Source organism: Aphelocoma coerulescens, chromosome 9 (assembly GCF_041296385.1).
Source record: "Aphelocoma coerulescens isolate FSJ_1873_10779 chromosome 9, UR_Acoe_1.0, whole genome shotgun sequence".
In the NCBI taxonomy this organism is placed as follows: domain Eukaryota; kingdom Metazoa; phylum Chordata; class Aves; order Passeriformes; family Corvidae; genus Aphelocoma; species Aphelocoma coerulescens.
Window position 1 is genome coordinate 12,446,226 of NC_091023.1, and position 72,089 is coordinate 12,518,314.

At 39.3% G+C, this 72,089-nt stretch overlaps 1 protein-coding gene and 1 long non-coding RNA gene across 2 annotated transcripts; both read left to right on the forward strand.

Moving 5' to 3' along the window:
- Window positions 1-4,397: 4,397 nt before the first annotated feature.
- DIPK2A (divergent protein kinase domain 2A) lies at window positions 4,398-22,586 on the forward strand. Its single transcript, XM_069024607.1, has 3 exons — window positions 4,398-5,116; window positions 16,895-17,198; window positions 19,637-22,586. Exons 1-3 carry the CDS (start codon window positions 4,463-4,465, stop codon window positions 19,966-19,968), a joined length of 1,290 nt encoding a protein of 429 aa, XP_068880708.1. The 5' UTR covers window positions 4,398-4,462; the 3' UTR covers window positions 19,969-22,586.
- A 12,011-nt stretch (window positions 22,587-34,597) lies between these two features.
- Window positions 34,598-42,508, forward strand: LOC138114702 (uncharacterized). The gene is made up of 4 exons (XR_011152733.1): window positions 34,598-34,798; window positions 40,641-40,751; window positions 41,916-41,966; window positions 42,123-42,508. It is a non-coding gene; the product is annotated as an uncharacterized lncRNA (long non-coding RNA).
- The last annotated feature ends 29,581 nt before the right edge of the window (window positions 42,509-72,089 follow it).

The window sequence follows — 72,089 nt, forward strand, 5'->3', positions numbered from 1 at the left end:
TAACCAAAAAAAGAGACTTACACATAGAAGCAGCAAAATTCTGCACTGGAAGCAAAGATATTATGTGTTTATGGTAAAACTATTGCGTAAAGTTCAAAGATGAAAACAATTTCATTGAGAATCTCAAAATTTCCATCAGAAACAAAATAAGTAGACTTTACACAAGGACATAAGCACTGTCACCCTGTTCGTACACAAATATAAAGAACATACAGCACGAAATCAGGATCAAAATAGATGTTCACTTTAAAGACCATCCTTAATCTAAACGTGAAGATGTGAGGAAAGAGAAAGGAGAACCTGAAAATACTTTTGCAGCTTTTGATATTCAGTTTCAGTGCAATAACCAGGCAATGTCCAATTCATGATGATAAAGCACATTTGCAAGGATGTTGATTCAGGAAAATAATCTGTAATGCTGTTCAGCTGCTCAAAGGCTGTAATAGGCAGCAATTAAAAGGAATAAGAAATTGAGGAAAAATGCCAGATTACTAAAGGCAAAAATTCTACAGAGCCAGTATTTCTGTGCTACATTGCACCAAATACAGTATGTTATGTGCATAAAATTCAACACAATTAAAAATGTTATGATTATTTATAAAAATTGTCATCTTGTTGCTTTTTCTCATTCTGGCTTGCACTGTAAGCAAGAATTAGTATTGTACATAGACAATTAAAACTACAATTTACTGCAATTTTTTATTGGTTAAAGAAGGACACTCCCTTCCACTAGTAAGATGAACAGACTAACCTAACCCACATTTTAGGTGTTATTTTTCCAGAAGCACAATACTAATTTCATTTTGTTATGAGTAAGTGGTACAACATAACAAAACAGATTTTCAATCTGCAGAAGGTAGAGCACAGAACAGAAACTGTGCTACACAGCCTCAGACAACTGCAAACAGTGTCCTTCCCTCTAAGATGAGCGTGATGGATGCTTGGTTGGATAGATCCTTTACACAGTCAAGCCATATACCCAGATTCCTTCAGATATGTTCTACTTTCTGCTCAAGGATCAAATCTGAAAGATGTTTGTCCCAACCTGTGGCTATCCCCCAAACATAAATGGTAAAATATTCAGAAATCTCAGGCATGCCCACAGCAGCCCTTGCTGGGACACGGGCATCTGAACTATGGGTATGCAGTCAGCCTGATGGATGTGAACATAAATATGTAAACTCTGGGTTATACAGGCGCAGAACTTAGAATAGTTTTTCCCAGCACATCTCTCAGTGCTGCCTGGTTAAAGTGATGAAGATCCCTATTTTGAAAGCAGCAGGGTGATTTGGTGATTGAGTGTGGGAATGAGTGTCTAGATAATTAAGAAAAAAAAGATACTCTAAACTGTTTTGCAGTATCTGCAAGGATTTTGAGATAACTGCCATTTTGAACAGCTGCTTACTCTTTAGTTTGAAACAAGAGCTGAGTGACGTGCCCTAGTAAGGGAGAGTCTGTTATCAGTTCTTTCACTAGAGCTGCTGGATTCTCTTTTCATTCTAAACTGTTTAAATTCTGGGTGGGTTGTTGCTTTCTCATTCTGGAGGCCTGGATCTATTCAAGTTTTCTTTCAAATCAATATACCAGGTAATTTAACGTTGTGTAAGACATCTCTGCAGCTGAAGAGTCTGTGATCACCACGCGGCCTCTTGATGTCTCTGAAAACAGTGGGAATATATTCTGTCCACTTGTATAAAAGGTCTGTGCTTAACTTGAATACACCATTGTTATGGGAGATGTAAAAAATCCCGGGTCGGAGGCAGCAATAATAGGTAATTGTTGGAATGGCACTTCATACCACAGAGCAAACTGAGACCCTGTTGCTGTGCTATGGCCCAGCCCTTTGTAAGAACCTGCTAAACATCAGAGAACTGCACTGGCACTCCACTGATGGCCTGTGTTTGCATCCCAGCCACTGCAACCTTTGATGAATTACACTGTCATATATAATGAAGTCTTCACAGGAAAACTACTGTAGTTGTTTTTGAAGGCTAGTCAGAAGGTGGCAATTCTAGAAAGACGGGAAATGCATGCATTATAATGCATTACCTAGTTTATTTTGCATTCCCTTGCACTTTGATCATCCACAAATCAGACTTTCTAAAAGCTACAAGATATATCTGTCATTCTTTCAGAATTAACCATTTTTTACTCAGTTGGTCCCCCTCCTTTGCTTTTTCTTTCCAACTCTGCCTCAACCTTTTTTCCCCACATTTTAGTCTTCCAAATGGTTGCATTTTCCCTTCAGTCTCCTTTTTCTCTTTACCCAAAATTCATAAATCTGTGAAACCAAGTTAAAGACATGTTGTATAAAAAGGCAGCCTCCACCTTCCTTTATCCCTCACAAACAACCCCCAGAGTCTCCAGTGAATGCCAGTGAAACCAGAAATAGCTACAGAACGAGTTTTCTGATCTGTTTAAAAACAGATTTATTTGTTTATGAATTTGCAATATCAAATGCTTTAAGAAGACTACATTGTTGTTGAAAGAGCATAATAAATGATTTAAATGATTCTTTGTACCTTAAAATGTTTTCATCTAGTAAAGAATAAAATATTCTGTTCATGTTCAGAAGGATCAAGCTGTTTCCCTATAAAGGAGCAAATAAGAAAACTTGAGAAATAAGCAATGCAGAAAATAAACATTAATCCAGTATATTTGTTTATATTTGGATTTGTTAGTGATTTAATGACTTTAGGACTAGATATTGTTAGATAAAAAAAACCACTACCACCATGTAAAGACCAAACACGTTTAGCTAGTGAGTTTGGAGCTTACATGCAGGAAAAAAAAAAAAAAAATCAGTTCATCTTTCAGGATCAATTACGATTATACGAAATACAGCCTCAAGGAGTGCATACCCTATTGAAGACTTGAGTTAAGGGAGATGATATATATTTGTTTATGTATATACTTATTTTGTAATAAACCCACTAGTTTGTAGACCAGAATTTGCTGATGGAATGATTTGACCCTATCAGCAGCATTTAACAAGGCATGTTGAATCAGATACAGTGACAAAATCTCAGTATGATAAATACTTTAGACTAGACATAAAAATGTCAAAACGCAATACATAGGGATATCAGTACATGCTAATATAAAAAGACAAATGTGTGTCCAATATTCTAGATACTAAGCACTTAGATTTTAGTATAACGCATATGGAATAACTGGAAATTATGCCATCTGCTACACTTCTCTCCCAATGATATCCCTACTACACGTTTGGAACTGAACAGGTAATGAAGTGAGGTACTTCTCACAATATGAAAGTTGTCTTTAACTGGTGAGGGCACAGTATCAAACGAGATCAAGACTTTCACCCTTTTTCTTAATCTCTGTTATCTGTTTTGTGTTAAGTTTTATAGAATGGCTCTGAGCCTGAGGCAGTGCCGGGGACACCACTCACAGGGACGCTGTGGAGGCAGCCTCACAGCACGGTACGCTCCTCAACAGGGTGACTGCACGGTTCTTCCCCCCCGGAGTGGGATGGGACGAATGCATTTCGAAGGATCGGGTATAGTGTTCCAACGATAAAACGAGACACACCAACTGCCCCTTGCCAGCACTGGGAAAGAGAAAACCTGTCCCGTGGCACCAGCAAGCCAAGCTGGGACGCGGCGGTACGGCCAGAACTGCGGCGGGACCTGTGAGGGCGGGCGGCGCGCGCCCGCAGCGCTGTGAGGCTGCGGCGGCCACACGGAGAGTGGCGGACACTGCTGGGGCAGCACGGCCGTCCCGGGCCGGCCTCGGGCAGGGCGGTTTCCGCCGGTAGCGGGCGAGCGCTGGTGGCCCGGACGGAGCGGGGGCGGGGGCGGAGGCGGCGGGTGGACACGGACACAGAGTCTCACACACACACACACACACACACACACACACACACACACACACACACACACACACACGCACACACACACACGCAACATGGCGGCAGCCTCCGCCAGCGTCGCGCCCCCTCCCACAGCGGCTCGAGAGTCCGGCGGGGCCGGGGGCTGAGGGGCGGGAAGGGCGCCGCGCCCCGCCCCACCGCGCGCGTGGCGGCCCCGCCCCCGGCGCCGGGATGGGGCGGGGAGGGGGCGGGGCCGCACGCGACTGTGCGGCGTCACGCGCAGCCAACCGCTGGCGGCCGGCGGGGCTCGCGCTAGGCCCCGCCCCCCGGAGGCGTGTCCATCGGCGGGAGGGGGAGGAGCCCCCTGGGGCGGGGGGCTCGGCGGCGGCGGGAGCGGCGGCGGCGGCGGAGCCCGAGCCCCTCCCCGGGGGCGGGTCCACCCGGGCCCGCGCGCTGCAGGCACCGCCCCCCCTCCCCTGCCCTCCCCCTCCCCGCCGGCCCCTCAGTAACTTGGCCGCCTTTTATCGGGCGGGCGGCGAGGCGGGGAGTTTATTGGAGCCGGAGCCGCGGCGCGGCCGGGGCGGGCAGCGAGCGCGGCGAAGGGCGGGGGGCCCGGCGCGGCCCGGGACGATGCTGCGGCTCGTGTCGCTGAAGTTGGGGCGGCTGTACCGCTACGTGAAGCTGGCGGTGCTGGGCAGCCTGGCGGCGGCGCTGGTGCTGAACACGCACTCGCTGCTGGCCTCGCTGCAGCGCAACGAGCTGTCGGAGCGGCGCTTCCTGCAGCTCAATAAGTGCCCGGCCTGCTGGGGCACCAGCTGGTGCCGCAAGTTCCTCAACGGGCAGCTGCGGCTGGAGAGCTGGGGCCGCCTGCGCCTGCTGGACTTCTTCAACGTGAAGAACGTGTACTTCGCGCGGTACGGGGAACCCCGTGAGGGCTCCCGCCGCGTCGTGCTGAAGCGCCTGGGCTCGGCGCAGGAGCTCGCCGACATCGACACCAAGATCTGCCGCCGCGCCACCGGCAGGGGCCGCTGCGACCTGCTGCAGGCGCTGCCCGCCACCGAGTTCGCCAGCCTGAACGGCGACGTGCGGCTGCTCACCCCCGGCGCCGTGGAGGGCTGGTCCGACCTGGTGCACTGCCCCTCGCAGCGCCTGCTCGACCGCCTGGTGCGCCGCTACGCTGAGACCAAGGATTCGGGCAGCTTCCTGCTGCGGAACCTGAAAGACTCGGAGCGCATGCAGCTCCTCATCACCCTCGCCTTCAACCCCGAGCCGCTGGTGCTGCAGGTAAGGGCGGCCGGCAGTGCCCGAGTGGGCGTCCGCCTGCCCCCGCCGGTGCTCCCGGTGCTGCCCGTCCCGGCGGGACCCTCGCCGGAATGGCCCTTCCAGCCCCTCGCCGCTGCCGCCGTGTCTGCGGCCGGGGACTCCCGGGCAGCTGGCCCCAAATCCCGCCGGATCGCGGGGGCCGCCGCTGGCTCTGTGCCCTGACTGACTCTCTTGCAGAGGTACCGGCGGGGCGGGCTGAGCAGAGGGTCTCGGGTCCCTGCCTCCGGGCAGGAGGCGTTTCTTTAACTCGCTCAGCCTGATCAGCTCTCCTTCTGCCTTCCTCCCTCAAAGACTGCATGTGTTGTCCCGATTTGCCGTCCTCCTCAGGGTTTTAACTCCATCCCCATACCGCTGTGCTGTCGGGTACCGAGCGGCAGCCGCCGTCCCGCAGGAGCGCGGCGGGTCAGTGCTGGAGGCTGGTGCTCTCTGCTTACTTGTGCCTTTCGCATAGTTCGGTGTCAGCGTGTTCCACAATTGATATATTCCCAGGGAGCTGTGGGTGCCCGTGATTCATTTCTTAAGGTCTAGTTTAAGAGAGCGCGTAGAGACTGTGCTGCGATGCTGTTGTGCTTTCCTTGTCAGAAACTGACTCATATGCTATGTCATGTTCTTAATGTGAACTAAATATAGTTACTGCTGGTAAAAATTAGAGATAGGTATTTGAAGTCCGAAAATAGACCGACGAATAAATGAACAGTGTTCTCTCTTCAGCGGTTACCTATTTCCTAGTCTTTAATTAGGGGCATGGGTTATGTGCACCTACCTGAAATTTGTGCTTTAATATGTTACGTAAATTTTTAGGTGAAAAATGCATAGGAAACTTCTATTCTGTGGCATCACGCAGTTGCTTCTATTCTATATATATTCAGATGGGGTGCTTTGCATTTTGGCTTTTAACATGATCAAGGGAATTCCCAAGTGTGCCTTTAGTATCTAGGTTTGGAATAAGAACTGTTTTGTCTAACTACTGAACTGTCCTTGCCTTTATCCAGTCTATGATTAAAATAATATTTGAAAATATGTTTTGAAAACATCACCTCATGATTACTGTTAACATCTGCTGTTTCTCTAGTGAGAGGCCAAGAAATGCTCAAAAAGCAGTGCTACAAGGCTTTACCCCCCAGAAAGTTTGCCTACTGACTAATTTCTAGAAAATCAATTTATGAACTTAATTACAAATTACATATGTTTTTGGGTGGTATGCCTTCTACCCTTCAGTCTCTCCATGTACAGCTCTTCAGTTTTGTTTACAAAGTGTGTTTCCAGTTTGCTTCTCAGCAGACTTGAGGGAACAGTAAGTCTCTTCCATTTTGCTGTGAAGTTGCTCCTGAGCACAGTGAGAAAGGAAACTCCACTTAAGTAAGAAAATCAAAACTGCTTTGCTTCGCTGAGTATATTCGGAAGTTCTTTGAGAAGTGATTTGTTTTGGCTGTGTTTCATACAACTTACTTTTTTGGTTTTGAACAGTGGTTCCAACATACTGAGCGTAGACCTAGATGGCCAGAGAACAGCTGTGTTTCTTCATAATTCAGAGGGGCAATGTAGTCTTTACAAAGGGTATGGTACACTTGCAGCATTTACTGTAATGGGCTGGATCGTAAACAGTGGGTTGATTAAGAGTCTTGATTCCTCTCAGCTTCTTGATGAACTGTAGAAGAGTCCTGAGATTGTCAAGCAAATTTGCTAAAGAGAAAATCTTGGATGGACTTAAGCATTCTGCTCGACATTTATTTTAGCAAAGGTGCATCTGAGAACAGAGCAGATCAAATTGGTGGGAAGTGATGCAGCTTTTAGCAGTTCAGAGCATAGTAAAGCAAGTCTGCCACCTTTTAACAGATCAAAAATGTTTCATAGTGTTGTAAATGTTGATGTTTAGGCATAGCTTGGACAATATTTCTGGGGAGCTTCAGGCCAGCTTTGTGTGCTTAAACACTCCTAGTGGTTTCTCCAGAAGAGTGTTAATTAACTTTGGTAATGGGTACTCGAGGTTTGAAGACCTTCCCTCAATTAGGAATGAAATATCTAAAATACATGAATCTGTATGAACTCTTCCCATACCATAGTACTCCAGGCTCTGTGTCTACCTGAGAAACACATAAGGAACGGGTAATTCTGTATTCTGCAGCTCTTGCAACAGCAACGTGCGAGAGGTGGTTACTTTCTAGAATTGATAACTGACTACTGAGAAGGTTGTTTGTATTAGTACATAACATATATAAAACATTTTATGGTATAGTTTCTGCAGTGTTGATGAAGGCAGGTAGTGCTATGGGAATGAAACTTATAGGCTTGTTTTAAAAATTAGCTGCTTCCAAGAAAAGAAACCTACACAATGTTATATGAAGAATCAGATTTTAATTTAAAATAAATCAATAAATAGATGGATTTAACTCATGCTGTCTGTCACTGGAGGGCACAAGGAAAAATATTGCTTATTTTTGCCTTGAGCCTTTCATGGAACGCTACAGTGACTGAGCACTGTTATTCATAACAGTTTTGGTTTAGAAGTGGAGATATGTCTAAACTCCTGGTGTACAGTGCATTCAAGTTCTGTGTTGCTTAATTGCATTACAGCTAAATGTAAATAGGTAATTTAGTAGGAATTCAAAGCTTGATCTTTCATTTATAATAGAAAATTCACTGTAGTCATCTACAAGAGCCAGCAATTTATGGATTATGAGGCTTTTCATCAGCGACTGGGATTTTAGCTTGAAGCCTGTGTGGAGTATGGATTATTCCTGAAGCGGTGTTGCTCATGAACTGCATCGTCACAACTGATTTACAACTTCTGCTGTGGGAATTTTTCAGATGAGGCTTTAACTCATAGCATGATGTTACTGTTCATCAAAAATGTAACACTGCACAGTTTAGTATAGATTACATGTTGTAATCCTAACTCACTATTTGTGTTTTTTATAACTTTCTTGTTTACCTTTGTCCACATCTATTGTCCAGGTGTACTCAGGGAAGAATTCAGACCCTTTTGCCATTTTACTTCATTAAGCAAATGGAATGACAGCTGTAGTATTGTTCAAGTACAATTCACATATTTTTTGGGGGTATTAAAACACTAATATTTCTTCTGTAGAATCTTGCTAAACTACTCACTAATTAAATCCTTTTGCAATTTTCATATGAATTCACATTTGAACGAAAGAACTTACATGCTAAAGATTTAACTTCTGATAGGTTTGGGGTTTTTTCCTCTCTCCTCCTAATAGCTGTTTTCTGCAATAAAGATGAATACTTTTTAGTAAAATAAGGTCAGATTTGTAATCAAAATGCTACATCTAAACCAGTATTTCATATAGGCATGAACATTGTACTTGGACAAAAGCAACAACAAAACTTGGTGCTGTTTCAATTCGTTCACTGATTAGCAGAGTGTTTTAAATGAGCATCACCTGGAGGATAGGATCTATGCATGGTATCTTATTTCCAACTGAGTATGATGATGGTGTGCATCAAGCACTTGCAAAGATAGGTTGGCCGAAGTTGCCTTAGGAAGAAACAGAAAAATTTAAAAAATAACTTGAATTACAGACTGAGTGCAGTGTGACTGTTCGCTCTTTGCAGAATTCATAGAACCGCCATGGATGTAAGCAGATTTATCCTTGTCCTGGGACTTGATATAAACCACCCAGCTTCTAGTTTGTCTTGTAAAACAGATGCGGTGGAGAAAGTTTTTGAAATTTTTTCAACAGTGATATCTGCTTAAATAGTGGATGTTATTCAACTTTATCAAGTAACTTGATTAATTTTTATCTTCGCTTGCAAGTTGGAACATAAACTTACTGTTAATAGAACCAAAAGGTGTGGTACCTCTTATTTTTCATAGAGCTCCTGCCCTGATCCCTGTCAGCCTCCAGATTTCCTCTTTGGAGGCACTGTGGCAGTCTCCTAACAGTTTTGGATAACAGTTCTTGAGCTGCTGCTGTCGTGCCACTGTAGCTGCCATGCTGTGAGCCATGGTGTGCAACCACGCAGTGTCTGACACATTTTGCCAGTGGCAAAGTTTTAAGTTTAGTACTTAAAACAAGAAAAAACAACAATGCCCCAAATCCAGGGTAAAACCAGAAAATTTTTGTTCTCAGAGAAAGTTCAATCTGGCTCAGGACTGCTGAAATAAGAAATTGTTTCTAGATAACAAAACTGTTTTTCAGTTAGGTTGTATTTCTCCTAAGATCTTATGCTTACCTGAAAAGACAGTTTATGTCTGTCCTGGCAAAACTAAAACACAGGATTTATAAGTTGTTGTCACAAAAGTGCACGTATAACTGGTCTTGCAACCCTCAATCTTGCCATTGTGTTGTTGGTTTACAGTGTTGCCAGGTGCCATATGGAAATGTCATTGTGTTTGCTTTGTTTTCAGAGTGTTGTGGTTTAACCCCAGCTGGGAACTCAGCCCCACGTAGCTCCCTCCTGTCACACTGAGATGGGGGAGAGAACTGGGAGAGTAGAAGTGAGAAAACTTGTGGGTTGATACCAAGACAGTTTAATAAGGAAAGCAAAGCCAAACAAGGGATTTGTTCAGCAATTCCCATGGGCAGGCAGGTGCTCAGCCATTGCCAGGACAGCAGGGCTCCATCACATGGAACGGTGACTTGGGAAGATGTGCTGTTGCTCTGGATGTGTGTCCCCCCTCCTTTCTTCTCCTTCCCCCCAGCTTCACATGCTGATCATGATGCCATATGGACTGGAATATTCCTTGGATCAGCTGGGATCAGCTGTCCTGGCTGTGTCCCCTCTGAGCTTCTTGTGCACCCCCCCAATCCCCTCACTGGTGGGATGTGGAGCAGAAAAGGCCTTGGCTCTATGTGATTGCTGCTCAGCAACAGCTGAAGCATCCCTGAATTATCAATGCCATTTCCAGCACAAATCCAAAACACAGCCCCACAGCAGCTACTATGGAAAAAATTAGACCAACACAAAGCAAACTTGAAATTTGCACACATACTTTGCTGTTAAGATGAAATGCTTTCACATAATGAAGATTTCTTCAAACTATAGAAGGTATCTGCCAATTAAATCCAGAGTGCATTAATGCAACTTTGTCTCAAGCTGTAGCTTTTAAAAACCAGTTTAAATGACAATTCTTCAAAGAATGATGGTGAACATTTGTGTCTGGGATTTAAATTACAAGTCTCAAGGTCTTTTATTTCTCTGACTGTAAGAGGAAATGCCAATCTCTATGTGCCAAATAGTAGTATTTCTGCATCTTTAATAGCCTGTGTAAATCATTGCCCCTCCCTCAGATATGGTTTTAGTTCTCTAAATGCTTAAGCTTTAATGACTTTATTTTTCTCACAACTTCTGATCATTCTTATTCCTTGTGGGGAAAAAGCAAAACAAACCAAACCCAACAGCTGTATCTCTATTCCTAGTATAATTACTCTGCATGAACAGTCTGTTGCCACATAACCTAAAATTCTTCTGGTTTCTCTACATGTCATCATTGGGTTTTCTGTTTGATTTTGTTATGCGGAGAGCAATAGTTGACATCTGGTAAACATATATTAAAACTTCAGCTGATCAATTTGAAACAATTTCTTGTACAGAATTCACTCAAAGTAGCAATTTAGCCAAATGTTCCACGGAATCTTTTTGCTGATCTAGACATAAGAAGTAAATGGGCAAATTCCTCTTTTCTATTTTTTCATACACACTCTTCTAATCATAAGTTATTTTCTGTAGTTCTATTCTAAATACATTGGTAGAATGTAGAATGGCAATTCAGTTTTAATACTTGGTACCCTTTAAACTTTCTTCTTTACTCAGTTTGGTGTTTCTAATCTGTAATTCTGCTGCCATAAACCAAGTAGTGGATTTAAGGCAGTTATTTGCACTACCTGACATGTCCTTGAGTGGACTTATTTAAGTCCTGGCTCATACAGATACTAGGATTTTAATAGACTGAATTTCCATTGTGAATCTTTTTAAAAGGAACGGAAAATTGTTCTTTGTTGAATTAAAATGGAGTGGCCTCATGTTACAAGAATGTTCCACTGATTTGGTTGTATTGAAAACTGAAGAATCATTTTTTGCAGTGACATATGACTGTACATATTAGACCAGAACTGGCTTGTACTTGTCATGTTAACTGTCATATTTAATTATGTTCCTTAAATTATCAAAACTATTCTCATTCTTCTTTCTAGTGAAAGTTCCCTAGAGTGAAAACATGTAGGGTAAATTATAAGGGATATTTTAAAATAGTCTAGAAATTCTTGAAGTTATTGTGGGGTGTGTATTATGATGAATGGCTGTCTGAATTTAAAGGCTGCAGGGAAGTCACTATATAGACTTAAATATAAGTTCTCCTGAGAAATTCTTACTCTTGTAGTTTTCAGTAGCAGAAAAATGCTTGTTACCCCGCATTAGAAACCTTGTAATACCAATGTTATTCTGGTATGTCAGATGTATAGGGGGAGTTGTTTTTTACTTCCCTGAATTAAGTAATTGAGGCTTTGTTTTAGTCTCACTCACTACTGATGAGAAGTAAATACACAGTGATTATTTTCATCTGTTGCAAATTTAATCTGAGGAAACTTTTATGAACTACAAGCTAATTTGAACAGGTGACAACCAATAATGACATTAAATTTGCTTTACTATGGTTCTCGAGTTTAATCATTGTTCATTAATTTAGAAAAGAGGCATATCTCTGCTGGTATTGTGAAATACAGCTTTTACAGCTGAAGTGTTCAACTTAAAAATTGAGTATTTAGAATTTTGTGTATTTTTGTCTTATAGTATGTCAATTAAGCCTGGTATGTACCTCTTGTTGTCATGAATTGTATGTAATAACTGTTTGAAATGTAGTCAAACTTGAACAGCGGTCAAATAAATAAAAGAAACATGGTTTCAATGGGAACACCAATGTTTGGAGTACTCAGTGAAATCCATTGTTCACTCTGTGTGTGTAGGCTATATATGTATAACTTTTGTGGGATTTCTAGGTAAATGTCAAATGGTGTGGCATATAGTTCAGAATTAAATGGTTTTCATTGTACTCACTAGCATTCAAAAACTCATTTGAATACATATCTTCCAGAATGCAGATCAATTCCTGACAAAAGGAGGCATCTGTGTTTAGACTGTGCTTTGTAACTCCTTTGATCCAAAAAGCATCATTGTAAAATCTGCTCTCCAGCTCTTCATGGTTCCAGAGCTCTGCTTATTTGCCTCGGTGACTAATACAAGTGCTACTTTTGTTTACACTGCAGAATCAGCAGTGCTCTGAGAGAGAACTAATTTTCCTTTTGAGGAAGAACATGTTATTTAAATTCTCCGTGCCATGCCTGTTTGTGCCTGGGCAGATGCAGTTTAGCAGGGTGATTTAATGAAGGCCTCAGGGAGAGGGTAATTTTGCCATGAAGTTCTTCAGGGTCCCACGGAGAGAAGTCCCCACTCTGTTTTGTGTGTGTTTTTTAAAATTTCATCACATATAAGAGGTAGGTCTTTGTTTGGGCAGATTTTGTCTAGGGCATTTTTTCTGAGCTGGAGCTCACTTCCTGCAAATGTTGGAGGTGACATATAGAGAATCTTCTGGAATAGTTTTGAGAATGAAAAGCTCGGATTTTAGTGATACAGTGGAACAAAAATGTCAGTTGTTACTTAAGCTGGTCTGGCTTTTTGGTCTTGATTATGAGGATGAATTATATGCTTCATTATGATAAACTAATATTCTTTTAAGTGTTTAATTCAAAGGGGATTTGTGTTACTGCAGAATACAATAGGCCTTACAAGCTTCAAGCTGGTGAGTCTTCATTGCCTGATCTAATTCACAGCTCTGAACAAAATGCACTGGCACATTTTTGTATCTTCTCAGGTTTAGACAGATGGAAGTGAGGAAGACAAATTCACTGATAGTGTGTTTTGTGCTTCAGTGAAGTGATAAATTTGCTCTGTTAATTCTTAATATTTATTCTGAGACTACAGTGTATTTTTTTAAAAGGCATAAATGCGGTATTATTCTTTCAGGAACAGCATATCTGTTGTCCTTTTGACAGGGTTTGTTTAGGTTTTTAAGCCTTGCTTAGAGAGATATCTTGGAGCTACACTAATTAGAGCAAGCAAAATATGTTTTGGGGCTGTGTCAGTGGGAATGAGGGTAGCAGAAGTTTTTGGTATCTTTACTGTTTTCCGTCTTTCTGTTAGAAGGTTATACATATTTCTCTGAATACAGAAAGATAACAGCGTTATTGAGGGGAAACTTACTAAGCTACCTATTTGTAGTTTTTGATATGTGTTACTTTATTTTAAAACACATTAAAAAGTTTAATTATCTATGGTTTCCATGGCATTTATGTGTATGTTCACAGATGAAATGTGAGTGGGCGCATCAGAATCAGAATCTTTTGTCACAAAACAGCTGATTCTGGTTTTCAACAAGAGCTTAGTTTTTACCTTAGTTGTCAAATGCACATTTTTAAGTCTGCAAATAGCATATTCAAGTACAAAATTATCTAATTAAATATTTAGACTACTGATAATTTGAGAAAATAAAACCTAAAACAAAGTTATGCATTATTCCACAGAAGTCAGATTTTTGACAGCAATCTATGAAGCTTCTTGTTTCTAAATGCAACTTGTTCATGGAAAACATGTTTATTAATCATACAGATTTGTTTTCATTTCTTACTTTCAAAATTTTAATACATGAACAAAAAAATCCTTGTGTTAAGTTAGCTGCAGTTTCCTCTTAGAAAACACCTTTCAAAATAGAATAGTACAAAAAGTTACAAATCGCTGCTTGCAAAGGCACGAGATGTGCACCTCAATTAATATTCTTGTCAAATTCACTGAGTGAATATAAAAACTGCTGAATGAGGCACTTGTACATATTTTTATCCCCTTCTTCGGCTACTGACTTGGGTAATGAAGTGTAGATGTGGCTGTTACATGCCAGTTGGAAGGGGGCCAAAGCAGAGATGTTGTTTGTACATGTGCAGATGTTGGCAGGATTCCCTGAGCTCCTGTTGTCAAAAGATGTTTTTACTGCCACAGTGTTATAAATATATCTGTTACAGCATGGCATGTAGATATTCTACTGGTAACATGAAGGTGTGCACTTCTGAATAAACCAGACTGCTCCTAGGATTTCTTGTCTGAAATGAAATTCAGTGTACACAGTGCAGGAACCATAATAGATATATTTGGAAGATCAGTGTTTAAAGCTGTACCTTGAAAGTCAGTTTATCCATTACATAAATCACTGCTGCTGGAAAAGAAAAGTCCCCTTAGCTCCTTCTCTCTTCTGCACTCGGCTGTTGAGGCCTTCTCCCTTCCTCTCACCAGTACATCCCAGCATGAGGTGGTGATGTGATGATATGGATCAGGCTCTGATCCAATGGAGCACCAGCCCAAAAAGTACCAGCCTTGCTTTCCTAATGATGTGCAGGGATTGAAATGAGTGTGCTTGGTGGGTTGGAAGGGAGGGACAACTTTGCTTCAAATGGTAGCACATCCTTTGCCAGGTTCAACTGTTTGTGGTTGAATTTGTGTTTGAAAAGGGAGGCAGAGTCATAAGCAGGGTAGGATTGAAACACAGAAAAGGGGAACCGTGGAAAAGGAGTGGGGTGGTCCAAAGTAATATTTAAATAGAAATATTTAAGCATCATTGAATTGTGTGCTGATACAATGCAGCAATATGAAAATGTCATGCACATTTGGTGAAATTAGTTAAGCCTGTGCTTATCAGGAAATAGAATCAGGTAACTTTTCTTCAATTTAAAGAGGAGTTTATATGATGCAGGTAAAATAAATAATTTCATTTGATGGAGAACAGCCATTTGCTTCTTGTTTTGTTTTGGTTCAGGACTGAATACAGTCATGATAAATGCACATGAAATACCCCTTTGGTGACCTTTATTGATGCCACAGCCATGTTTTTATTATATAGTCAGCTTAGAATAAGCAAGGAACACTGAATTAGCACATACTTCAGTTGTTGGAAGGTTATTTTGTTAACCACAAAACAAGTGAAAAAGAACCCCAAAACTCTCTTAACTGTGGAATGTGACACTTGACTTGACCTGAACTGGCAGATATTTGGCTGTACTTACCACCTTCATTAATTGCCCTGAATCCTGCAGGTAAATAAGCCTGGAGGCTGGATAATGTCTTCCTTATTGCATGGTAGATTTAATTACTGAGAGAGATTTAGTTCTGCTGAGTTATGTGGTATCACAGCTTGAAAATGCCATACTGGTCTCAAATCTGTGAAATTAGTTCTGTATTATCCTCAGGATTTATCACAACCTGTTTTGCTTACGTGAGTAGATCACGTGATAAAAATAGAGTTGAAGTTCAGACGTACAGGCATGTCAAAAACTTTGAACCTATTCTGTAATTAACATGGCTCTTTTGCCCAACCAAGAAGGGTGGTTCTTTGCAGTGGTAAACATGGTTACTTACCCAGAAATTGTCTTCTACGCTTTGCCACCTTAGAGAGCAGCTTCATGCCTTTTGCCATAAAAATGGCAAACGTTGTCAATTATGTATATTAATTATGATTTTAGTTTCTTCATGTGTATTATATAGACAAGGTTTGTTCTGTTAGGCACCTCTTCCCTGCATGGTCTTGTAGTTCAGATCCGTCTACATGAGGTGTTTCCTTCCAGTCTCTTTCCCCAGTTTACAATAAATGTTTTCTTCCATTGTGGTTTCCAGGAGGTATAAAGCTTTCATGCATCCTGAAATGCCACCATGCTGTTCACCCCAACTGTGGTAAAACCTTTGCTACATCATTGCTGCAGAATTGGTCATGAGTTGTGTCTGGTGACATGATAGCAAGGTAGAACACGAGGAAGGGGCATGGGCACGTGGTATCTCCTGATAGTTAAAATTAGTGTACATCATACTCTTAGAGTGCTAACTTCTATAAATTTGTGGTTTCTTAAATTAGTGCTTTTGTAGTTTCTTCCTGTTGCATTCCTATTCAGCATTCCTCCACAGTTTGGAGGGTACTTTTTAAGTGCTTGTTCATATTGAAGTCCTAGGGCACATTCAGCATAGCTGAATTAGGAAAACCATGCTGGTGTGTTGTGGGTTGTTTTGTAATTGCTTTTAGTGTGTCATTTCTGTTCAGTTTCTTGTGTTAACTTCACAGAAAGGTACTGTTGGAGACAGATTTTACTGTTGATAAAAATTTTAAGTGGCCCTGTGTAATAAGCACACAGTATAAATATAGCAATTAATCAAGAGATAGACTGTTAAGGTATATGAGAAAAATAAAAAACCTCAAAAGAATCCCATCAACTAGGAAAAATGGAAGGGATGGTGATGGAGAGGAGGAGGTGCCACTTAGTAAAGTTTTTTTTCTTTAGATTATTAAAAGAATTGATTTTAATTAAAAGATCAAATGCAAGAATATCTTGATGGGAAATATACTTGAATTACTACAAGAGATGTGTAATAAAACACCAAGAGAAAAAGATGGTTGGTGGAATTGTGTGTGTGAATATATGTGAGTGTGTGTGTGTATATATGAAAAGCTAGATATGGGTTATGTATTGCTTCAGGTCATCCAACTTTTTCCCTTCACTAGTTCAGCAAGGCCTCTTGCTCACATAAATACATTTTGTATTGTTTTTCCTTTCCCTTTGAAACTTAGAAATATATGGATTATAGTGTTGATGGGTATTTACAGTTTTTTCTTCTAAGTTTTATTGAAAAGCCTTTTAAAATCTAAACTGCTTTGTATTAATTAAAATGTTAAAAATTTTTTATATACAGAGTTTTCCATCTGATGAGGGTTGGCCATTCGCAAAGTACTTGGGAGCATGCGGAAGAATGGTGGCTGTCAACTATGTGGGAGAAGAGCTGTGGAGTTACTTTAATGCACCATGGGAGAAACGAGTGGATCTGGCCTGGCAATTAATGGAAATAGCTGAGCAGCTGACAAATAATGACTTTGAATTTGCACTCTACCTCCTTGATGTCAGCTTTGACAACTTTGCAGTGGGACCAAGAGATGGAAAAGTTATCATTGTAGATGCAGAAAACGTTCTGGTAGCAGACAAAAGGTTGATCAGACAGAGTAAGTTTCTTCTTTCACTCCCCTCACCCCAAGTGTCTCACTTCTTTCTCTGCAATATTTAAAGTATGTGTGGCTGCTAAATACGTATTTTGTTGGCTTTACAACTAGACTACTAATTAACAAACGAATTCGCTTTCTTCTGCAGTTAGACTACTAATTAGCTTGACCAATTTGTCAATTTCATGAAGAGCGTACCTGGACACTTTTAAGTACTGTAAAGCTGCATAAAGGAAGAGATGGGGATGGGAAGAGAGTGTTGATGCTGGGTGTGTTTGGACAAATGGACAGCAGCCTGGCTGTCTTGTCTACCTTAGCTAAGAGAGAGAGGTCCCTTTTGTCTTTTTTCAGAAGCACTTTCGGAGGTCTTGGAATTCTACTTTCCGTAAGTGATTAACAGTGTTAGTGCCTGCTTTGCCTTAGTCCCATAGCCTGACTTTGGTTCAGTGGTTCCGGTTGGTTCTCTAATAATGGAACTGAAGGAATGGGTGATTATAGTGCTGTTTCCAAATTAATTTTCTTTCTGTCAACTGTAAAAGCTCAAAGCAGTGGCAGCAGAAGAGGTGTTTGACAAAGTGGCATCACATAGGCTTATATTCTTTTTGAGCTTATAAGGAAGACTTAACAGACCTAAGGGCTGGATACATTGAACATGAGACCGTGGATTCTACAGAAGTTCATGGCAACAGGCCAAGTGATTCCAGTTTGCTTCGGGTGAATGGATTTATTAAGCTTTGCATATAGGCTTCATATGTTGTGCTGCAGAATTAAGTTTTGGACTGTGTTTTTCTATCCACACACTTTTCTACAAGGAAATGCGTTTTGGGACTGTTTGGTTGGTTGTTTTTTATTAGATTTATTATATGTTCTAAAGCTTAGATGAAAACTTTATGAGCCTACCAAGGAAACCTTTTAATGTGTTGGATATCCAGTATATTTACTTTAGAGCTCTGTCCGTTCCATTCCTTTCTGTTCTGTTCCTTTCCTTCCCTCTTAAAATAATATTACTGAAGGCTTTCATTTTTGGAGCATGTCTGAATTGCTCAGGCAGAAAGACGTCCAGATGAACTCTGAAAATGTTGATATGTATGTGGAATAGGAGCGAGTAGCTCCTTGCAGAAGCTGAATGCTGGAAGTGTCACATCTGTTGTCCCAACCAGGATTTTGGTGTGTGATTTATGATCTAACAATCAAGAACACAATAACTTGTGTTGTGGTTGACATTTAATACTGATTTCATGAATCTTCTGGAAAGTTCCATTAGACAATCTCTGTCCAGAATGATCAATATGCCTGTTTAGATATTTCGGTGTGTACGTTCTATCCAGTTGCACTCTACAGTAATACCTGATTGTACTCTGTGTGGGCTATCATGTTTGAATTTGCTGAAGCCCTTTTTTCCCATTCTCCTTTGCTGGATTTTTTTACACATTGAATTTGCTGTTACTTCTACAGATCTTACACAATGTTTTTATAGTTTTAACTGTCATCCTTCAGTACTCTTTCTTTTTTCTAAACTGTCAGTGTGCCGTGAATGAGAAGACCAATAGTCAGGTCAGAGACCAGCCAAGCACAGATTAATTTTTTTTTTGTACCTCACACTGCTAAGAGAGATCTGCAAAGCTATGGGACTCCATGACAAGGACCTCTTCTCAAAGCTGGCAGTAGTTTGAAAACTTAAGATGAAAGTTTTCTAGCAATAAGTAGTAAGAACTCATGAGAGCTCACACTTAGTAACCTTTTAAGTATTATTACTGCATAAGGTATGTTATGTAGATCAGGTTTTAAGTTAAAGAAAACTACCAAGGAGAAAGGTTTGTACTTGTACATAAATGCCATTTGCTTTTCTGAATTTTACTTTCTTCAAAGATTATAAGTAATGCATCTGCTTTTTTATATTCTTAATGGTTACTGCCATGTCGAAAGTAAGATAGAAGATAAAGTTTCAGAAGTTTATAGCAATTACTTTGGAATGTTGTTTTAGGCTTTGGTAGACCACTTGCCAGCAGTAGTTTCCAGGGCAACTGGAGAAACCAAATCTATGTTGCTAGAATAAATCATGTTGCTTGTTTGTTTTTCTCTCAGCTTTGGCTGTGGATTGTTCTCTGGTACTTGCTCATGCTACATTTTTTCCTCTGGGTATGTGTGAATGTAGATTTCATGTGTTTACTCAGCAAAGAGAAGGAAGCAAAACCAGCAGCAATCTATTTTGCCCTCTTTCTTTCTTTCCCTTATTTTTTGTTTTGTCAGGACCATTTCAGCAGGATGTACCAAACTATCAGATGCAGTTTTAGGCCAATACATTTCAGAGTTTATCTAAACAAAATTGGTTTGTAGTTTAAATGTTAGCAGTTTGCTGTGTATTGAGCTTCTGATGGTATTCAGACACGCTCCTTCCTCCCCTCTCTCACTTCTTTTTCCTGTCTCCTTATATTTCACAGATAAACCTGAGAACTGGGACGTGTGGTACGAAAGCAAGTTTGATGACTGTGATAAAGAAGCTTGTCTGTCCTTCTCTAAAGAGATTCTTTGTGCTCGTGTCACTGTGGACCACAACTATTACGCCGTTTGTCAGAACCTTTTATCCAGACATGCCACATGGCGTGGCACTTCAGGGGGGCTCCTCCATGACCCCCCAGCTGAGATTGCCAAAGATGGGCGCCTGGAAGCCCTGCTGGACGAGTGTGCCAACCCAAAGAAGAGATACGGTCGATTCCAAGCCGCCAAGGAACTCCGGGAATACCTTGCACAACTGAGCAACAACGTGAGGTAGTCCACAGTGAAATTCTTTTGCAACACTGGCTAAAACACTATTGCAAAGACACATAGAAAAAAGCAGCTTTGGACTCATGTGTTAAAAAGAGAGAATAAAAAACCCTAGTTTATCAGTTTTCTAAATACTGTAAAAATAGAATTTTATGGTGTTATAATGTTCCTTTGCAAACAAACAAGGTACTTACTGAATTAAAACTTGAGCTACTATTGACTGTCCTCCCTAACTGTTTGAAAGGGAGTAGGTCACAAAAGACTGTGATAGCTTAATTGACAGCTTGTGTGTCAAAGGGTACTTTACATAAAACTGCATTAGTGTCACAGTTTTGTGAAACTGATGTTCTTACTTGGAAAGTCAAGTTAGACTGGCGGCCTGTTTTAAAGGCCTTTTTCCTGACATCATTGTCTCATTTTTGTGTTTGTTTAAACACCTTGAAGTGGCATTTACATCCAGATAAATCTAGCTGTCTGCATTGTTTCAAACTGAACAGGCTTTCACGTCAATGCTGTGCAGAACATTCCTACTGTGAGTACAGGATTCTGAAGTTTACTGTCTAATTTTAGGGGGTTTTACACTGTATTTTACCATGCTTAGACATTGTGATTTGTTTTTTTAAGATCATCATAAACTCAAATTTCACTTGAACTAACATTTGTTTAATGTCTTCTGTGGTTCTGCTGTTGGAAATATCACTTGATGTAACTATTGTACAAAACTTACCCTTCATGCCAGTATATACTCATGGCTGTTTAACAGAAAATCATGGTATGAGAAAACTCTTATTTTTAACAGAGATAATTTGAAAATTGGAACAATAAAAAGTTCAGTATTAATTCGAATTGGGGATAGAAGATTGACTAAAAATAAAAAATTACTAGTCTGGTGTAGTTAAGCATAAACCAAAGAAAATGGTTTTGTTTATTAGTTTTTGAACACATAGTAAACAAAAAATGCTATACTGTAGTGAATCTAATAATTTTCAAAATTCAGATTTTGATAGTCTTAGGTTACTTTCTGAAGAACTTCTAAAACTGTGTACTTATTCTAGAGAAAACCCTAATTTGAATAATAATGTCAAGCAAGTTAGCAGTTTGTTTTACATCCTTCGAAGTGTGTTGAATGGAATTTCCTGAATATTCATCTTCTGGCTTACCAGTAAGCTGTACTCATTCTAGGTACCTTTTCATGAGCTAAGTTTGACTATTCCCAGTGCAGTTGAAATGGACTTGTTGAGGTTTGTGTAAATACGGAGCTGTTCTCATAAATCACAGTTTTTGTAAAAGCCTCAGTTACTGCTACAAGAACTCACTTGAAAGCTTGCTCCTCAGTTTTTGGTTTTGTTTAATTTTTACAACTACTATGCTTCATTTTCCTGAAATCTTGTTCATACAAAGATACTCTTAGGAAACGTGTGCATATTACTTCTTGTAACAGTAATGAAGGAAACTAATATTTCTTAAATGCGTGTATAAAACACTATTTTGTACAAGCTAAACATAGTTCTGAGCAAGGTAATGTGTGCTACTTCCAAGAGCAGGCTGCTCTGCCTCCTGTACTGCATCAAAGCCTGATGGAAATTGTTCTGCAAGTGCAAGTGAGGGAAATTGCAAACTCACTGACTTCTTTCTCAAAGCTCAGAGTGGAGCTATGCAGAGATGCAGAGTGCTCTTTGGTTTCTTAGGTCACTGTGTTTTGAGGACATGGTTTAATGGTGAAGATGGTGGTGGTGCTGGGTTGCTGGTTGGACTTGATGATCTTAAAGATCTTTTCCAACTTTAAAGATTCTATGATTAAGTATATTTTAGAATTGGAAATTCTCACTCTTACATGATCATTGCCACTGTAGTCTTAATTTGTTCCCAGTCCCTTGTCTTGTTTTCTGAAGTTAGAATGTCCAGTGCAGCTTTTAATTTTAATTTCTCCCCTCATTTGAACAGTTTTATGTGCTTGTTCTGGCACAAGCTATTGGAGAAGGTTCATGTTATATTTCTTCATAAAATCCACTTATTTGAAGAGAATAGACTAATCCTCAGAATAAGTACTATCACCCTACCATAAAAGCCTTGACTTACCACTACAGTTGATTTTTAAACATCTACCACATTTTCCCAAAGAGAGAGTGGAGTATGATTGTTGAAGTTGTGAAAGAATCAAACACTGCCAGTTTTGGTTACTACTTGAGACAGTTCTGTAACTGTCAGAATGTTCTGTTAGATTTTGTTTGGGGTTTAGTCCCTCCAGAAACAAGTTACTGAAGCTGCTTGTAAAAGGAACTTTGAAGTGAAAAGAACACAAGTCCCAAAAACCCCCACTACAACAAAAACACTACAGGGAAAACATTGTGGAGAGCAATAAATCTTGTTCCATTTGCACCTGTGAGATATTTATTGTACAATAACAATTTATATTTTTAGTCATTGCCCATTATTATTGATGAACATGGTGAAATATTTTTGAATGAGATGTTTGGGGTTTGTATGTGCATTAAAATTGTCCTTTTGTACTGTAAGTTACTGTTTGTTTGGAATATTTTATCAAAATTGTCTCCCTGTGCCTTTATATTATAAGAAAGTTGTTTCTGCAACTTCTAATGATATTAATAAAGAATACTTTAAGAACCTTGTCTCATTTTCAGGTTATTCATTTTCAGGTCAGTAAGTCTTTTAGGATTAAGTGAGTCTTTTGGGATTGTCTTAGTCTAGCATGCATTAAAATATACATAGAACTAGTTTTTGTAGTGTTCCAGAATGCACCATCATCAGAAGTGGGGATTTTTGGTAGTTTCACATATTAAAAAAATTGTTTACTGTTACAAATTAATTTTGATTTTCTCAGTTAGAAGAAGGGCCTACCTCCTCCATCAGGAGAGGGCATGGAAAAATATGACCAGAATTCTGAGCAAAGAAATCGGGGGAATATTGCTGGGGAATTGAATGAAGGGAAACTTGCTGACTTCAGTGCCTCACAGTAGAAAATTAGTATACCAATAATGGGCCTAATTATTCCCTTTCTTATAGAATATTGGGAGCAATTCTAATTGTTTATTTAGATACACTCATTTGAGAAGTTATATGTGGAGATGGTTGAGCTTAGCACACTCATGCTTGCTTTCCTAAGGGTAAATTTAGAGCTCTGGCAGAAAGCACATTTAGTCATCAACAACTTTTAAGAGTTGCTCTCTTCTTTATCGACAGCCAGCACACTTTGTGAGGAGTGGAGTTTGTACAGTGAGTGCACACAGTTACAGGATTATGGCAAAGCACACTCTGGGTTTTAATCTTGAGTTTCGCATCCTTCTTTTTTTCCAGTTCTAATATGAATCAATATTCTGTAAAAAAAGTCTCATTTGCTTACTGTTTTATATAATCAAAATATGTAAACACCTGTCAGCTCTCAATTTGTTTTAGAGGAGGGTGAGACTTGACAACGGTTAGGAAAATGCACTCTTTTGTCAGACCACCTTCCTGCATTCTTTGACCAAGATGTTCTTGGTTGTGTTTATTTTTGTTGTTGTTGATGTTTTGTTTAAAAAATTCCTAGTTTACAAAGGAGGAGAACTTGCCAGGGAAGATAGTTTAGTAACTATTCCTTCAGCTGTTTACCTTCCTGTCCATCTCAGCTGTACATACTTTTGCAGTTCTCCCCAGTCTCTCTTGTGGATATTGTCAGCAGTCCATTACAATATTTTCCCAATTATTTTTCTAATTACTTTTTTCCCCCAAAGCTATTATACAAAACATATTAGGGTTATTGTTAACATCTTCCTAGAAGAGGTGGTACTTTGCCTCTGCCAAACAGTAAAATTATGTATATATATGTTAATTAAATTGTGTTTGTCTTTGATCTTTATATATCCTGTTTATTTTCAGCATAATTCAGGACTATTATAGTATAAATAGACTGGATTTGCTTTCTGCTAACATTGTCTTTTTTTCGTAAATAGTTAATTGGCAATTGAAATAGAAGTATTAGGGTAACCTCATTCCTTTCAGGAAGGTGGGGTTTGGGTAAAAAGCTGGCTGGTGGGAGTGTGGTGGTGTTCAGTGTTTGAAACGTGAAAACACTGTGGAAGTACAGACCAGTCCTGAGTGTTATGTGGCACATACTTGCTGTGATATGCACCTGCTCCAGGACCAAATATGTTATCAGAAATGCTTTTTGTCATTTTTGTAGAAATTGCTTGTGGACACAGCTGTCTGAATTTATAAATGACTGCATTATCCAGGTGCTAGACCAGCAAGTGCAGCAGGAAGGAGACAAAAGCTGAGAAGGTCTCTGTGCCCTGAGCAGGGCCTCTCTCCCCTGGCACTGCCCTCTGCTCCTTCGGGGTTGGGTTGCCCTACGGATCCCTTCAGTGCAGGGCTCAACAGACTGACAAAAGTCTCTGCATCCTCAGTGTGTGCATGTCTGAGATCTGCCTCAGCCTAAACTGGGACTTGTCTCCTCCACTTAACATCTTCAGTGTGTTTTTGCTCAATTAGCAGTTCCAATTTATATTTGTTTGGGCTTGGAAGACATTTGGTGTGTACGTGGGTAAGAGCTGCTGGCAAGGAACCTGGTTCGTGTGCATCAACACTGCTCTGCAACCAAACCAGCACCTGGAAGCAGGAATAGGATTGAGAGATTCATTTCAGATCTGCCTTACTCCATCTGAACAGGGTTAATATAAACCCAGACTGAGAGCTAAATGTGTTCTTCACTAGGCAAAATGAGGACCCTGCATTTTGACTGAGCTTCCTCAGAGTTAAGTTTATATATTATTTATCTATTAGTTTTTGCTAATGTCATATTCAAATTTTATCTGTATATACAAATGTATATACATGTATATACCATATATGTGTATTTAGCCTAAGCTGCTATTGCAGAATTCAGATTGGAATTCAGGTTCTCAACTAATGATGTTTTACTCAGTTGAAGTGTTTTACTTGTGGAAAGTCTAATAACATAATTTCCCTACCTTGTCTTTATCTATGCGACTGCTCATCAGATCTGATGTCTTAAGGACCTAAAAACTGATTTGTAACCAGCTATTATTTGGAACAAACTAATGATCTTCCTAGTCTTATTTTAAGTCGTTTCAAGTTTAAATTTTTGATTTGCAATGTGATAACTGAGCTTACATGCTACTGTTGTATTTATATTTTGGTGCCTTACTGTAAAGGAACTGTGGCTTCTGATTGTTTTGGTAGTTATAAAAGTGTTTTGATTTGGAATACTGCTCTTCTAGACTTTCAGATGTTTTGTTAGCACTGTGAGAGAAAGATTGCAGCTCTGCCTTTTAGACATCCAGCATTCCTCAGCAGAGTCCAGTGTAGGAATTCTGAAATGCTCTTACAAGTACCGCATCTCTTGTAATTCACTAGATGCAGAATTGAGGCAGACTGTATCTTTTGATGCCTGGATTTTTGAGACATGAGAAACTGTAACCCATCTCCCTTAAGGCAAAAGCATTCTGAAAAGGAGAAAATATATTGTTATGGGTGATTTTGTGTTTGTTTTTATTTTTTTTGCATTATTCTGTACTTGTCTGGAGTTCAACTGATTACGTTTTGTGAGATGAATCTAATTATGCTGCCTTTATAATGTTAAAATCTTGCAAAAGTCACTTTTTAGCAATTTGCATTAGTGCCTTATAAATAGAATATTTTAATTTTAATGTGATGTGTTTCCATAAATAAGCAGCTAATTACAAACATTTTTGTCAAGTGTAACTACATTTTTTTCTATATTTGGGCTAGCAATTTATTCCGTACACTGACCTTTGTCTGCCCACCAAAACCATCACTAGTATCACGCTTGGATTTACCCAGGAGGCACTCTTTTTTTCATGCCTGCTATTGCTAGAATTGATGTGTATCAAGGACACAATTGCAGTTACAAATGGAGTAGGGGTCTGTTCCTCGTCTCTAGCACAGCTCTTTAGTGGTAGATTATCAGAACTTCTCTGTTCTACAGACAACTAAGCAAAGTGCTGCACTGTTTCGGTTCAAGTACATGAGCCACAGTCTGAGGTATGTTGGTGTGAATTGAAAGTAGCTGGTAAGGTTAGGTAGAGTGGGTTAATGAACAATATACAAAAGCAATGGGTTTGAAGTTAAACCCTCACTTCACGTACATTGCAGGCAGGGTGAATGATGTTTAAAATAACCCACACATTGGAAAGTCATCCAGAGAGAAGAGCTTTTGTTCCCATGAGCTACACATGGCAATTTGCATGTGGTATACAATGACATCAGCATATGAATTGCAGGAAGAGCAGGTATTGGGGGGTCAGGATCTGTTTTGAAGATTTATTTGTGCTTAATATTTAGCAAAAAGAAAAGAAGTATAATTAGAAGACCATGAACCAGGGTAAGAGTTTTTTCTTCCCGAGCAGAAACAATGAAGGGAGGATGTTTGCTGAAATAGCACCTCGGTCCAGGCAGCAGACAGATGTCTGCAGGAGGAAATCTGTTCAGTAGCCCATGACCATCCTGTGTTCCACGTAGATGTTGATTTTTTGTTCTACTGATTTCATTTTGGTAGCTGTTTTCTGCTTTGCATTCAAGAGCCAGAATAAATTTGACTTATGTTTTCCTTACCTAGTGGCAAAGGAGCCTCAGGCCAAGCATTGCTGGGTGCTGGTGGCTCTTGTGCTGCATCCTGCAGGAAGGGGCACAGGGCTTCACTTCCACAGCCCTCCAGACTGCAAAGGCCTTGGGGGAAATTATTTCCTGGTTCAGGCTGATGTGAAGTAGTAGCTTGCCAAAGGAAGCTTTGGGGCAGCTTATCAGGTACCAGTGCACTTTGTTGGGTACCAGTTAAAAGGAAAACAGTGTTTAACTGTGGGATACCCATGTGTCTTGAAAATTCTTTTGCAATTCTTGTAGCTGGATTGAGCCCAGTTTCTAGGGAACTTTTCTCCACCAGTATTTGACTGTCAGGGGATGTAACTCACAGTGGCTGAAAGGTATGGTCAGATGATTCCCCTAAAGGCAAACCACTTAAGAGTATTCAGATCACATGTTTGTAATTCAAATATCTGTGTTATTTAATGTTATATTTATTGAAGTCTGTTCTTCTCTAGGCTTTTGTTAAGGCCTCTAGGTTCTTGCCAGTTGTCCTACTTATAGACAGCTAAGTAGCCCTTGATACTTGTAGCAAACCACAGGGGAAAACAAGAACAACAGCCTACCAATGCCTTTTGTAATTTGGATAGATGTCCGAGGTGTCAGAAGTGCCTTGAAGTAATTTTGTCTCTTAAGAAAAATGTTTCATGTATTCAGCAGCTTCAAAACCAAGCAGTGCTAAAATTTATTTATTTTATATATTGATTACAGTTTTGGGGTCAAAATGTTTACAGATACCCTTTGTATTCATCCTGGTTGTACATCTGCAGATGTTTTTCCCAGTGTGTTTGGGAATGTTTTAATACTTACGGACCACATTTCAAAGCTGAATGGAATCTGGTAACATTTACCTTACTTGCTGAATGTACTAAAAGCCAGTAATATTTAACTGCTTTGATAGTGTAAATTCTAGACTATAGCCTCTTAACTGCCAACTTGTTTTCCTAGTGAAAAAAGATAGAATAAAAGAACATGTGCATTAACTGCTGGTTAAATTGTACAAAAGGCTGTGGTAAACCTCTCACTTCTATTTGCTGTGCATAAGGTCTCTATACTATATATTCAGTACAATATTGTGTGATGATCTTTTCATTACAGTTAGCCCATGTACAACAGTAAGATTTCTGTAAAAAAAAAAAAAAAGATTTTGATACCACCTTGGTTTTTGGTGGAACAAAACAGTGCCTGGAGAAATTAAAAAGGAAAAAAGATAAAGAAAAAAGAATCTGCTCAAGTTGAGTATTGGTGGGGCCATGGATGGGCCAGCAAATGATGTGGGAGGAGGTAACAATAAAACAAACCTGGAGAGCACTGGAAGCTGCTGCTGTAGTTCACCAGCTGAGCTGCTGCCATATTGTCCTGTCCATAGGCATCCTGGCTGTAGGGAATGAGGGAATCTCTTACCACTTCAATTCAGCAAGGAAAGGGTGAGCTTCCAGCAGTGACTGACACAAAATCTCTGCAGTTGTTGTACAACGTGGGGATTTTAAGTAGACTGTTCTAGGCCAAGTTTTTCCCTGAAGAGAACTCTTGGAAGTTGCTGAAGCTGTGTAAGGCTGCTAAGCAATCCTTTTGGGTAAGTAAAGTGCTACACTCCTGGCTTTAAAGTGTGGCTCAGCTGTGAAAATCCCTCACCGAGGACTGAATGTTCAAGGTTTGTGCTACAATATCTATATACTTTACTTTTGAAGAATGAAGCAGGAAGTTTCTCCAAGCCCAGTAGGAAAGGCGTAATAATTTCCCATCTGATTTCCTTTGCATGTTCTGGGTTTCACAGAAGGAAAATACAGGTGTGTGGACTCAGAGGAGTCCAGGAGTCCTCTGAGAAGAGGGCTTGAAAATACCTTGTGGTTTATTGTAGCAAGTAAGTCAAAGTGCAGGAGGGAGGCTGAGAAGTGTCAAAGAATTGGTTAATCCTGAAATGTAAAGCACATGGAAAATCTGGGCTACGATTCTGATTTTCAGAAAATGTTTTGCTTCTTCCCCACCATTCTCCCATCTTAGATGTACATATTTCTTCATAGTTTTTCTTCAGCTTTTAAATCCAGATTACAATGCTGTGAAGTGAATGCATTTATATGCTGTGCTGTAATAAGATAATATTTGCCTGTACAGAGTTTCATAATGCAAACCTCTGTGGGAAAAGACACCTCAAGAGTTCCAGCAGGAGCTTTGCCTTGTTCTGTTTTGGGAAAAAGATAAACATTTGTGATCTTGATTCCATTTACTCCAGTTCTTTCATGTCAGCTTGAAAGGATCAGAGGAGTTCGGTCCTATTGGAACTGGTTTTGAAAAATTAAGATATGAACACTGTAATCTTCCCTATACCACAGTGCTGAATGGATTCAGCAAAGCACTTAAACACACACTTTAAATTGAAGTTTAAATGAAGTTGCACATAATGCAGTTTACATTTTTGTTTGTTTAAAGTGTTTGAGGACCATTAGGACATCCATCCTTTCAGGAAATATTAGACACCAGAGAAAATTGATTACATCTAGTTTTTCTATAACCTTAATATGCACTGGGATCTCTGTCCATTGGCTTTTTGGGTTTAATGATCAGAATAGAAAATTAAGACGAGGTGAAATATTTAAGAAACCATTATTATGACTGCATCAAGCTAATCATGCAAGTAAAAGGCTTTAGTAATAGTGAAAAGAATACGCTCTGTAAATTTTGGAGTCTGTATGTTACATTTTCAGCTGTTAAATATCCAGAAGCTGGTAGTACCATTCGGTTTTGCTTCTCTGCTAACTTAAGTCTATAATCAGACAAACATTTAAAGAAAGATTGATCTCCAACTTCCTCTTACAGTTGGAGTAATATTTGACTGAAGGGAGGCAGCAAATTGAGTAGACTGGTTTACAGAATGCATCATCCTTTTCACATATTTGTAGCACCTTCTCAGTTAGGGAAGAGCTCCTGTATCTATGAAATAAACTTGCAGAGGAGGAGAATGTCTCCTTACCAGGCAGTGTAGGGCTGTTCTTCCTTGGTTTACAAAGGAGACATAGTTTTATTGATTTAATTTTTTGAAACTGTCTTTGAGTACTTATTGTAAGATTTTAGCCTTAGTGAAACTAAAACTTGTTTTAGCTTGGCATGATAGCAGTAATTTTTTAAAATATTGGCTTCATTGAGGGTGCGTCTCAATATCATCTCTTAACTAAGTTCTTGTACTCTGGTCCTTCCATACATAATGGGGAGGCTCTTTCAGACAGTGGTTTAAGACCTACTTCTAGAAATAGAAATTATTCAATATTACCTAAAAAAAGAAAATAAATTAAAAAATGAAACAATAATATTCAGGAAATTCTGCTAAAGGAATAGACAAAGCAAAAATGCTGGTGCATGGATATCAAATTTAATGCCATGGATTGTCTGACCTAAGAGATATATATGAATGTGGGACTGTCATTTAATATTTCCCAAATGAAATTGAAAAGGTAAAAGTTAAAAGTGATTGTTCTAGTAGTGTGTGCATAGGAGAGCTGGCTAAAATTGAAAAAGGTGCTTCAGTATTTTGAACTTCGAAGATGAATGTTTCTTGAAATGTCACAGTTCCATTACATACGGCTCATAACCTTTAAATGTGGTTACAGTAAACCACAATGTATTTCAGATTCAATACACTAATCCTTGATGAGAGATGTGCAGAGCTGTCATTTTCTCTGAGCATTCATATGTGGTCACTGGGGTTTCCACAGGTCTATTCCACAGAGACACTGTCTTTTAGCAGGTAAACATTTTTTTTTTTTACCCCTAAGGAAACTGAGAAAAATCTGTCCTCAAAAAAAAAGCGGCTCCATACAATCTGCAGTGCTACCCTCTTGTTTCTGTTAAACTTTCGAGAGCTAAGAAATCGTTTTTACAATGCTGCTGTAAAACTTTGCCTTTATTTGTTTGTGGGTTTTTTTTAACATCTTTGGTAAACATTGTCAGTGAAGCTGCATGTTTTCACCCAAGTGCCATCTGGAACTGTCCATCTTTCAACCTGACTGTTTAAAAATGAGGAGATTCGGCCAAGAAATCTGTTTTCTCTGTTGGTTTGAAAATTCCTGCATAATATGTGCTAGCCCGCATACCTCCAACCTTTCTCAGTATTTTGGAAGAGTGGCTTTTCTAATGAGTTTATTATTTGCCAAGTGTTCTCTGTGCATATATAGGTCATTGCATAATATGGCACTGAAGATGTATTGCTCTGGGGGGACAGAAGCATTTCCAGAAATATTTTTAAAAGAACAAAGACAAATTGTTCAGAGGCGGAAATTTAACAGCAGTTGGATTCCTCTGCCCCTATGACTCTTATTCTATAAACTGTGATAACCACTTCTGAGGGAGGAAGGAAGTTGAATGCAGAAACATCTGTGCTAAATGTCCAGTGGCTTTGGCACCTGAGCAGTGAAGTCTGGTAATATGAATAGACCTAGGCTGGTGGAGAGAACAGGGAGAGCAAAAGCCAGAAATCTCCTGGGTTGACATTTTAATAGATGGAGGAAAAGCCTCAGTCCCACAAAGGGAGTCATGCACCACATCCCACCAGCTAGTCCCAGAGCAGCAGCTGCCTTGGCAAGGCAACCCCAGTTCCTCCCTGTGCCACAATGGTGCCGGGGCTGGGGGTGGGGTGGGGTGTGCCCGACTGTCCCCTCCTACCCTCCTGCTCACCCTCACCCTGCTTCCTGGGGGGGCACAGTGGGGACTGGAGAAAGCCTTGCCAGGATGCCAGCAGTGCTCAGCACCAGCTGGAACACTGGTGCATTATCCAGCCTGGTCTAGTCACAACCCCAAATCTCAGCACGGTATGGGCTGCCTTGAAACATTAACCCAGGCCTGGCCAAAGCTAGTACTGAATTAATCCAGGTGGAACTGTGGAAGAGAGACTCACAAAGGTGGCTGTTAGAAGGGAGAATATGTTTATTTCAACAACTTATGCTTAGTTTAAGTCTCTTGAATTTTGGGGGTGATATTGTCCTAGTAGGAGGGCTGATGAATGAGCTCGGATGGTAAGTGGTTTATTGAACGTGACCTAACTATAATGAAGGGAATGGGAAATATTTTCGGACAGGCTCAGAAAAGCTCTGTGGGAAAGAGGTACCCAAAGTTGTCTTGATGTGACACGAGGGGATGAATGGAAGTTAACTCTTGAAAGACTTCTTCAGGCACTTGGGCATTTGGATGATGGGTGCTATATAGGAACTTAGACAGAACAGTTCGGCTGTGTTTGAACTCATTGAAGGATTAAATCCCCTTCAGAGCAGCAGCACAATTCTCAGTTTTTTTGGAGTACCCTGCAGTGAGTGAGTTTATATCTCTCAAAGACAGACAGATAAATTAGTGCCCACAGTAGCTGTCTCAACTAGATTTGAGTTTGTAGCAGTTCAGATTCTCTCCACAGAAATGAACAATTACCCATTATCTCAGCAACCCCAAAGGACTGTGCTCTGTTTTTGAATACGAGGTTCCATGGGCTGCACAGTTCAGTACTTATTTCAAATACCCTGAAATATGCCAGTAATCAGTGGTGGAGGATGTGATCTTCCACTGAGTCCCACACATGATACACATTTCCTACTGGTTGCATGATAATAAAACTGATGGCAAGTGGCCCCAAAGCCCTGGGAGCTGGACCGAGGGAGGAGTGAAAAGCAGTGGCTGTTTTGGGGTTCTTTTGCTGCCAGCTCTGAGGGTGTAACACAGCTGAGGAGCTGCACGAAAGGAGCATGAGGGATTTTCAGTAAAAGTTGCTTGGTTTTTCGGGCCCCTATTGTTTATCAGCTACAGCTGAAAAACCTCTTATCACCCAAAGGAATTACGGTCTTAGTCTTAAGCTCTCAAGATCTCTCAGTTTAGAAGGTTTTCAACTGATTTCAAGAATGTGACTGGGAGAAATAATATAATACATAAGAGACTATAATTCTGGAGTAATTTAGGGGAGAGAATACAGCGAAATTGATTTCAAATGTCCCCCTCCTTTATTTTTATAAGAATACAGTGTTCATAATACCTTGACTTTTAACCTGTAGAATTGCTGTTATTGTAAGCGTCACTAACATGGCAAACAAATACATTTTTTCTTTTTGTCCTGATGTTATAATAATGATATAACTATAACAAAACCACTTGCACAGAATAACTGCAGATTCTGAAAATAATTTTGATCATTGTTAATATTTTGAAAAGCAAAAGCTGGAGTTTCTGGAGGGCTGCACTGTAAATTCTCACAAAAGGGTGTTTAATTTATCAATTATGGACATTTTAAAGCTCCTATAGACCTTATTTGAATGCATTTCTAGAAGCTACTGTATTACCATTATGATTACTATAATGTTATTGTGGTGGCTTGATTTCTGTGTCACAAAATTTGGTTTCCATTGTTGCTCATGTAAGATCATATGGAATTAAATGGCAATTTAAAAATTGATTCTGATAATTTTAAATATGGATTCAGGAAAAGTAAGTCTGGAAGAAGTGCTAAATACAGAATTCCAAAAGCATTCTTATTGTGGAGCACAACATGTTATCTTTCTCTTTTTTTTTTTTTTTAATATTTGTGGGCTGGAAAATATATTTTTTTTTTGCTAAGAGAAACAAGTAGTTTCTTAAGGTCTTAAGTGAATCAAACATGTTTGCTCTAGACTGTGTTGTACCCTCAGCCCCCTGAAGCTGGTTTCCCTTGTTTTCCATCCCCCCACAGGGCAAGAACAGAGTGCTGGGGTTTGGAGAGAAGACTGCTGACCCTCCAATGGTTGCTGATGACCAAATATCTTTAGTTTTTGATTCTGCTTATCTTCCCTTTTGGGTTTACTAATTTGAGTCTCTGTTCTCTACAAACCCAAGTTGACAAGAAACCTTGGGAAGTACAGTTAAGTTTGAAGCCACAGCTCCTTTACAAAGTAAAAATCACTGTTCTCCCACCAAGTGTGGATAGGATGGCTCAGTGCTGTATTTGGTTGACAGTTTGCATTTTGCCTGAGCTTTAGGTGTCTTATGGCATCTAGGGAACCAAATGTTATCCTCTGTTATTTTAGTAAACTGACTTAAACGATATCTTTTTAGTCTCATGGGGAGATTAAAGCTCAGTGTGCTTTATAAACAGGACATTATTTCTATTCAAACACTAGGGAAGCTCAAATATTTTAGTTAGCATTCGGAGCAATATTTTTGTCTTTTCTTGTGGTACTTTGATTTTTTTTCTTACCATAGATCTGTAAATATTTTTTTTCTCTGAACAGGTAAGTAGTTTTGGGTAAAATGTTAGAATAGAGTTGCCTCCCCTAGGGTATAAAATGAGTTCTTCATGATCCTGTATTAGAAGTGTTACAGCCTCTCCTCTGCAAAAAGCACATTCTGTAAGAAGTTATTAACAGTAGGAAATTCAGCTAAGGTGCCAAATAACCCAACTGTACTTTTCACAGTAATGAGTAATCTGTGCTTCTTTTCCTAATGCCTTGACTAAAAAGGCTTGTTTAGCATGTGTGTTTTACACTGTAATATAGTGCTTCATTTCCCTCATAATTTCTGGAGCTGGGAGCTGAAGTAATGGTTTTCTGGGCCTTAGCACACTGCTTGATCTTGCAAAGTCTATTTCATGGTCTGCTAGATCCTAATGGAGATTGTTGGTAATGAGATAACACTTATATTTATATAAAAGGAAATTTACTGCCAACTGCCTAAAACTTGCAAGCAATTGAAGTAATGAGTTAAGTTTTTAGTTTATTTTATCAGTATGTAAGGAAATATACAGAGGTCACTTTCAACTCCCTAAAATGCCCAAAATAGCATAGGTCAGGGTACCAAGACACAGTGTCTTTGAAAACTTTTAAATGAGGTGGTATATTAATGGTTCTCTTGGAGATACATTTGTGTCTGGAGCTTCTGCTTCCCAAGCAATTAAATAATTTGGCAACAAATGCTACACCTCATTCAGTAAAATCAGATATTATGTGCTTCTCTTAATGTAATCAATATTAGAGCTGAAGCATATGCAAAAAGGTGGGGAAGCTGTGCAGCTGCTCTTGAGAGGCTTTGAGGGTGACCTTGGTATCAGCTGTGCTAATGGCTTTTCTAGCAGAGCCTCTGCAGGAGGCTTTTGCCTAGAGCCACACCATGAGTTATCCATGCATTGGAGATTGCATAATTGTTCAAGAGAAGAGAGGAAAAATTGCCATTCTAAATTCCCAAGTGAGATCTACAGCACACCAGTGAAGGCCAAATGGGTAAGTCTAGCATGGCAATACAGATGCTGTGCAAACCAAAGAGAATCAAAAGATTGTTCCCCCCCGAAGAGCTTGTGTGCAGTGCTCACAATCTCAGCTTTAACTTATGGGATGTGTCCTTCTAGTATGCACACAGAGCTTTATTTTCAAATGGTGGTGATGTGGATGCCCCATTTCAGATGTTTTGAGGAGGAATTGTTTAGATATCACTCATTTTTGGGTGGTGAATGTTTACTAGCCAGAGAGATTTCTGATTTGAGAATCATCAGAATTGCATTCTTTTTGCAATCATGAAACAAATTATAAACAATGAAGCATTCAAAAAATCTGTCAGCCCTTGTATGCATTTACAGTAGGGGGGAAAGAATATTGAGAAAGATCTCTCTGTTGCTCACAAGGTTAGTAATTGGGTTATATATTGATTTGAAGTTCAGTTCTGTAGCTGTAGAACAGAGTAATAATATAATGAGTTCAGAGGTTTCCCGAGTTCAAGTTGGAAGTAGTGGAGCCATGGCTTAATTTTGTAGGTCATATCAAATCTGTGCCAATAATTCTTTAGGGGATGGCGCATTATGTGTGCACCTACCACTTTTAAAGGCTAGACACTCTTGAAAATGTCTATTAACTCTGTTTTAATAAAACCTTCATATCCCAAGTGTTGGAGACGCTGATGATTAAGATTTCAAGTGTAGTGGCCTCAGGCATTGTATCTAACTTTCAGAAACCTTTCCAAGTTATCTAAAATAATAACAACTTCTTCACTTTTTACTTTCTTTTTAAAAAATTCAGGATCTCAGGGCTTTCTAAGGCTGTGAAGTTGGCAGACTTTACTGCACAAGAAGGTTTATTGAGCAATTTAAGTGTTACAATCGAAGCTTATTAGATGGCTTAAGATATGTGTGTTACCTTTTCATTTGAATTTCTAAAAGGCACAAAAAATGTGGAAAATATTTTTTAAGAGGTTGCAAGAGAAAGCTTTTAACAGTAAGAGGGTGGGGCAAAAACTGGCAAGCTTTACCAGTGTTGTGGGAGGTGAGATTTTAGGTTTTGCAGTTTTCAGATTTCGCTTTGTCTTGTTCTTTGTAAATGGCATTAGGTTGAAGCTACAGAGTTTTGTTTTATTTTGTTTTTCCTGGAAAGAGCATTTGTTTGGGTTGGGTATTTTTTGTTCCCGCTTGGTTAGTTAAGAGAGAGAAATTGTGCTTTCAATTATACTGTTATGAATCTAGAATAACTTAATATTCATGTGCTGTTAGTCTAGACTAGATGGGACAGAAAACCAGAACCTAGCTACAGTATTTGTTGATGAGTAGGATGGAGATGAGACTTTAGAGAGCAAGATCTTAATTCATGTCCCAATACTTCTGATACTGCTGATATTAAATTCAGGTTTATGTTTTAGAAAGGATTTTAAATACTGGTTCAGGAAATAAGTGTAAGGAAAAGAATCCTCTTTGATCTGCACATATGCTACTGGGAGAAGTATCTTTTGCTCCTTCCCTGCCTTTGTAGCTGAGAAAAGCCGACCAAACACAGAAGAAAGTTTCCAGAAAGCAGCTGAGTCTGCAGGTTCAACTCTCCCCTGTGGCACCCCCAGCTCTGTAGTTCTGCCATTGTCCTCACTCAGGCACTGGCAAACCTGCAGTTTGAGCAGCCACTCCATGCAGCTGAACTGAAAACTCATGAGGAAAAACAAGCTTTCCAACTCCAGGATGTCTGAATCAGCTCCATGAAGCAGGTCACTTGGCAGTTACATTCTAGTTTTTTTTCCATTGCTGGGAAAAACTCTGGGAGGGGTTGGGTGGGGCTGGGGTAGGACATAGGACACTCCTGGACGTGGCCTGAGTGAACATGGATGGTCAGCTGGGAGCTTAATGTTATCTGTGATGGAGGGTATGTTAATGATTCCTAAAACCAGCCACAGTGTGTGCACTGTGCCCAGAGTGGCTGCTGAACTGGGACGGCAGGGTGGCTCTCGAAACAACATGTGGTTGGCACTCATCCCTGTCTCCAGAATGGCTTCTTCCACTGAGGGTAGGATTTTACACTGAGGATAGGATTTTACCCTGCATCAGGAAAAGCACAATTAAAACTGCACATCAGCTAGGTAGTTCACTGTTTTTGAATGTAGGTTAATGCCAGAGCCAATTTATTTTGTGTTAGTTTTTCTTCTGAATTTATAAAAGGACCAGAACTCTCTGTTCTCTGGGCATGTCAATCAACCAAATTAAAGCACAGAAAACTGTTGAATAAACACTACAATCAGTGTAGAAAGAAAACAAGTAGGAATCACCCAATATCTCAACTGAGTAACTGTGCAGAACCAATGATTAACACTAATGACCTGTCCCTGTGGCACAGTTGCCCTTCAGCACTTTTAAATCACAATACCCAAATCCCTCACAGCACATCCTTGGGTCAGACTGGGCTATTTCAAGTCAGTAAGGCAAAGGCATAGTAAGAGTGCTGAAGTAGCTTATTTTTACAGAGCAGGGCTGGCCTTGGGGCATTAGCTGCTTTCAGCTGCCTCAGTGCTTTTGGGGGCCAGAGGCAGCCTCTCAGCAAGGCAGGTGGCAGATCTGACAGGGCTTAGGTCAGAAAGCCCATCTTGGAAACTGCAGGTCTCTCCTGCTTACTATGAAACACCCATTGAATGTGTTCATGTCACCCGCTCGCTTGCACTCTACAGAAATTCCCTCCGAGTTGCTGTCTTGTCCTGTTTCATTCTGAAGATGGATTTGTACCCTGTCTTGAGGCTTTTAAAAGCTGACCAGACACTGCAGAAGGTAATGTGAATAGCAGTTAATAAGTCATATGAAGAAGAAGTGTTATTTTGCTCACCAAACATGCGTGGCATTCTAAGCACATGGGGTCACTAACAGAGGAAACGCCACGTGTCCTGCCTAAGAGGTACAGAGGTGCCACTGGCATCACAGAATCACTCAGGCTGTAGCTGAAACCCATTCTAACATTGTAACAGCCAAGGCTCTCATCCATGCTTGTGGCTTTTGGAACAACAAATGACATTTGAGATTATGAATTTGTTTTTCAGCATCACTGTGACAGAGCCATCATCACCATGACAGCCAGCCCCAGACAGCAGCACAAACCTGTCACAGCAGCACAGACTGCACAGGCTCAATTTTGGATGCCTAAAGGGGAGGGCTTTCCAAGGGTTACTTGTAGGGCATTCTCCACTCCAATATCAGCCACCGTCCCAGTGTGGATCTAGGGTACTACACTGACATTAAATTATTGCATTTCCAGCTTCAGCTGGATAAATAACTTTTCACTTTCTGTGAGAGGTTGCTATCATTAAATGGTCCCTGTATTCAACACTGCTTTGCAAAAACTGCTTCACAGTAACAGATAGCTAACTGTAAATCCATAAAACTATTCTTAATTTTCCCTCATGAAAGGTATTATAAACTGTAAATGATTAATCATTTCTCACGTATGTGGATTATTTTATTTTATTTTATTTTATTTTATTTTATTTTATTTTATTTTATTTTATTTTATTTTATTTTATTTTATTTTATTTCCAGAAAGTGGCTTAAATAGAGTATAAAATCAGTAGGTCAGATCATACTGAAATGGTAGACTAACAGATGTAGCAACTATGAAGGTGTTGCCTTGCTTAAAATGTTAAGTATGTATTTTGTATCAGAAATAGGGGCTTTTCAAAGTAACAAAAGTTCCTATTTTAATTGGATCGGAAAAAAAGAACTTCATGTGAAAATAGCATGTTCTAGGAACTACAGGACTTTGATCATTGCACCTTTTACTAAAATACTGCATGATAGAAGTTTCTTTAATAAAAATGACATAATTTTAAAAATAATTAGTTTCAGTTGATTTTGAGCTCAGAAAAACACACCTGTGCTGAGAAAGAGATGAAATTACAAAGCTGTATTGGAAAAGAACCAGTATGGTAAAATATTATTAACAATTATTTTAATCTTCTATGCATTGCCAAGAACTGAGAGCTTGAGAGAAAGTTGTACAAAGATGTGATGTAGCACAGGTGGTAGCTGAAATTGAGACTGTTAAACAAAAATCTATGCAAACCAGAACTAAAATGACAATTCTACAATGGTATCTATGTGTGTAAAACCCAAATTGAAGGTTATGGATGAGCTTCAAACCAACAGATCTGGGACTGGTGTAATTATTTTGCTGAGCTATTATTGCAAGCTCTTCATTCAGCTGAGCCTTCCAGGGTACCACACATAATGAAGTTTAGAGGCTCTTACTTAATTTAAAGCTTCTCATAGAGGTCGATGCCTCTTGGCAATGCTGCCAAGTCTTGTTGAGTCTTAAAAGGGAGCAGCAGGCTTTAGGCTTGAGGTGTTAGATGTGGGTAACCTCAGTGGATTCTGATGGATTCAGAGGTGTCATTGATGTGTAGAGGGAAGGTAGAATGATGGTGTCTCACGATGCCTGGGGGTGTGAGCAGGTGAGGTACGTACAGCCCCCAGATGAGCAGGGTAATCTGCATGTTTATGCATCTGAGGACAGTGCCTGACCAAGGTGCAGCTGTGCAATGTCCCTCTGTTGTTACTTGGATTCAGTGCTCTGCTGCAATTCCCTATGGTGCCTAGCATGGACTTTGGAGCATTTGATATATTGGGGATATTTGGGCCTTTTATAATTCTTGTACTATTAAACCTTGACAGACACTGCATTAAACTTCACTCCGTTCCATTCCAGTGTCTCCGTTATCACCTTATACATTCGCTTTATGATAATTCCTAAATTTGTCAATGGATTTTAAGGCCTTCCCACCCAGGAGACTGTACTTCTCTCCAGATACTCAGCTTGCAGAGTTGGGCTGTGTTTTAATGGTATAATAAATCCCAATTTAGCACTCCCTCTTAGTACTGAAAAAATTGCTGTGGGCAAATGGCAAAAATGCTGACTTTGTGTAAAACCTGTGCATGTTCTGATAAGTTTTTAAATTATTGACAAGTTAACATTGTACCAGTTCATTTATGCTGAAGAAGTATTATTTGTCTTTTGTAGCCAGAGTAATGTTCCATAAAAGCGTAAGGCAGCCTGAATTTCAGAATTGCTGCTTTGGCTAACTTGGAAAATGCACCTGTATGATCCAGGTTCAGGTCCACAGGCTTTGGCATAACGACAGTGACTGTGAGAGAACCCTTCCAGCACCTTGTATGGCAAGGACTGTAAACAATGCTGTGAACAGTGGATACACTGGAAGCTGAAATGACTCTCATAATTTTATGACAACAATTATTGCCATATTTTTATGTAAAAATTATTGCAATTAAATGTTGACATAATTTTAGAAGCCCAAGTTGTTTGGCCCTCAAGTAATATGGGAAATGACAAACTAATTTTAAAGTGTTTTGAAGCAGAAACACAAAAATAGTATTTCTATTGAGAGGGGAAAAAAAAGATGTTTAGGAATGGTTGAAAAAGCAAAGATCATCAGTGTAGTTTGGTTTGAAAGTAAGTTGCTCTTTCTGAGCATAAGAAGTGAATTTGGGACTAGTGTTTCCATAAGGTCTCAGTTTACCTTTGAAAATTGTATTGCTGCAGCTGGCTGGAGATTGGCTTGCTTTGTGTGTCCATGTGTTTTTAAATGATAGATATGAAAACAAATTTTTAGGCTACTGTGAAATACTGATGCTTATGGCAGACAGTAATTTCAAGAGATGTATTTTCCTCACTATTAATGAACTTGTATAAACCTTACATGTTGAAGAGCTGGTCCTGCTCTAGTTGCCCTTGTCACATTTTCTTCCCTGGTATAATTTAGCTGTGTAGCCTAGCTGCAGTACTGGGCCTCTTTTTTTTATTTTTTTATTTAATGTAGAAGTGTGAATGTCCTCCAAAAATGTGACCATACGTGACTCCCTTGAAGAAAAGAGAAGAAGCCGGGTTACATCCATTTTGTTTGGAGGAAGAAGCAGTCTGGGGAAACAAAGTAAGTCTTTCTAAAGTAAGATCTTGGAGAACAAGACACAGCAGGTTGTTAAAGTTCGTGTTTGGCTACAGTGATGTAAGAGACCTCTGCAGGGCAGGGGAAGTTCAGACATTCCTGCCTTCAGCTCTTCCTAATTGCTAAACTCCCTTATGTTCATCAGAATTTGCTGGTGGTGAGAGGCTGCCAGATTTGATAGAAATAACCAGAAACCTGAAGTGAAGGGTGAGAAGTCTGTAACATGGACTTGTTGTAATGACTAATGAAGTCAGAATGAAGGCTGAATAACATTGACTCCTTTATGATAAACACCAGTGGGTCAAAATCTGAACACTACTGCACCCTAGGAAAATGCAGTTATATTTAGGAGACAGGAGAACAAAAAAAGCCTGAAACATTCCTGTCAAGTCACATTTCTCTTACTGATATTTACTCTTTCCTTGTTGTCTCTTCAGCTTTTCCTTTTTTATACCTTTCCTTCTAAGCCTTGACAAGATAGGCAATATTGTTACATTGAGACATTAGGATAGAATAAGAAACGTAAGAAAGCATTGTGTGAAAATGGTTGTCAGCACAACTTTCCTTGTGTTCTTCTAGACTTTTAGTTAAAATATTAGGTACTGGAAGCTTTTTTCTATCTCTTACCTCATAATTTACCAGTTTACCCTCTGGGGCCACTGCACCAGTTTTCTGTAGCTGTTTCTTTTCTCATTTCCTGACTTCTGTTTCACAATTGGACACTTGCATGAAAGAAAAATCAGCAGAGCTGCCTGCAAGGGTTGTCCTGAATTGTCCTGCACTTTCTACCTTTGATGGCATGTGCTAATGCAACAGGGGACACACAGGGATGCATAGGGGATACACTGTGGGGCTGCTAAATGAATAAGTGGATTTCTTACAAGTTACTTCATACTATTGCCTGTTCATGTACTCAGCTTAGTTTTAGGAAAGGCAATCTATTCATAGTGGCATTCAAGCACATATTCAGTACTTTACTGAGTCAGAGTTCCAGTGATATGTTTTTTTTTCTAAATTATACCAAACTATATAAGTTACTTACACATGGCTTTGGAACATAAGTCACCTTTTTGAGAAGTTAGCCTTGTAAAATAAACAAGACAAAATCCCAGAGGGAAGAAAACCCACAATCCTTTTCTACATTTTAAGCACAGGATTCTACTGCAGCCAAACCATCTTCTTCCAATAAAAAGCTCTGCGGTGAGTTCAATATATTTCATTTTTCCCTAACTTCATCTTGGTCATTTGGAGAACTCGGAATTCACACTCCTCATTGGAAAACTTTTAAATCTTTTGGTGGAATGGCACTGGGCTGCAGGCCAGGAGACCTGAACACAGCTCTTTCGTCTTTTGTAGGCTGAGGAAATGTACTTTCACATCAGGCTTTTTTTCTGGGACGGAGGTGGATTTGAAGTCAATATGACATTCTTGGAAGTTTCTCTCCTTGCAGCAGGCTCTGGAGGCTCTGTGCTTGTCCAGATGATGAACTCTGAGTGGCACTGAAGTTGTGAGCACCGCCCCGGTGTTTCACTGGAGAGGTTTGGGGTTGAGCACACACTTACTGAACAGTGTTTACTCACTTGGCAGTGTTGCCAGTCAAGGATCATCCCATCCCAATACTTGCCTTTTATGCTAAAAAATTACTACTAAACAGTTCTACTTCTAACTCTGACTTTTCCCCAGTAACCAAAATGAATACTTTAAAATCCTTATCAATATAATGAATCTCATTCTCAAATAAAACGGGCTTTTATTAGAAAACTGTAGTCATATGTCTTTTCTTACTCAAGGCTGACGGTTCTGCAAGTACAGACAAGATGAATGTGCTTCATTCTGCCTGGGATTCTGTGTGTTCTTTATTTCTCACAGCTCCTTCACTTTTAGGATGGACATTGGTTTAATCAGAGCAGTGCTGCCAGTCATACTTAGTTATTTTTGGAGACATAACCTTGGCTAGTAATTAATTATGCCCTGAAATTGTTACTGAATTCTGGTTCAGGGCATATAGTAATATATAATCTTGTCTTATTTCACATACTGTTCCTGTACCCTAGTCAAACATACATGATTGTCTCTAGTAGTCTGATATTCGTGGCAGAATTCTTTGAAGATTTAAGGTTAGGATCCTTGTCAGCTCCTGGACTAATGGCATATTATCTGAGAGAACTGCTCAGCAGCTTATAATATCAATGCTTCCTGTGCTTTTTATCCTCAAATCCCTACATATTGCATAAGGTAAATATTCTTCTCCTCATCTTTTGGGAGAACAAACAGAAGAACAGCAGCAATGCCATTTGCAAAAAAGTAGCACATTTCTGGCTGTCTCAAACCAGGAAGTTACACTTAGTCCTTTTTCCCCCCTTTATTTGGTGGAGGAATTCCCTGTGCTTATTGGTGCAGTGCTGCAAAAGAAGCAGCACTAATACTGTCCTTGTTTTCTGCCCTCCATTTAGCCAGAGATTTACCCATCTGGCAGGAGCTGCTTTCCTTCTAACTGCAAGCAGACTGTGGCCTTCACAGGAGAGTAAATGCCTTTTTATTCTTCTGTGGGAGTTTATCTCAATTTCCAACCTATGAATAAAAACATTAGTTGAGAAAATGAAAGATTTTCTTATTGATAAGCCATGAAATTAAGCTCTTCTTTGATCTTTGCTGGAAACCACCATATACACAGGTTTCTCTGTTCAGAGAAATTAGAAGATTAATTGAATTTTACATCTAAAAAATAAAACAAAAGCCATGACCATTTTTGCTGGGAAATAATGGTGTCATGTTATGCTTTATCAGTATAATTTAGCTATGCATTATATAGAAAATAAAACTTTTTAAGGGATTTTGTGAGGAATAATTAAATAGATGAAAAGTGGCATCGTTGAAAATATTCAACAGAGATTTTTGTCAGTCGTGGGCAAATCCAAAAGCTGTTGAAGTCAATGAAAGGCCTTATAGGTACTTAAGCTGGCTTTCCTATCCCCCACAGAACCAAAAGTGTGCTGCATGGAGACTGCTGTGTTGGTTTTCTCTACCATGTCAAATAGTAGGTGAATATTTGTCAGTCAGAGCAAGAATTAAATAAGTTTGTAAACCAAGTCTCACTTTCAGTTATGACTTAATGCCTAATGTTGGGTGGATTTGGATGTCTAAAGACCAGCTAAAGAACACACTGGGCTTTCCCAAATCATGCAAATGCCTTCCTGCATGGTCCAATGGGCTGCAGATCTGTGCATTGAATGCTGTCAGTACATTCAAAATTGGGCTCCAACATAAATGCCAATTTGATTTTAAAAAGGATGTTTAGGCCTTAAAATCACTGAGGTGCCATTGTAAATGCTACCAAGGGAAGCAACTTCTCATACTAGGACATTTTTAGATTATCAGTAAGTGCAATATGCAAATTTCAGTCAGACCAGGACCCTGTCTCAGTTATAAGTGGTCAGCAATGATTCTGGAATACATAAATACAAAATAATATGACTTATAAATCATACCAAGCAGAAATTGTTTCTTCTACTTTGTTAAAATATAATTATTATCCTGAATGAATTATGCCTTAAGAAAAAGATTAAATATTTTAAAAGGTCTTGGAAAAGGACTGCAAAAAATATTAACAAGAAAGATGCTAGTGCCATGAGAAAATAGAAAACTTGCTACTTGATACTTGAAGCAGAATTAATTGTTTTTCCTCACAATTGTTTTGGCTCATGATACTGATGGCAATGGAAACATATCTACACAGTGCAACATAGAAGTTATGTAAATTCAAATTTTAACTTGTCTTGAAAAATGTCCTGGGAAAAGTCTAAATCATGAAATTCTTAATTAAGAAGCAAGCAAAAAAGATAATATTTCTGGGGTAGTATTTGAAGCTTTTCAGAAGTGCTTTGTTAGCCAAGAGCTGAAAATTTGGAATCTGTGAAGCCAGAGAGTGTAATACATTGCCACCCTCTGTGGGAACTTGCTTTGTGTGTTATTAGATATTCCCAAAAGGCTCCTGGCTATAAAGTCAGAAGTTAAATAGAGAGTCAGTGTAAAAGCAATTTTATGTTTAAAACTGTGGAATAAGAAGCAAAAGCAGTCAAATGCCAAGAAAAATGTAGGTCCCTTTTCATAGTCATTTTCAGGCGTATTCAAAGACTTTTGGATGCTGTCTCAAAACCCATAATTTGAGATGCAGTCTAATTGTCTTTATCTTTCATTGTGGACCTATGCAACTAGAAGATCTTTGCTTCCAGGCGGTGTGTGAAATTTACTAGTCAAATTAATGACTCAGGGAACATTAAAGACTCTGTAGAATTAAAATGCTCTGTATATCAACACTATCATTAGTAAGCAAAGGTATGTATTTAAGCTTTCTGAAATGTCTTTATTCTCGAGAGAAACATTTTACAATGGAAGGCTCATTTTCCAGTATCTGGATTTAGCAGTGTGTATTTAGTAAAGTTAGCATAATTAATGCAATGTAGCTGACAAAGTTGATGCACTAATACAGTGTCAGGCCTATGGTGAAGGTGTGAAGTTATACACTCATTTTATTGTTCTCAGATGTCACTGGAAGTACAGTAGTTCACTGAAAAAGCTGATCAATGAAGCAGAGGCTCTCTTGCCACTATCTCAAATATATAATCTGAAAAGAAGCAAGCACTAGGGAAGCACTGCAACCCCCAGCTGCCCATAAAGTGGCAGCTTGTCTGCTTGAAAGGGTAGTTAAAAGGTCGAGTTCTGTACAGAGTCCTGATGTTACCTGTTAGCATGCCTCAGCAATAACTGTGTTTAAACACAGCAGAGTGACTGGGAAAGTGAGTACAAATCACCTCTGCTAGAGAACACTTGTCTTTGGAGCTCAGAGGTAAGGAATGGAACTAATTTATGCTCATTTCTCCTTTATCTCTTTTCTTTCCTTTGAGGAAAGGAAAATGAAAGAAGACCACTTTCAGTAAATGTGGAACTAAATAACCAGTGACTGGCTGTAAAATTCAATCTACTCTGGTTTTATACTGACTGTGTGTACAAGATATTTTATTGTTGGCAGTAGAAAAAACTATCTGGTCAAGTTAATTAAAAATAGGTTTAAAGCCTCACATAAACCTTCTGTTTCTCCCATGCAGAATCTTAAATTAATCTTAAAGGATCCTGCTGAAATCTTGATCATTTATTTCTTAGCAGCTGAATAGCCATTGACTGGTGGCTGGAAGTTCTGTGATGAACAGAAAATGGCTTGGGTTAAGAGCTGGCTAAAAAATTACAAGTGTGGGGAAACATAAACATCCAAGTCTTTATTAACATCAGAGGATGCAGTGCAGAGTGCCCAGAGATAGCTATGGAGGTTGTCAGAGCCTCATGTAGGTACCAGTAACCTCTGTAGGCTTTTCTGCTTGAGGAATGGCAAAGTGGTGGAAAGTTATCCATAGTCTGAGAACATTTTGCCTGGGAAAATGGAAAGGTTTTACTCACACAGAATCTAAATGCCAAATCTGTAATTTAATCTGACATGTATCTGATTTTCATCCATAATCAAGCAGTAGAAATGCATGTGTCTTTTGCCTTTCTGTATCCATTATCCATGAAGAAACTGAGGAGAGCCAATCTGACTATGGAGATGGACTTGTAATTAAAGCATGGTGTTCTCCACTGTCACTTATTCAAGGCAGGCTGGAGGATACAGCTCCTCTAATGCACCACTTTCCTATCTAGGGCACAAGAACAAACACAATATTTATCTTTAGCAGTGGCTGGCAGCATTGCAGCTTGTGCCTGCACTGCAGTTATCTTTAGACTTTGTCACAGAAATGACCTACCTAATATCCCAGACATCCTTTCCTTAAGGGTAGGGTAGAACTGGATGTCTCTGAAATAAAATAATCACATGTATTATCTAATTCTGCAGGCAGCTGAAGGAGTAAATTTGTACCTTCCAAAATGTTCTTCTCTATGTAAATTGAACTAATTTGACAGAACCACTAAAAGCTAAAACGTGATGCAGTTGTTGCTTAGCTGTGTGAAGTAACATCACAAAAATGCTTTAGAACAGCAAGTGGAATACTTAGTTAAGATTTTAGAAGAAATGCCTACTTCAAATATAATGTACTTGGAGACTTAGCTAAACTTTGCTTTTTCATTGTGAAAAATGCTCTAAAATCTTTAATAACTTCAAAGGTTGAGGGCTTCAGTTTTACAGTAGCAAAGTGCTGACTGAGCCTTTCCTCAGAATGAGCTCAAAAGCAAGAGCACAACTTGCTTTGATCAGAGACATCTCCTTAACTATATTATGGTTCTAGTGAAGTCTGCATTGCCTTGATAACTGCAACTGGTAAGTTTTGCCCTTCTGTTCCTCCACACTATACAAACTAATCACTCTCCACTTATGAGTTGATAAATTATCTCCTGCATTGCATGTCCTCTGATTTCTGATTAGAAGATCAAGGATTTCAGTACATTGTTGGAAAGCCTTCAGTCCTACACCTTTTAGCAGAAAACAGGAAAGGAAAACAGCCCTTCTGAGGTGGTGTGCACCTGGGTTAACCACTTCAAATTTCTGAAACATGCAAACTAGAGAATGTATTGTTTTATTTAATAACTAACAACTGTGCTCAAGTCTAGCAGGTCATGGCCATATTCACCAACAAAGGGTTACATTGGCACAAGAAGGGAGAAAATGAACCCTGCTGAGAAAAAGAGAACTGAAGAGTACTATTATGCAATTTAATACCCTTGCTGGGACTAAATACCTGCCAAGGGGTTGCTTGCTTCTATAATCCTTAAAAACCCCACAGAATACTCCACCTTCTATGATTGTGAGTTAGGTAAAAGGAGGTGCTGATGAGCTATTGATCTCTTCTTTTTCAGCAGTTCAGCATGTCCTTTCAGGTGAGACTGAACACAGTGGAAGGCTTTAGACAAACCAGACTGGACCCAAATCCTGCCAGCTGTGCCAGAGGAGAAAGGATGTGAAGCATCACAGATCTTCACATAAATAATGGAGGTTCAATAATTTGCAATTGTTAGCATGTGTCTGTCTGGGATGTCACCTGTTCTGAGACAACTGCTTGAGCTGTCCACAGGGACCTTAGCAGCACATTCCCTGCCCTATCCTGGCAGCATGTTTGTACCTATCCTGTCTCTACACCATTTTGCACTTCTTTTCATGCCTTCCCTTCTGAATTGTATCCTTTTTATTTTCTTCAGACTTTCTCACTAAACTTTTTTTCTTCTTCCTCCTGTCATTGTCAAATCTTTCTAACTTCTTGTCTTTCCGAATTGTCCCAGCTCTTTTCTTCTGAATTACACAGCTCACTCTTGTCTTCAGAGCCAAAGCTACAAAAACATAGGAGGAGTTTCTTTTTTCTTGTTTCTCAAGTATGGTGTTAAATTAACCATGGCAATTGTGCAATTACAGAAAAAAACCTTTCTTTAATTCAGGCCAGAAATTGCATATTCAAAGCATTTTACTGTCAGGCTGTACCAAAAGTCTCAGCTGTTCACGTGGGAACTGGAATTCTGGAAGCTTATATTTTAAACAAATTTGGGAGAATTTTCACACCATGACACTGCAGTGATATTTTCTTTCTGCCAAATTTCCATTTCTTACTCTCTAGCTTGAAGGTATCAAAATTTTTAAATGAAATGTTATTTTTTCTTTCTTTCTTTTTTTTGAATGCTAGATCATTATTCACTTGCATCTTTCTTGAAATTGGCTCATTTGTTTAAGCTGATGCTTTCCAAAATCTTTCAGCTTGAGGCAAGCACCCAGCAGCACAGGAAATTCCTCAGAATGGTCAACACTGGCAAAGTTATAAACAACTAAAAATAGGTCTTATCATGGAAGGCTTTGAATGTGCTGACTGTAAGAGGTACTGTCAGCTCTGCATGTAAGAGACGGAACAGAGATCTTGGCTTTCTCTAGAGGTACTTTGGCAAAGACTTGCTCATCTCCTGAGGCAGTTCACATACACTGTTTCTGGGCATGTTTCCAAACAGAAAGTGGAGTAAATGCTACTCCACAAGCCAGGACAGGATTGAAAAACTGGCTCTGTAGCCCCTTTCTCTCAGAGCAATAAGCAAAAATGTTAGTGTGAGACTGTGGTTTGTATCCTCCTTACTGATCCCAGAGATTACTGTCTCCAGCTGGTCATCATCACCTCCTTTGGAGTTCATAGTCTCTGTTGATTTGCCAATTGCAGTAAAAGTGCTTGGTTAGATCAGAGGGTTCAATCTTATATCATATACGATGGCAAAAAAAAATCCATCAAAAAACTGGCAAAAGTTTGTTTATTTCTGGAAGGACAATGGCATAGTTCTATATTGTGGTGCAGAGGCCAGTTTACTACTAGTTTGCTTAAAAGAATTTATTCATATGGAAATGTTAATGTTCCTCAGTTCATCTTCAAGTGCCGATAGATCAAGCACTGGGGTGTTCTTAACCTCAGCTCTGCTGCATGAGATCAATATGAGCCAATGGTTTTCTGATTAGCTCTATATTGATTGACCTTAATCCAAGAGTCATGTTCCTCCCTAGTAAGAGTAATCCCTCAGGAATGTCATGGCTTCCTCGATGATAGATGACATAATAATCTTCATTATCTTCTTTTCATTGTTCATTTTGAACTCTTTCTCCATGCAAGTTACGCCTTATCCTTATTGCTTCACTTTGGATTCGGTAGCATCATTATTAAGATTTGTAAAACTTTTTATGTAAATACCTGTAATTATTACTTCAGTGGCATGAAAAAATTTCAGTTTTTTAATATTCATGATCTCAGTAAATGTAGTTTCTATAAAGAGAATGTGGTGTGCCATTGTGGACAGGGGATGACAGGATAAGAATATACTTTTTCCTTCTAGAAGTAGGTCTCTTGAGAAAAAAATTCTCTAAAGTCAAAATCAAACCTGGTTATGCTGGGTCTGTAAAAGTGCCAATGACTCCAGAAGACTTTTTCTTTTGTAATGGAATTTTATCCACTGTGCTCTGCTTATGCATAAAAGATTTTCTCTGATCCCTCTTAGCTCTGTAAACCTCACCTAAATATGAAATGGTGGATACTTTCCTTTCCAACCCCACTGCTGTTTTCAAGAGCACCACAGGCTAAATGAGGCCATTATTAAAATTATCTTGCCCCCCTTTATTTCTTTCTTAAGAGACAACTTTAAATAAACTTGTCCAAACCTATCAGCTTTCAGCAGGATTTGCAGAGGTGTAACCGAGGACAGTCTAGCCTGCAGCAGTTTATGCTTTGCAGGTGACAGTCCATGACAACACACATAACAACACATGACCTGAACATCTCTGTCTTTTACCGTGCCTTTTAAGTCTCACAAAATGAAACGCTTATTACTGCTTCAGTACAATTGCATTGTTTTCATACCAGTGGAATAAATACCAATTCACTGTAACCAAAAAGATTCTCTTCCTCTTCTAGATCAATTTCCTGCCAGCAGAAAATTGCTATGTACCAACTTTGGTGTTTTGGCTAGTGCAGTTTTAAATTCTCCAAGCAACAGGAGATCCACTGTTGCTGTTTAAAGACTATTTCATTTTAGTAGCTTCTACTAAGGGAAATTTGCAGCTTCCCTATTTTTTAACTTTACATTAGCAAAACCTGTTCTTGTCAGAGGGAGTAATGAACTAAAGAAACTTCATTCTCTGTTCTCAGCTCCAATTACTGTTAAAGCACAGCAGTTTTGTGTTCCTTGGTGCTCACAGGAATCAAACATCTTTAAGAGGTATGGAACACCTACGAAATTTGTTTGTCTGTGTTTTATTCTCTGTAATCCATTTAGTGTATTAATTTAGAGCACACCTGGCTGAGAAAATGGCTTTTGATCCAAGAATGGCTTTTTGGGACTGCCTAATCAGACAGCTTGGGATGTGTTTGGAGTTACCCCAAGTGATGTAATTATGCTGTAGGTGACTGAATTCATACCTGGGAAATAAAAACTGTTTCAAATACAGATACTATTTGAGGGCTGCAGGTTTTGATGGGAGAGGAAGATGGTGGTAATTTGTGCTTGCAGAATCAGCTGTGCTAGAGGAGGGGTTTGTGACTGTGGCAGCTGTGTAGCTGATTCCTGTGAATTGGTTTTTTTTTGTAATCAAGTAGGTTTAAATTTTGCCTGCTAATGATGAAGCTCTTCTGGTGGCTGCCTAAAAGGAGTTCATTTCTGCCTTGTCCTAGCTCTAGCTCTCTTTCGTTGTTTAAGAATAATGTATTTGATAACTCAGAATACAGAGCTGCAGGTAAGACCAAGAATGATTTTTGTCTTTTGCTGTTGTGAGAGGTGGCTCATATGTGTGCACATTTAACATTTTGGGGTGAAATCCCTGGAGCTATGACCAACTGGCAGAAAACACTGGAAGCATGTTTATCTGGGACTCCCCAGCTCCCAGCTGATGTCTACCTGGGCTTCTCTCCCACTCATTTGAAGTTCAGCCCAGGGGTAGGAAAGTGTGTTGGACACTGGCTCCTTCTGGGTTTTGCCTGGTTGAGCAGACCTGATAGCAACTCAGAGATGTTGCCTAAACCCTGGCAGAGATAGCTGCTGGTCTCACCCAAGGGACTAACTCTTTTTGTCTGGGCTGTGTGTGGCTTTTGGCATTTGCCGGCCTTGGCGTGGGGAAGTGGTGTCAGTCTGTTCTGCTGCTGTGGCTTTCTTGGTCTGTCTGCAGGGAGGCTGAAATAGAGCTTAACCCTAGTGCTGAGGTGAATCTTATTACTGAGGTCTACATTAATCTCTCTGACAAGCGTGCTGTACACCTCAGTGCATTTCTACTGGATCCAAATGAATTATTTTTCCTATGGACAGTAATCTGCTTTAAATATAGCAAGTACCTACGCAGCTCATGAAAACACAAGCAGGAGCTTATGCCAACGTGCTTCAGCTATATATTAGTGGGATAGGTCTTCCCAAAAAGCTGGCTCAGCAAATAGGAAAGAAATGATCTTTTGTCAATCCTGTACTGGATCTGTCTACCCTTATTATACATATAAGGTTCTGTAAATAATAAATCAGGAGCAAGTAAATTATATGAAGGCAGAAAGCCAGTCAATAATTTCTAATAATCTCATTATGCTTGACAATATCTTTAGAAACTGCTTCTGCTATGATGGGGATGAAGGGAAAATTCCTAGCACAGTAGTTACTAGCTGCTGTGCTTTTAGAGGTCCAATAAGATGGTACTAGGTTTGAAAGATAAACAGCTAATTTTTACAATTAAAAAAAAAATTAAGGGAACGAGTAAATCTGACAAACGTGGTAGTGGTTTGAGAGTGATTTGGGAACAAAGAATGTGGTAGCATTTGTTAGGCTTCACAGAAGAAGAAAATCAATTTGCCTCCTGCAAGGGTGGTTATTATCTTTGGTGTGCACACTTACTGCCCATGTCAGCCCATCACTTCTGGGACCTCTTGGTTAAAGATACTATCATCCTTAATGAAACTTAGTTCATTTCTTCAAATGATCTCAAAGTCAATTACTATTTAAAATACACAATAGATGCAGTTCTGTTTTACATTAAAGAAGATTGATCTCATTCCACCAGTTAAAAAGGTCTACCAGGGAGCATGTTTTCTGGGCTGTGTAGAAAAACATGGATCAGTAAATTTAGAAGGCATATGTTCCTTTTGCTTTTCCTGTCTAATTTTCCTTCCCGAGATCTAATCTGGGCTGGCTACTGTCCTGCCTGCACTGCCTGTATGTTGGTTGTTCAACTGGATGAACATATTATGGAACTAGTTATAAGTTAAATTATGAAATAGAAGGAAAAATTGGTCTGTGAAAAGATCTTTTCTTCCTTGTTATTGCAGGGATTGTGTACTTTGGTATGAGACTGAGGTCAAATCATGTGCCATAAGAGTATAGAATTTTTAATATTAAAAGAAAAAAAAATTCACAATGACAATTTAACTGAAATATTTTTCATTATTAACTTGGAAAAAGAGATAACTATGTTTTGCCTTGCCTATTGATCTTATAGAATATTTCATATTTTCCTATTAATCCACCTTCTTTTCAAACCTATGCCTACTGAAGAATCCCATGAGACACATTACTGGAGAATGCAATAGTCTTTTTTTTTTTCAGGCTTCAGTTTGTTTTGTATTAGGGACCAAGTTTCTGGTTTATTTTAGGTAACACAGATTGAAGGAGGAAATAAGGAAATGGCCCTCCTGCATATGAAACTAACTTAAAATATGACAGAGTAAATCTGTATTTGACTACTTTGATGACTGACCCTCTTTATAAACTGTGACTGCTTAATCTCACAAGCTATTTGTGCAATGACTTTACTAGTTTCTAGTTTGGCAAAATACCCTGAAGACACAGCACTTAAAATTTGCACTATGAGCTGAGTCAGCAGCTGCCTAGCTTGAAAGGCAGAGTGAACAGTTCAGCATATTTTCATCAGCATAAACAAGCTGAAGAAACATCATGATCTTCTCAGAATTATTTATTTTTCCAACTCAATTAGCCCTTTTTGCCCTGCTCTTTCCTCTGTCCCACCTCTTAGCATAGATGTGTTGTGGAGACAGGCACTGTGTGCTAGCTCCATGTCTGTGCAGCGCTGGTATAGCTCTGTACCAGCAAGGGATGCTCCTTGACATCATTCCAATAAAAAAAGTTACTGGCGGTGAGATTCCGGAGATGGCTGATGAATTTTCCAGGACTAATTTTGACTTGTCAGAATATGATAACTCATTGGTTGAGTAGGCAAAACGAATATAGCAGTAAATCCTTGGTTAAGCATAGGTTTGTGTAAAACCTTGTGGTTCATGCATCCGTTTGATCATCAGTCACCTCTAGGAACAGTTAGTTTTAAAGCAAGGTGACTGTTTACAGAGCTTGGTCGATCTGCAGCTTTTAGGCCTGTCCCTAAAGGGTACCACTTGTTTTCGCTATACCATTGCTTGGACTGTGTTCTGGTCAACATTTACTGACTGTTCTGGCTGTTAAAGCCTTGCTTTTCCTACCCTTCTCCTCTTTTAATCTGTGTTTCTGATTTTGTTTTTACTGTGTTTTCCTCCTTGGAATCCTGCTGTGCATCCTCACCTGCTGGGCCAAGCAGCAGGCTGTGGTGGTGCCGTGTTTTGCTTGCTCCAGAAGAGTCTAGTTCTGGGCACACAGGGACATTGTGGTGAGAGTGTCATATGAGACCACAGAGAACCAAACCCAGCAGTCCAAGGAGCAACATGGCTGGAAGAAGGTGGGAATGGGGAAGGAAAATGAGCGTGAGCATCCTGCTGGCACTTGGCAGCCCTTTCACACTTGTCTCATCTGGAGAGTCATGCGTTCCAGGGAGGGCCGCGGTCTGCCTTCCCCTGTGGGCTGTGTAAGATGCTGTTGCTTTGGAAACTGTCTGTGTATTCCATGTGCCTGTGACATTTGTGAGGGTGAGCAGAGTGTGATCTGGCAGCACAGCTCCTGGGGGACAAGTGCTGGGAGCTTTGATGGAGGGCATGTCCTCTGTGCAGGGTCCTGCTTGTCACCGCTATGACAGCCAGGGCCGAGGAGGGCAACGCATTGACTCCGCTGAGAGTGCTGGTGTGAAGATTTATCCTGGCTCTCCTTTGGAGCTGCTTTGCATTGTGCTTTGGGTTTGTTTCTAAATTTGCAGAACAGACACACTGTGTAGGTGACAGCATCACTGAAACCCAAACCTCTCTGCCCTGGCCTCAGGCCCAGCCATGAGAGTTCTGGAGTGAGTCACAAACCACCTGGGTACCTCACTGGGGTGTGGCTGTCCTTTTCAATTAAAAACCTTCCAATTTTTAAAGTTTTTGTCTACAAACTTTCTAAGAAAAGTCATCCCAAAAGCACACACTGAAAGTGATGCACAAGTATATGGTGAAGCAGTGCTTCAGTTTAAGCTTATGAATGCTTCATCATCAATGTATTCAATGCACAGCTTGGCTGCCTAAGCAGCTGTCAGAAAACAAAAGTGCTCTAGAGACTAATACACTCTTCAGGCATCATTTCAGATTATGTAGATAATTTAAGCTTAACCCTTCAATGCTTTAATAAGATTTAATTTTTTACATATTATCACAACAGGAATGAACCTTTCTGAATGATGCCAAAGGCTGGATGACTTTTATTATTAGTTTCAAGTAACAGCAATAGTTCGTTTTGATACTGTGTCAATATGTTAGTATATATGTTTTATTCCCTGGTCATGTATGCCTATAATGTTTCTAGTCTGAGTTTTGTTTGCAACCTTTTCTGTCTGATTTTTTTTTTAAATATCAGAACATATAGTATGTTGAATGAGGTTCTATACTATTTGTACCAGGTAAAACTTCAAGACGTTTTATTTTTTTGGATGTAACTGCACAACCTAAAATGTTAGGACTACCATCAAGTACAACCAGGTAAAAGAAGAGATAATTATTTTCTGCCTGAATGATACTGCTGGGGTCACTAAAGAGACAACAACTTTTATTATTTTGTTTTAACTCCAGGCACCTTATTCTCTTTTGATTGTGGTTGCTGGTTTGCAAACAAGGTGCCTATTGTACTTCATATCCTGTGAGTGTCTTGTTAGTAATCTATATAGACTCTAGTCTTAGATTTTTGATGCCATTTCCTGAAGCAGTAGTGGACAGAATTTGTCTAAAAAATATTGATGAAACAACAAAACTCTGTCCTTTTATTGAAAAAGATAATAGAGCTCTGAGCAGCCAAAACACGCATGGCAGTCTTCTCTTGTGGAAATATATAAAGTCATGCTGCCATAATCAAAGCTCTCTTTGTTATTACAGGGTGATATTCTTGCCTGTACATTTAAGAGGAATCTTACTGCCTGGCCTTATATAACATGTGGGAATGTTTCACAGGTAGCTCCAGTATCATGCCCACTAGTTAAAATGATTGCTGATCTTTAATCTTCAGTTTTTGATTTGAGACATGGTGAGTGTTGGAAGTCACATACCTTGATAAGCTGTTATAAAGGTTAATTACGCTTTATTTTACTTTCTTGAAAATATGTTTTATTTTCTGGTTTGAAATTTCCAGCTGCTGTCACAATGGGGCATGGTCCTGTACAAAATGTGTTCCAGTGGGAATATTTTTGGGACTAGAGTTCAGTACATTAATGCCTTTCCTCTAAGGCGAAGTCAGGAAGGAAATATGTGAGAGACTTGCAATAGGTAATGTGAATCGGACAAGGAAGGCCACAAGAAGCTGAGTCCAAAATTGGAGGTGAGGAGGGGACAGTAAGAGCCTAGGTTTAGGATGAGCCCTTTTCAGGCTACTTCTCCATTTTAATTTGATTTGAATTTGTGCACATCTGCAGGTGCCTCACTGGGTGGCTACTGAGGTTCGCGGCATTTTGAAATTTGAGTTTGAGCTAAGTACAAGCATTGAACTGCAAAATGCCCTGGTAATGGAAAGGTGCCGCTTGTGCCATTGCATTTTTTGATGTGGAAGTTTTCTGAATCTTAAGGTTATGTACTAAAATTTTCCCACGTTCTGATGGAAAACCCATTTCTTCTGCATATCATTTTACAATTTGAGTTGGAAGGGAACTCAAAGGCCATCTAGTTCAGCCCCTGTGTGTGACTGTTTTGTGGAAGCTAGTATGGAGGTGGGTGTAATTCACCTACGAGGTTATACAGAGTGTATACTACTTTTGAAACACCTGTTAAGAAGCCAGTGCTGGTTTCCTTCATTTCAGAGATTAACAGAGGGTAATTGTTCTAAAGAGCATGATAGTGCAGCGTACTTCAACCTGTGATCTCTAATCTGACTGGACTGCAAGTGAGCACAGAGGCGTCAAAACACTATCTGTGAAATGTTTGCCAGAAACTGAAGTGCTGACAGGTTTAGCTGGAATCTGGCTCCTGGTGATTGTTAGCACTTGCTGGCAACAACAGCTACAGATGGCTAGAAATTGCCAGCAAGCATTTTTAATGCTGAAATTATAATGCTGTGAACCAAACATTTTCTGTTTAGCCTGGTGATTGGTACTGTGGGGTTCATGTTTCCAACAAAGAATGAGGACTACAACCACTCTAGGGCAAGTCAAAGCAATGAGATCTGACTCTGCCTCCCTTCCACTCTCCCTTTCCCCTGTCCAGTTTTGAGGTTTCGTAAAGGTTTTCAGCATGCATATCCAGAATAGAAAATTATTTACTTGCTGATGCTAATAGTGAATGCCTTTAGTTTCCTGTTTATTTTGGAATTGTGTTGGTACAGGAATGGGCAATGGCAATTTTAAATATGCTCAGGTGTTTTAAATGAGAGTTCAGGCTCTTACTCTACCACCTTTTCAAACTAATAAAAAACTAGCAGTAAGTGAGGGGGAAAGAAAAGGAATATGTATTATGAGAATTGCCTTAGACACTTGCATATACTTCATACATTACATTTCATCTTGAGAAATAAATATGGTGTCTCTCTGGTCAGAATCTGTTTTACAGAGAGTTCTACCTCCAGTGATTTCTAGTTGGTTAAGGAAAATGTAATTCATTATTGGTTCAGCACAACTGTAACACACAGGATACATTTTTGTCTGTGCACAGCTGCTTGGTACCTTAGCTGCATCATGCCTGACATTCAAGAACGTTGTGAAAATACAGAGCAGGTAGCTATTTCTATGAAGTAGGTCTGTATACATCCACATAGTTCTTTCTCTTTGGCCTGCTGGTTTCTCATCCCCTGGCATGATCCTCTTTCCCAACAACTTCTGTTTCTTTCATTTCCCCCTTCTCAGAAATTCTTATTGTAGTAGCAGTGCCTCTGGCAATAGTTCTCCAGTTGTCTTGCTTTGATAACATCACAACTTCCCCGGGGTGTGGTTTTTTGATGCTGACTTGTGACCTGCTCCGTGTATCAAGGTCACTCAGCTGCCCTGCCCACGCCCTGTCCTCCTCGGGGCAAGGCAGCATTGCCAGGGACTGGAAATCTGCCACTCGCTCTGGTGGTGATTCCTGACCCAAACAGGTGTGCTCTCAGATCAGTACATCTCCCCCACAGATACATCTTGCAGGCGTTGTTTAAGGCTGGCTCCCAAAATCCTATAGTTTTCTGAGGAGGAAAGCAGATCCTATTAGAGTGCTGAATGGTTTAGTAATTGGAATTGTCCTTCTCTCCAGAAGTTCTTCACAGGTCATGAGAACCATCAATAATATAAATTTGCCTCACTTAAGCACTGTTTTATCAGTGATTTCAGGCCCACATGGACTGCATTTTTAACACAATTACGAGTTCTAATTTTTATATGACGGAATTTGATTTCTATAAGGGAGACTGGAATTCTGTTACGTTATGCCACCTATTTTTTTTTTTTTTTTTTTTTTTTTTTTTGGAGGAGTGTTAAATAGACAAAGACGTATAATGTTGAGTTTTAAGTGCATTTACATGTGTAAAACATTTCTGTACTGTACTTCTAGCTTTACATCCAGGAACTAGTGCTGCAGCTTGATCCAGCAAGCATTGAAACAATGCCTAATATTAAAAATGCTCATGGCCAGTTGAGATCAGCAAGGATGATCTCCAGTTGAAATAGTTTCCTGGATTTGGTCCAGGGGGGCAGACAGGGGTGAGTGTTTAACTCCTAAGAAAAAAAATGCTTCAGTTGCCCTGATGTAATTCCATCCCCTCTCCCCACCTTTGTCAAGCCTTGCCATCTGCAAGGGTGGGATGTGACACTGTAACAATAGCAGCACGATCCTTGCAGTCCTTAGCTCTCATGGACAGACGGAGATTTTAAAAATTGCTAAGGGGTTTTCATTGCAGATCTTCCACTGGAATCCAGTTATTCAGAACTGCAGATACTGTTAGGAAGTTGACAAAATCATTTGGCTGCACTGATGATTAATTTATAAAGGGCTTAAAGGCATTAAACCAGTGACCTGGTAAAAATCATTGGTGTCAGATAAAGGGATGCCTGCATTAACAGAGCTGAGGCCTTTTAACAGCTTTTAGAGGAAAAGTATGTGTTAAAAGCATGCTAAAAATGTGTTCAGAGAACAGGGCAGCCAAAGTAATTTGCAAAGAGAAATAGTGTAATATTTTTGCATACAGGTTTTGATTGTTGCAAATACTAATCTAGGCCTACAGGAGCAATGAGAGATGAAAGCTAGAGAAAAATAAATTCCCAATCTCTGTTTTTATAGAAAGACTGTTCATTTTTCTTTATTATTAAATGCTTGGTAATAGGAAACTCATCTCTTGCAGTTTTGGATCCTTGCATCCCCTGGAGTCTCACTTAAGTTATTCCCAGAAGAAGTGGTCTGTCTGAGAATTGTGCCTTTTAATAAAGGGGCCTTATTCTGCAATTTATTTATACTCCCTGAAACTATTTGGTGTTCTGATGTTGGTGGTTGTCTTATCGCTCACAGCTGTTAATGATATTTAGGTAAAGAATTTATGTAAACTCTTCACCACTCAGTCTAGACAGTAATGTAAAAAATTAAATAATTTTGATTTTTTAGTAGGATTTTGTATGTTAAATTCTGCAATTCCAAAGACATTTCGGAAGGGAAACTTTTTTTGAAAGCGTAACCTAATCTCTCTTGCAAAACAGTTGAAGAAACTAATATTCTTTGAAACATTTGCCTCAATACATCAGCATGACTTCTCAAATACTTTGGCAAGCAGTAGTCCAAACTGGCTTTTTTAGGAAGGAAGGTAGTCAGCTTGCATTTATTTACAGATTGATTGTGTCATGGACAGTGTTGGATAGGGTCTGTCAGGGTTATTTGCTCGCAGGCAGGACTGTATCATTGTGACAGTACTGCCTCACATGTTGAGGTTAATATTATCAAGCTTTGCAGACCTGTGCATCATAGAAAAAACCATCCCCAGTTCCTCAGCACTGCCTATTCAGAAGATACTGCATGGGAATCCTGCTCCTCTCCAATGGTCATATTTTGTAACTTTCTGTCTTTTAAGGTTGTGACTGTCATAACAGTACTTCTTCCTTTGCATTTAAAATAGACTGGGATAATGTAAGTTTTAAGCAGTAATTACTACTATATTGGATATCTTGTCTGCTCCAAGGAAAGATCACACCAATTAGATTTTAATGATTATATGTAAAATTAAAGCCATATAGAAAATGCCTACTGAGATAATCAGTTATTGCAAGCAGGGAAGAAACAGCAATTCATGTTTGTGGTGGTTGAATGACCACATTGTTTGCCTGAACCTGTGCCCAGTTTCTACTATTCAACAATGCTGTAACAGAATATCAAGTCTTGGGCAACCCCTGCAATAAAAAGAGGCAATTATCGCAGTGATGCAGTTAATGAATGACCTTGCTGCTAGAAACAATCATTACAATTAAACATAGCAAGGTTGTTCTTTTGTTTGTTTTTTTTAAACCCTTCCTTCTTCAAAAGTAAAGTGCCTTTGGTTTTAGGAAGGAAATAATAATCAGATTGCAACTGAACTGTAAATGAAATAGTGGATTTCCTTTACTTTTAAACACTGCTGCTGGCTTGTGTTCATTAGCAGACAATATGCATTTGCTGCTGTTCTCTAAAGGATTTTAGCCAGTACATAGCCAGCAAATCTAGAGTTCATTTTCTAACACAATCTGTCTTGGGACACTGACACTGAAGATACATATCCAGGAGTTATTTTTCAATTATATTATAGGCTTAGTCAGTTCTCTTCTCTGCCCTGCCTTCTCAGTTCCCATTTTTTGAGCAGTCAGCTTGGTGACAAGGGTGAAGAACTCTTTTGAGCTAAAACCAGCTATTTACTTCCTTGCTAGGAGAAAGCTTGTGTCAGTCCAAAAGGTTCTACAATGAAAGGATACTTTTGCTTAAATATGCCTGTATTGCAGTAGATAATTTTGCATTATCTTCCTACAGATGGGAAATGGAGTCATTATGTCCAGTGACATTGCCTAGATTGAAACACAAGATGGATGTAGCTCCTTTTTTATTTGTTCTCCTAATTGAACCATCCAATCCCCAAAACACTGTGGAAGTGAGAAACAGCACTCCAAGGAAATATTAATTGTGTGGATTATAGAAAAATAATTACAGAATTATTTCAAATGTCAGTATTTAGTTCACTGGATCCAAGTTAAATAGAAGAGTAGCAGAATTAGGAGTTTTTGAGGAAAACATCTGTTTTTTATTGTGCTTGAATGAAACTGCCTTTTCTAAACTTTTCATTATATACTCTGTGCATAATGTGAGGGATTTTTTTTGAAATGTAAATGGTAAAATGTAAAGGTTTATATTGAATGGGGATATTGTAGTTGGCACAGATGAGAGGGTTTCTGAGACAGTTTTTGCCCATGAAACATTGAAACTGACTTTCTATCCTCATTTAAAATTAGTTTTGTTGTTGAGGCTGAGCAAAGTAAAAGTGTGACCAGATGCATTAATTTATGAATAGGAGAAAAATATTTTACAATTTTACTTTTATTATGAAGGTAAAGTGGTGACTTTTAAATACATGAACCCATAAAATCCTCACTGGATAAGTTCTCTCCTATACTATCCTGGTAAAAATTATCCTGCTTAGTATGTGCCAGGCACCCTTATGAGACAATAACCTGACCTCTGTGTGTTGTCTCTAGATGAGATTTTGTATATGTTCTTTCACGGAACATTGCAGTCAGGGTTTGGGTTATAGCTTCCCATGGTAATCCTTCAGAGGAACCTTCTGTCAAGAGGATATGTGGTTTAAGGTTTTTTTTTTAAAAATGGAATATTTTGAAATGTTTGTTTGTGCTGAGCAAGCACTATTCTAGGCTAAGTTTTAGAGGGCAAAAATTGTCATGCTATGCACCATTGTCTAAATTTAGCAATTACTGAAATAGCACTTGGTTGCAATCTCCTCCTCTTTTTTTTTTTTTTTTTCTCTCTGTCTTTTTTAAAAAGCATATTCAGGCTTTGGAGAGCTGAATGATTTTTGAAAAATTCTTTCAGTTTGTGACAGCCACCTGCTCTCTTGGTCATAGATTAATAACACCTGACCAAGCATGAAAACATGCTGAGTCCATCTGCCTCTCCCCATGCAGGGGGCATTGCAGTGTTGTTTTATTATGTCCTTAGCACAGCATCCTGTTCAGAACTGTGTTATCAGTCCTGTTCAACCAGCTCATTGGAGAGAACGTGGGATCTGTTCACACAGCACCTTGGAAACAACCTTTTTATCTGGACTTCTTTTGCCACAGTGCTGCCAAGTCCTCCGCTTGTCCATTATTTGAGAAGAGTTTTATTGTTAATATTCCCTAGAGATTCTTATTGAGCCTCTTTCAATGAGCTGCAGGGATGCTGGCTGTGTTTGTTGGACCATGTCTCGTAGGACAGCCTATGGGCTATATGTTCTTGCTTAGTTCTGAAAAGTGCTAAAATATGTTTTCAATTTCAAGCACAAAAAATGGTCCTAGTGAAATAAGTACTAGGATGGAACAAAAGCAATCACTAAATTAAACTTCTATTGTTATTTAAAAATAAATTTAAAAAAAAGAAAAAAATTCCACTGAGATACCTGTAACTGGCAAAGTGTATGAACAAGTGATGGCTTACATCTGCACAGAAGATCTTTCTTGAAATAGTAATGATAATTAATACCTTCAGGTGCCATCAGCCTGTACTGTACTTATATAATACCCAGCTGTATAATTAAGTGATCTTATTTTCAGCTTGATCCTTTCTTTTTCCATAATTATCTGTTAAAATCTTACACTTGTGAAGCCTGACACTTGTGTTAAGCAGTGCAGTTAACCCTGGCTTAAGCCATGCAGAACTGCTCTCAGTGTTAGTTCAAAAGTTTAAGTTCCTTGGACCAAAGGCCCCTTCCAAAGTGCCCTGTTGTTCCAGAGCAGATCTTGACTGGGCTCTTGTGTACTCTGACAATGCTGATGACTAACTGGAGCTCTGTGTTCCATAAAAATTTTCCAAATCTGGGTAGAAAACAAGGAAACAGATGAATTAGTTTGTAGGAGCTCTTACAAATAATGAAAGCTATAAGTCAAAGTCATATTCTAAGGCTGTTAAATCTGAACCACAGTGTTGAAAGAAGACAGCAATTGGAAAGGAAGTAAATACCTGCCCATTTTTGGAAGACTGTAACCCCTGTCATGCCCTATTTTTTAAACTCATGTCTGTACCAAAATTCCTTTTTGATGAAGAGAAAAATATAATTTCTTTTAAATGAAACCAGAAATTACAATAATTTGGGGGGGGGGGGGGGGGGGCAGGGGGTGTGGTTTAGAAGGACGTATGCTGATGTTTCTTTATCAATCCAATCTAGTTTGTAGGTAATAGAGGGACTCTGAAGGGATTTATCTTTCTCACTGTGCACTTCTGCTTTTCACATTGCTGCTCTTTGGAACTTTTAATGCTCAAGCTTGTGAACAAATGAACATTTGGACACAACCATTGTATGTGGTTGTATCTCATGCTGATTACCTATGTCCAAAGATTTTGCTGCTGTTCTTTAAATGCTAGGAGAGGAGGAAAAATTACTTTTTGGGAGAAAATAAAATATTTTGCTTGACCAAAACCAATCACTTGATTTTTAAAAAAGTTAATTCATTTGTGGAAGTAACGTTTGAAAGCATGCATATTCTTTTGTATTGAACCTTCTGTTTTTTGTCACCTCTGATCAGAAAACTTATTGTACTGGCTTTGTTTGGGATAGAGTTCAAATTACTAATATTATGACAGTAGCCTAACTGAAGTTCCTAAAACCAGGAGAAGTTAGTAAAGAAATGTTGGTGGCATATTCCTGCGTCTGCCCTCACTTAGATTTGCTGCATAGCTGCTTTTATAGACAGTGGAGAAAAGAGACCATTCACTTATAGGGAACTTCACTGGGGAAAAAAAGGTGATTGAAAGAAAAATGCAATTACAAGGAGTATGAGTAAGGCCATTTTTAGACAAGTACTATTGTTCAATATAGAATGGAATATAAAAAATAATTTTCTCCTCACTTTCACCACCTCTTTAGCAAGCCTTTTGTACTGAGAATTTACAGAATTAAATTCTTTTGACAATGGATTTCATTTAACTATAAAAAATTAAACCAGTTTCTTATAAGGTTTATATTATGCAGTGTCGCCTCTGCTAGACACAACTGTTCCTTTTCTCTCCTAACTCTCACTTCTCCTCCTCTCTTTTTCCTTCCTCTTTATGGACTACTCCTTCTTCATCTTAAACAGGTGACAGCTGTATCTGACACCAAAACACCTTCTTAGCAGTCCATGAGTTTATGTAGTTTGCAGGTTTGCTTTCAAACTCTTTGTTTGACTCATTGGGTTTAGTAAAATTGTAAGTGGAAATTAGATATAGTTTTGAGTAACCTTTAGCTGCCTTGCAACACTCAAAGACTATTTTATCCCCTGCACAAGCTAAAATATTCTCACTTGAAATAATTGTCACTATTTGGCAGATCACAAGGAAAGCTGCTTGTTCAGTCTTGAACTGCTCTAATTCTCTGCCTGTGAGGAGCTATTTGCCACACCTTCTTCACGGTGGGAATGAGGTTTACAGCCTGCATCTTCTTTGTTATCTCTACAAACATACACTGAATGGCCAGCTTTTGTTGTCATGATCAAATACCACAAATATTTTTTTTATATGCTTGTAGGATGCAGATACTCTTATAATTCAGTTCAGAGGGTCTTTGGATTGGGGTTTGATTTTGGAGTATATTCTGTAAATTTGGTTTGCTAGCTATATAAATCATCTATTATGCCCCTTCCAAAATTATTGTTTACTAAAATCAAGGCTTTTAAATTAGAAAACTATACTTGACAAAGCAGTTATGCCAAGGAACCTATGAAAATGTCAAGTCTTCTCTGCTTGGGGGCTTGTATTTCATGATCGGGCTCTAGAGTGTTGACATTTCAGTCTGGGATCTCACTGGCTGCCCTTGGCTGAGGCTGCAGGCTCTTGGCACATCCCCCAAACACATCCTCTGTCAGACCCGTCAGACTTCAGTTGCTGGTCGATCTTCTTGGCCCACGTTTTCATCTGTGCAAACTCATCACGGATCTTTATCCTCTGGTCTACTGCTGCTCTGCAGTCTTTTTGCTATGCATGGGAGCCTGTTTTGCAACTAGGTGAAGAGCTTGTATTGTTTTACTTTAAATGAATGCTTTCCTGGTTTCATTCTTTATGCTTTCTTGTTGCTGAACTGCAGTCGCTGTGGTTGTAGTACAGCTCCCTGTAGTTTCTGATGGCAAGGTTTTTCTACAGAGAAAGAACCTCTCTGCTTTGTTTTGCAGCCATCTGTGGAAAAATATCTCACTGTTATGAAACATATAGTCTGGGATTTTTTTCCTCTCACTACCTGTGGCCTTTTCAAGAATGTTCTTATTTGTGTAAGCAGAACTTAACCATCAATTTTGGCACTATTTATCTGTTGTGCTCCTACATGCAATGTTCTAAGTGACACAAAAACAGATGTGCATAATAATAAGGGGATTTATCACCTAGAGTTTGATGTAAAGAATACTTTAATTATTCTAGTTGGTGTAGAATTACTGTAAGAATTAAATTTTTTAAAGAATGAAAGACATATGCTCACTTTAGAAAGTATAAAGTAGTGAATTAACACTTGAATCGAGTATTATCTAATCTCTGCCTCAGGGTCAGAATCTGGTATTCCTAATTACACTGATTATGAGCTGCCTACAGGTAAGCTGTAGAATGAAGTACAATTCCCTCTAAGGAAGAACTGTAAAACATTGCCCTGAGATAGTAAATGTAAGCAAGAATTGCACGGGTATTAATCTGACATGCAGTTACATTGTTTTAGGGAAATCTGTCTATCTTGCAGTTTCTAGATGGAGGAAAAGTCCAGCAAAGCACTCAGACGGTCTGCCATTTTTCTGAATGATTGCCAAGGATTATGTCCCTCTTTTGAAATGATCTACAAGTAATTCAAACTGATGAGAATGCGAGATGTGCCAAATGATTTGGCAAAATATCAGGTACCTCTGAACATGGTGGCTCCTGCTGACCTGCTATATAGAATGACACAATGTGGTGTGACTGACACTGCATAACATTAAGCAGCATGTAGGAAATTGGAAAATGCAGTGTTTTCAAGGCCAAGGTACCAAGGAAAAATGCGTTTTTGATGGATGCCTACTTAAAAAAAATCTTGCTGTTTGTGAAATGTCGTTTTGGACTTTTGCTGTATTGGAGGAGAGAGAATGGATTTTATGTCTGGATATTAGCCTTGGCTCTGATCAGCTAAAAGATGCTGTTGAAAATATTGGGAAAGATGATAAATTATTGGGTGAACAGTTGGATCTATGTAAGGTCTATTTTCTTAATAGGTAGGGAGAAGGAAGTGAAATTTCTCTTAACAGACTGAATCAAAAGCTTAAAGAAAAACATCATAGCTATTATCCAAGACTGGGATTCTCTCTTGGATTCAAAGTTTTGTGCTGAAATTTAAAGAATAAAGTCCAAGCAGTGAGATTTAAATATCCTCTGTTTGTTAGTACTTTCCCCATGCACTGATCTCCCTGCCATGAGCCCAACTGTTTTCAGAGCAAGGGTACACAGGGTGTCAGTCTGGGCTACAGAGAGATGGATATGCTGGCTCAGAAGGGAAGAGCATTTACCAGTTATTCACCTGTAAATAGAGGCTGATGGAGATGACTTACCAGCTTGCCAAAATGTCCTAAGAAATGCTTAATTGCCTCTGTAAAATATTTCTGAAAATTTTTCATGGTTTCATTCTTGCTATGGTTAGAGTGAAAAAAAGGGGCAAGTAGAAGCTGCATAGCTTATAGGGTCTTACAGACTTGGGTTCAGATTAAGAGCTTGTGGAGGTGGATGGAAATTTTGAACCTAAAGCTTGTGAAGGCAGCTTAAAATTTTAAGATTAACAGCCTTGTCATGGAAGGAACTAAAATGATTGAGTGTAGTATCCATATCCTACAGCTAATTTAATTTGTGTTTCTAATAGCTTTGATTTTTCAGTAGTGCAAAGAAATAAATTTTTTGGTGTGGTGGAGATTTTTCATAATTTTTGGTTTTGTTGGAGCAAAACACTGAACAAGTGTTTCAGGAGAAATTCAGGAAGCATTAGTTCAGAAACAGTCAGAAGTGTATTTTCTACACTTGTTTAGGGCTTTAGTGATTTACATGCCAGTGATATTTCACTTCTGTGCTGTTTCAGCTGCTCTTCTTGAGAAGCAAGACTGGAGCCATGCCTCTCTCCAGTGCTCACCTGCCTCTTTCAGTACTTTCCTGCTGAATTTTGTGTGTTACCACTTGAGGTCTAAGTATGGCACCAAATGAAAGGGAAATTGTACCTTGTTCTTATTCCCCAGGAAGGGAGAATAGTCTACATTTCAGTTTAGCTCAGTGAGATTAGACTATTGCACAAGAGATTCCTGAGGGAAATGGGAGCAGTTGAAAGAGTATAAGTGAGATGGGAAGGGATACTGTCATCTACATCAAAAAAATGCCCTACATTGGCAGTGAGAACAGAAGTGAACTACATGATAGCAGTTCACTGGTATCATCCACCTCTGATTTCTCTGATTGGATACCTGAGCCAGAAGCTCTGCAATGACTATAGAGCTGTCTGAACCATGTCATACACGTGAGAACACTCTGGAGATTAGATAAAGGCAGTTCAATGAGTAAAGCAAAAGCTGAATGCACGTGCAAAGCAAAATAAGGAATTCATTCTCTGCTTCCTGTGGAAAGGCAGATATTTAGCCCTTTTCAGTGAAGCTGAGCTTTACCATATGTAATGGTTGCTTGGGAATCCTAAGACTGTAGTTCCAAACATCTCCAGCTTCTTTCTTTCCACGACCGTCATATGCTGAGCATGATGCAGTATGGTATGGAACATCCCTGTGGTCAGCTGTCCTGGCTGTGCCCCTCCCAGCCTTTCCTGCACCCCCAGGCTCCTTGCTTGCAGGGCAGCATGACAAATGGAAAAGGCCTTGATGCTGTGCAAGCACAGACCAGCAAACACCTTCCTGTCATCTTCAGCACTCTTTTGGTCACCTATCCAAACCATAGCCACACATGGTACAATGACATCATTATGATTTGCTGTACCTGTTATATAAGAGCAAGCATTTCCAGTGGCCTTGCCACTGTCTTCCATGACTACCATGATCTCATAGCACAACAGCTGTGGCAGTAACACTTTTGTTTATATAAACTTAAAATTTTTAAACTGCTTTACAAAAATCTGGTGCTGTTAAAGATGGTAAGATCAAAGTGGTACTGAACCTTCTTTTTGAATATTTTGTGAGTTGTTTTGATGCACAGTAGCATATGTGTAGAGGAGAATATGAGGCCAAATAAACAGGGAAAAGAAGCCATATATCTTATGGGCAGTCTTCAGAAACAGAATTCTAGTATTTGATGAAAGCTAATCAGTATTACTGTGAGGTTTTACGTGTTTACTCTCCACTGTGACTTCCCCATTATTCAAAACTGTTTTTATCTGCAATTTTGTTTTAAACTTGCAGGTTTCCACAACCTTTCCCATCCTTCATCATTGGCCCAAATTTAGCCAAAAGAAGTTGCTCATAATTCTGCAGCTTTACTAGCAGGTAATTTTTAATGAATTATGATTCCCCATTTCCTAACTATGCTTTCCTCTTACTAGTTCCAGGACTATGTTTCAGTGTAGAAATTATAACTTTCAGAACTGTAAATTTAGATAGTATTTTTTTTCCTGTGTCTGTTTTTTGTGCAATTTTTATCCCTCTAAACCAATGTTTGTTACTCTGTGTTTGTAGACTCTCTTCAGGTGTATGTAAATTACATACAAGTGGAATATGATATTAAAGCTGACTCTGCATATATTGAAGTCAATGGGGATAACTTAGATACAGAATTATTCATCCACTTAATTTTTTGCAAGATTGAAACCTAAGATTGCAACAACTATTTTAAGCTTTTGTTTTTGTGTCAGTTAATGTTGAATGGGCTGAAGTTATTTATTTTTAGGGTCAATAAGTAGCTAGCTTATACTGGCTGGAATAGGGATAGTAAGGGATAATTTTGTAATGAGGTAAATGGACTCAGATTTTTAGAGTTCTTTTAAGAGAAATTAAGAACTTCATTGATAATTTTTTATTTTTCTTCCAGTTTCTGTTTTTTAATGTGGCTGCAGTGTAGTTTTCTGTTTGGTTGTAAAGAGAGAGCCATGCTTGGAAGTTGCTTGCCAGACTTCAGCAGGGAACTTGTTCATCAGGTTTTTTGTCCAGTTAGCATGGTTTCAAGTGTCATGAGTGCCAGTAAACCTGTCAGCTCAGTCTCATTTCTAAGAAGTACAAAGTACTACAAAGCCTTTTATTTTCTGACATGAGCAAATGGAAAAGTTCAGTTTAGTCTGTAACCCACAGCTTTATGAAGTCATTAAGTGGGAAGGCAACAGCTCTGAGCTGCACAGTTCTAGAAGAGGCATGAAGGTAGTGCTAAGTTACCTCTGACACCCTGCTTTGAGTACTTGCCTGCAGGGGCTGTGGGTGAGGGCTGCCAGCACTATCATGGTGTCTCTGTTCATGCTGGTCTTCACTGTTGTGAAGGTAGAGCTGGAATAATAATTGCCTCACATCAGTATTGCTGTGGGGGAATGCCATTAACATGGAAACTCTTGCTTTAGCTTTACCATGGACCCTTCCTACTGATTCATTCAGCAACCTAGCAATGATACATACAGGCTTTGTGCACCCCAGCAGGGCACTTGCAGGAGCTGGAAATACAAGTGCAGATGAAGTACAAAATGCCCAAAGCATGATCATGTTAGCTTACAAAATTAAGCCATAATCTATGGCAATCATAGGTGTAAACACAATTAACTTATTTTTCAGTTTGGGCAAAAAAGAATTTACTAGTTTTATTGTCCAGGTTGGAACAACACTCAGGTTAATTTTCTCTCTTTTCAGTTCTCATTAGCCCATAGTAATGATGGATTCCTGCCAAGCAATAAACAGTGCCATTCCCAATTACTTTTGGGCTTGGTTTTTTTTTTTTTCTTACACTGATATAAACAGTGAAGGTAATTTTAGTTTTAATTTTTGTTCATGCTTAGTGATCTTGGCCAGCTGAAGCCTTATGTCCCATTTACTTCTGAGTCAAGACTGGGCTCAGTCATGCCTGTGAAAACTTGTCAGTTTTCCAGCCGTTCCTGTTCAGAGCCAAGGAATAGGAAAAATGTCTGCAGCTGAATGCTGCTCCTCCCCCGGATCGCTTTTGTCTTGTTTTGAGAACTCTCCTTATGCAACGTGCTTTGGCTGTGACGTAGTGCTAACTCCAGAGAGGCTTTCTCCCTTCGAAGTCATTACTGCCTATTGTATTCTCTCTGCCTCTAGAGCTGTTCTAATTATGTAAAGAGAACTGGCTTTTCATACAAATAGACATACAAATCACAGCCTGCATAAACTTTCATAAGAAAAAACGAAGCATCTGTCACTTGGTGTTAATTTCCACTGTATGCTTTCTATATAAAAGGGATTTGTGGTTTTGTTTTCATACAGTGAGATTCTTTTAGTAGTTATAGTTTTGTTTTTCCCAGTCACAGGAATGGGTATGATATAGTCATGCTGAAATGCCAAAATAGTCATTGCTGGTTTATAGTTGTTGCAGGATTTTTTCTTTGAATGATATATTTTAGTTTCCTTAAGAGTTCAAGGAATACTTTCTTTATTAAAATACTACCACATATAAGGAATAAATGGAAAATTTGAGTTGCCATTGAATGTCTGCGGAAGAACAGGCATCTCTGAACAAGATATTATTTTAGCTGCAATGAAGAAGGGCATTCTTTCCAGCTGGGAAGAATGTTAATGATGCCAATTACCCACTTTATGACAATGAATGAGGAAGGCTGGAATGCAGGGCTCTTTTTCTGAAGATGATGTGACTGCATGAGTGATGTTCTAGTAACTTTCAGTAAGATCCATATTATAGGGCTGATTTTTAAACAATGCAACTCATTCCCCTTTATTCTGTCTTTGAAATGAAAGTGTTAGAAGGTCAGATAGTGTATCCACTGTTGGGGGAGGGAATCCATAAATGATTATTCATGGAGTGGTGTGACAAGTGGCAGGACACTACTGGCAGTAAGGATGTTCTGAGCAATAAGCATTGGTTTGTGGTGTTTGCAATGACACTTGTTCTTTGCAGCAGGACTGTGCCAGAAGTTCCCAGCAGTGGGGAGGTGCTTGTGCTCCCCCAGGTGACCAAGAGGGTCTGGACTGGATGAGTTGTTGTGGCACGAGCTCTTCAAAGGCTGCACTGTTGGTATTGCTGGTATAGCCTCTAAAGTGAATAACTTATCTCCCTGCAAGTGTCCTTTGATAAAGCAGATAAGTCAAACACTAAATAGGAGACTGCAATGTCTTTCCAAGAATAAATTACCAGATCTTGAGACTCCTTACATCTAGAAAAGCTCTGCTGAATGGCACAAAAGTTTTGCATTTGGAAACTGGTGAAGGTCTATTGCATTAAAATATACTGACTTTAAACTTAAAATTTAACCTGTGTTGCACATGAGATTATAAACTTTTTTTGTAGTCTTCTGCCTGCTGAGAGGGAAGTACAAACCCCCTGACTGTAGAAAGTGGCAGAGGATTGGGAAAAGACATCAGAGTAGAAATTGGCTTTCCATGTGGGATCAGCAGTTTGAGAGAAGCTTGAACACGAAATGTAGAGGAAGGAAGTAGTGGATGTCTCACTGCTCTCATGGTGGTTATGCACACAACACTGCATTTCAATTTAGAAAGAGTATGTTAGCGTGGGCTGCACTGATCAAATTAAAAACAGAAACCATAGAAATGTACTGTAAAACTTCTGCTTGATTAAACATTGTCTCTTATTCCCCAGCCTGCTCACTGCCAGGACAGCATGTTACAAATTGAGGGCTTGAGAACTCCCATCCATTGTTCCTCTGCTGAAAACCTCTCTGACAAATTCTTCCCCTGAGTGAGAGTTCACCAGCAAATTCCAGTAATGCTCTGGGTAGCTGGTGTGTCGTGTAAACTTCTCTCTTAACCCCTGAACTCTGCTGTTTCTAATTTCAGCTGACCATGTGTGACAGGCCAGGGCTGTGGCTTATGAAACCAGCTGTTCTGTGCTAGCACTGCAGCTGTGCTAGGCCACCAGGCACTGGCTTTCATTCCTTTTGTAAAGAAAATGTTTATTCATGTACTCTAGTCTTGCAATGACAGGAATTGTGATGGAGACACGGCCTGATTTGTATAAGCTTTCCTTTCTTTTGTTTCTGTGTTTGTTGCAAATGTATGTATTTAGAGAATTAGAGAATTTAGAGAAATAGTTCAGTAATAATACAATGATTTCACTTTAAAGCCAGTCTTCTTCTGGCTGCTGTTTATTTCTAGCTGCAGCAGTAATATAGACATTAAAAAGA

What these genes read in the sequence shown, in the direction of transcription:
- DIPK2A (XM_069024607.1), top strand. Translation starts at nt 4,463, where the DNA reads ATGCTGCGGCTCGTGTCGCTGAAGTTGGGGCGGCTGTACCGCTACGTG. An exon ending in CCGAGCCGCTGGTGCTGCAG is followed by an intron (nt 5,117 to 16,894) that starts GTAAGGGCGGCC and finishes TTTTATATACAG; the next exon opens with AGTTTTCCATCTGATGAGGG. An exon ending in CAAAAGGTTGATCAGACAGA is followed by an intron (nt 17,199 to 19,636) that starts GTAAGTTTCTTC and finishes TATATTTCACAG; the next exon opens with ATAAACCTGAGAACTGGGAC.